The 72,089-nt window shown below is 43.5% G+C and overlaps 2 protein-coding genes and 1 long non-coding RNA gene across 15 annotated transcripts; 1 reads left to right on the forward strand and 2 right to left on the reverse strand.

Moving 5' to 3' along the window:
* Positions 1-7,244: 7,244 nt before the first annotated feature.
* On the forward strand, positions 7,245-23,217 carry LOC125546658 (uncharacterized). 6 transcript variants are annotated; one of them, XM_048710856.2, is made up of 17 exons: positions 7,245-7,579; positions 7,811-7,872; positions 7,938-8,005; positions 8,176-8,297; positions 8,647-8,752; positions 8,931-8,982; positions 9,063-9,180; positions 9,270-9,300; positions 9,474-9,497; positions 9,585-9,712; positions 10,992-11,073; positions 11,219-11,338; positions 11,446-11,499; positions 11,585-11,654; positions 12,256-12,295; positions 12,469-12,561; positions 22,589-22,686. In XM_048710856.2, the coding sequence occupies exons 1-17, from the start codon at positions 7,369-7,371 to the stop codon at positions 22,621-22,623; spliced, it is 1,416 nt and encodes a 471-aa protein (XP_048566813.1). In that variant the 5' UTR covers positions 7,245-7,368; the 3' UTR covers positions 22,624-22,686. The 6 variants fall into 6 exon arrangements, with proteins under 6 accessions (XP_048566813.1, XP_048566803.1, XP_048566823.1 ...); XM_048710834.2 differs by having other exon boundaries at positions 7,247-7,579; positions 22,640-23,217; XM_048710846.2 differs by lacking the exon at positions 12,469-12,561 and having other exon boundaries at positions 22,640-23,217.
* Positions 14,497-21,807, reverse strand: LOC125546718 (uncharacterized). 7 transcript variants are annotated; one of them, XR_015618980.1, is made up of 11 exons: positions 21,671-21,807; positions 21,457-21,541; positions 21,285-21,352; positions 21,047-21,200; positions 20,013-20,212; positions 19,369-19,555; positions 18,709-18,872; positions 18,448-18,538; positions 15,747-15,778; positions 15,348-15,395; positions 14,497-14,702 (listed from the first exon to the last, which is right to left on the reverse strand). It is a non-coding gene; the product is annotated as an uncharacterized LOC125546718 (long non-coding RNA). The 7 variants fall into 7 exon arrangements; XR_015618975.1 differs by lacking the exon at positions 15,747-15,778; XR_015618973.1 differs by lacking the exons at positions 14,497-14,702; positions 15,747-15,778 and having other exon boundaries at positions 15,260-15,395.
* Positions 23,218-24,331: 1,114 nt separating the features above from the next.
* On the reverse strand, positions 24,332-32,996 carry LOC125546641 (calmodulin-interacting protein 111). Of its 2 annotated transcripts, XM_048710827.2 has the most exons (14): positions 32,696-32,994; positions 31,178-31,253; positions 31,017-31,066; positions 30,567-30,889; positions 30,018-30,179; positions 29,090-29,925; positions 28,806-28,995; positions 27,907-28,114; positions 26,954-27,411; positions 26,118-26,544; positions 25,304-25,384; positions 24,989-25,179; positions 24,678-24,893; positions 24,332-24,605 (listed from the first exon to the last, which is right to left on the reverse strand). In XM_048710827.2, exons 4-13 carry the CDS (start codon positions 30,858-30,860, stop codon positions 24,723-24,725), a joined length of 3,018 nt encoding a protein of 1,005 aa, XP_048566784.1. In that variant the 5' UTR covers positions 30,861-30,889; positions 31,017-31,066; positions 31,178-31,253; positions 32,696-32,994; the 3' UTR covers positions 24,332-24,605; positions 24,678-24,722. The 2 variants fall into 2 exon arrangements, with proteins under 2 accessions (XP_048566784.1, XP_087403254.1); XM_087547128.1 differs by having other exon boundaries at positions 24,332-24,893; positions 30,567-30,881; positions 32,696-32,996.
* Between the last annotated feature and the right edge of the window lie 39,093 nt (positions 32,997-72,089).

The following is a 72,089-nucleotide window of genomic DNA, read 5'->3' on the forward strand; positions in this document are numbered from 1 at the left end:
CGAGATTAAAAACTTACAGCCGACGAAACTACGAACCAATCGCCTGAATGGAACCGTAGCATCAAGGTGCATCTTTTTCGTGTAGAACTTATCTCGAACCGAAGCACCATTATGTAGATCAGAGGGGCGTAAAAAAAAAGATTAGGGAAGAGCTTACTCGAGGTTGAAGAAGACACCATATAAACAGCCCGCATCTCTGCGCTTCCGCTCGGCATGGCTCTAGAAAAACTGCCAATTCTTGAGTTTTCAGCGAGGCAGGCTTAAAAATGCTTTAAGTTTCATGTTATGCAGGCCCAACAATAAAACCAGGCAACCAATTAGTCCATTCCCTTTCCGCGCGGGTCTCGTTGGGCCTTCCTGCACGCATCCAAACACGCCCTTAAAGACCCGAGTACACGCTGGCCGCCCGGTTACAAAGGCCACCGGAATCAATCAAACCCACCACGCCATGGCGGCCGCCGGCGCAGCATTGCCGCACGGTGATGGAGGATCCCTCGCCGCCGCCGTTAGATGACTATGTTGTCTTCTTCGAGCGCACCGTACCGATGCTCGACGTCTCCGTCGTCGCGTCGCACGGGCGGTTGCTGCTATGCCGCAGCCGGAGCCGCTACTACGTGTGCGACCCGGCGGCCAACCGCTAGCTCGCGCTCCCGCCGTCCAGCGCCGCCAACTCTGCTCTCCACTGGAACTTGGACGCGTCCACCGGGCGGCTCGCGCTCACCGTCGTCCTCCTCGTCCGGCGCAGGCGCCGACGCGTACTGGTGGATACCTTCTCGTCTGCGACCGGCAGGTGGGACACCACCGAGCTCGCCGCGCCCAGCGCCGCCCGCTGCCTGCCTGCCGTGTCCCCCGGCGTCCACGTCGGCACGTGCTTCTACTGGCTGAGCCAGCGCTGGCGGGACGGCCGGCATGTGGGCCACATTCTCCGCTACGATGCCGCCCGGCCGGTGGTCGCGCCTCGGTGCTGCGCGAGCCGCCGCTGGCGGAGGATGCCAAGGGCCGCATGGACTGGTCGCTGGGCTCGGTAGGCGGCAAGCTCCGCCTGTGCGCATTTGACATCCGCGACAAGGGAATGTCGATGCGACCCCACGACGACAACGTGGAGGGCGTGCATGGCGTGTGGCTGATGGACGCGGCGTCGGCGTGGCGCCGCGTGCACGAGGCGACGGTGGAGGACCTGTGGGCGTCCCACATCGTAATGCTGTGCGGCTTGGAGACGCCGGTGGACTTCGCCGGCGCGTGCAGCGAGCTCATTTTCGTAGTGAAATGGAGAAGGCTGTGGCGGTGTGACCTACGGAGCGGCAGCAAGTTGGAGCTCTACCGTCGCACGGGCAGCGGACGGCTAGACGCACTCTGCCGCCACTACAATGCGTTCCCCTTCTTGAGAAACATCTATCTTTACCACTTGAGGTGGTGATCAAATGGTGCTCCATTTAAGGTGATAATGCAACGTAACAGGTCCATTCTTAGGTTTATTTTGAGTTACTATAGCTTTATAGGACTTCAGGGACTATGACTCTTTTTATTTGGGTTTTTTTTTGCTTTTGTAGATTTTTCACTTTGACAAGAAAAACACAAAGGTTCTCAAATAGGGTTTTTTTTCCCTCGGCTATTGGCTTATGAATCAATATTGTTATATGATGGTATAAGCCAAAAGCCTAAGCAAAAGAAACACCTATTTAGAATATTTTTTTGGCTTTTTTACCAAAATAAAAAAGCTGCTAAAGCAAAAGTCCAAACAAATAGGGCCTATGTTGAGATTCAATTTAGATATACTAGTTGAGTGTACATGTGTTGTGACGGAACAATAAACTTAGATATTGAACCATTGTTATATTTTCCTCTAAAAACAAATTTCACAATGTGTGCACCAAATGCAACTTATACATGTTGCAATAAAATATGGCTTTGTACTTACTAAGAGAAAATCCAACCGTTCCTATAAAACCTTTCTGTAAGGGCATCTCCAACGCGGACCCTCAAAGCGCCCGCATACGTCCCATCCAACACGGTTTTGTATCGGTCCGCCCGGTATCCGGACCACGTTTTTCCCGCAAACCGGAACCAAACCGGGGGGGGGGGGGGGGTGGGGGGGAGGGGTTGCAGAAGTCCGGACATGATACACGTTGGACTCTTACACCCATGGCCCACCCAAAAGAAAGACGGAGTCCGCGCTTTTGTAGCTTCTTGCTCTATTTCTACGGCAAAATCTATTGGAAATATGCCCTAGAGGCAATCTCGATAAGTGTTTATTCTCCATGCTATAATTGTATTAACCGAAAACACAGATACATGTGTGAATACATAAACAAACACTATGTCCCTTGTAAGCCTCTACTAGATTAGCTCGCTGATTAAAGATGATTAAGGTTTTCTAACCATAGACATGAGTTATCATTTAATAACGATATCACATCATTAGGAGAATGTTGTGATGGAACATCGGCGTCATTGAAGTTGATAAGTGTTTATTTAGTTTTCATTTTTCTGTTCCTTCTTCGATTCTTTTTTTTTCATCAGTTTTTCTGTTTTTTTGTTTCAGTTTTAATTTTTTTCATCGATTATCTTTGTTTCGTTCTCGCTTTTCACAATTTTTTTTGTTTTCTTCCTTTTTTTCTCCATTGTGTTTCAATGGTTTCCTTTGTTTCTTTCTCCTGTTTTGGGTTTCTTTGTTTCTTTTTCTTTTCTACACAGTTTTTCTCTTGTTTTCGTATTTCCTTTTCTTCTTCGGTTTTCTTTTGTTCATTTCTTTGTTTTTTAAGAAAATGTCTACATTTTTGTTACGCATTTTAGATTTTCTGTACACGTGAAGAACATTTATTTAATACACGTTTAACATTTTTAGAATACAAGATTAACATTTTTTTCAAATACATGTTGCAATGTCTATTGTTTTTATACACATGATACATTTTTTATATACATCCAGATCATTTTAATAAAGGCTTAACATTTTATATATATATGATTAACCATTTTTCTAAATATATGCTTTGATGTCTAATTTTTTGTGTACACATCGTACATTTTTGTTATAGAGCCGATAGATTTTTTATACATTTTTAACATATTATTTATACAAGTTTAACATAATCTAAATACGTTATTAACATTTTAACATATACTTTTGAATATCTATTTTTTCTACATATTATATATTTCTTGTATACATCAGTTACATTTTTTGTATTACACCTTCAATATTTTCCAAATACATGATCAACATTTTTCAAAACTTATTTTTTGATACTCTTTTCTATACACATTGTACATTATTTGTATATAATTTTTAATATATGGGAAACATTTTTTCTGTAGACATTTAACATTTTTTAATACATGCTAACATTTTTGTAACATTTATGTAAAGTGTTTTTTGAAACATATATATTTAGAATACATAGAAGTATAAAAAGGTAAACAAAGATAGCAAAAATATGAAACAAAAAGGGTAAAAAAAATGAGCCACTAACCTCCCGTGTATTGAGCTGGCTCATTTGGGAAGGCGCCTGGTTACGCATGCGCTAGTTGGACCGGCCCATTCCCAAGCTCCTTGAGACGAGAGCTGACTCTGTCTTGCTTGGGCGCCCTATGTCTCGCATTAAAGGAGCTGTGAGGGTATTTCCAGCCGCGTTCCCAAGAAGGCCCCTCAGTCGTTTTTTCGTTCGCTGGTGTTAAAAAACCGATCTAGTCACGCATCCAAGAGCCTAGTTTTCGCCGGCTCGGGCCGAAATTGACGTCGGCGGACCCAACCCGAACCCGGCGCGTTGGGGGTCGCTCGAGGGCGCCGGGCGAATCATTTTTGGCGCGAAGAGCCGCGGCCCGCCGCGTCAGCGACTCTACTTTCTTCTCGCCCCTTCGTCGTCCTCATCGCCTCGTTTCCCACGACGAATCAATACCAAATCTGCCGCGCGCTACCGCGTCGGTCAGGCTCCATTGATGCCTCACGGGCGGCGCAGTGAAGACTAGGCGACGCGTTCCTTGGCCGCCACGCAATCACGCCACGCGTAACGCGCCGGCCAAGCCTACCACGCGGCGTCTCCGCCTATAAAAGCCGACTGCAAGCGCGCCGGAGAGACTCACCCCGATCATCCACCGACGACGCGCTCATTTCTCCCCCTTTCCTTCTCTCGCCGTCACCAGTTGAGAAAGTATGGCCGAGCGTTTCCCACGCGACGGCGCGGCGGCGAACGGATTCGGGCGCAGTCATCTGCACGAGGACGAGGCTCGCCTCCTTTTCGAGGCTGAGTACCCGGTCCCGCGTGTGCCCGGGGCGTGGAGGATCAGCGCCGGCGGCGTGCCGGTGCCCTCGGTACCCACCGGCGCGGCGCGGCGTGCGGAGATCGCACGCATCCGCTCGTCCCTGTCGCGTGCGGCGAGGGAGGGGCCCCGGTACGTCCCCGACAGCCCAATCTGGGAGCCGTACTTCCGCCGCCGGCACGACGAGCAGCTCAAGGCCACCAACGGCGTCGTGCCCTCCGGCAGGTTCAACGCCGCCGGCCGGCGTCGGTGGTGGGGCGTGCCCGGGCGCACGTTGGAGTCCGTCCTCGAGTACAACGAGGGCGGCAACACGCCGCGCCTCGAGTACCCTGCTCCCCCGTCCTTCTCACGCCGTCGGGGCCGCCGAGGAAGCTCCTGGACGCCGAGGCGCATGGAGACCGGGGTGTCCTCTTCCTCGTCCGGCGGCTCTCCCTGCCTCCACTTCCGCCCCGTCAAGCCGGAGCCCCAGGACACGCCTGTCAGCGCGCGTACCCGCAGCTCCGGCGCCCTCGTCGAGCCCAAGGTGGAGTCCAGCCTCCCCCCGGAGTACGAGGAGATAGCCCGGCGCGGCTTCTCCGACGAGGACGCCATGCGATGGTCGCGTGACGACTACGTGCGCGAGGAGATGGTCCGGCAACGCCGGGTCCTGGAGGAGATCGCCGCCCGCAAACGTGGGCGCGAGGACGAGGACGGTGTCGTCGTCCTCGATAGCGACGACGACGACGCCCCCGGACCGTCCACCCCGCCGCGCCAACCGAGGGAGGGATGCAGCAGGGACGGTGGAGGCGTAGGTGGGGGCGACAACGACGACGACGGTGACTACACGCGGTTCTACAGCAGCCTCCTTGGCATGTAGAACCGCGTGGGCGGGCGGCGAGGCGGGCGGCGAGGGAGACGGCGGGGGTAGCCCGCGGTAGTTTTTTTTTTCTTTTTTGTAAAATATGTTTAAATTTGAACGAACTCGCCCGTGTTTGCGTTGTGTTTGCGCCGAATTTGAACATTTTAAAAACCCGTGGGGGGCCGCAACTGGGGGCATCACGCCCCCAGTGCGCGGTTTAGCGCCGGTGCGCCCCCAGGGGGCGATTTTTTGCCCCTCTTGGGGGCCAACGGCTGGAGATGCCCTGAGAAGCGATCGTTCGGGAGCCTCCCAAGGGTCACTTGGGGGTGGGTTGATAGCGTGCCACTTGGCGCGTTCTCAGCCGCCGCCACGTGTCGCACTCTGGATGCTGCATTTGGTTTTGTTTTTTTCACACGCATTTTCTTCTTTTTAGATGGTTTTTTTTACCTTTTTCGGTTTTTCTTAATTTTTTGACTATAAAAATTATGTGAGAACACACTTTTTTTTGCAAGAGGCATGGTTTTGCTTTCACTAGAGGCACGACCTTGCTTCTTGAAAAAAAATCGTTCCATGAAAGGCATGGTTTTGCTTTCGTGAGAGGCATAATTTTGCTTCCGCGAGAGAAACGACAGCGCCTCGCGGAAATGAAAAATAACTCCTTTTTACCTTTCGCGACTCTCAGAAACGAAAAAAACGTATCTTTTCTTTTTCCTTTTGCCAGAGTCACGAACGTGCTGAAAACTTATTGACATGTGATCTAAGTTTGAAGATCTCGACTCGAGGAATCCAACGATGAAAATGATTCCAGGTTTGGACGCACGGCTTAAGAGATAAAACGTTTTCAAGAAATAGATTTACAAAAAGAAAGAAAAACTTCTTAGCAGCGCGTCACTTGTCACAACCTGAAAAATTAAAATGATCTTTAGAAGAAGTACTCCTTAATTTGGGATTTCGGACAAGACAGGAGCGAACCCCCCACTGAAGCGAACTAGTTCGGCTGGCCCACGCACGCGCGAAACACCAGTCTTTTTTGTTCAGTTTTTTTCTTCACGCCTTTTCTTTTTCTACTTTTGTTTATACTTTAAAATATTCTAAATATATATAATGCAATTTTTTTAAAAAATGTTGAACAAATATTTGAAAAAAGTCTGCACAAGTATTTGAAAAAGTGTTAAACAAGTATTTGAAAAAAATATTGATCATGTTACTCATGTATATAAAAATGTTGAACAAGTGTTTGAAAATGTTGATCATGTATATAAGAATGAAGAATTAAAAAAAGAATAACCAAAAAATGAAAACCAAAAAAGAAACAAAATAAACCAAAGGAAAAATGTTGACCATGTATTCAAAAAATATTAATCTTGAATTTGAAAAATGTAATCAAGCATTTGAAAAATGTTGAAAACATGTATAGAAAAAATGTCACATATTAGAAAAATGTTAAATTTTTATTGAAAAAGTGTTAAACTTGTATTAGAAAAATGCTGTTGGCATATACAAAAAATGTTGAATGAAAACCAGAACAAATAATGAAAACAAAAGAAATGAAAAAAAAGAAAAAACTTAAGAAACAAATGCAAAAAATATGGAAAAAAATGAAGAAGAAAATAGAAAACAAAAAAACGTGAAGGAAACTGAATAAAACAGAAAAAGCGGTAAATAGGCTCTTTTAGATTAATCGGATTTTTTTTGAACATCAGTACAGCCACAAACGCTCATATACATACGCATATATACTCACCCCTATAAACACATACACACATACCTTACCCCTATGAGCACCTTCGAAAGATTGAGCCGTCATATCATTTTGAAAATTACGAAGTCATCATAGACACCTCGTCGTCGACGGAAACGTCTCCTCCCACTGAATACGCATCGCTGGAAATCCTGAAATAAATACAAGCAATTTGCGGGTAATTTTCTGTGTTTCTTTTACTAGCTACGTGGGCGCGAATGGGTCGGTCCAATATGACGCGATGGAGGAAAAACCTTCAGCGAGAACCCCCACGTTGTCACGGGCCTGGGCTTCGATCTCGGCCCGTACTACAGTGGACTGGGCCATGTCCATGTCAGTTTGGGCCTGTCGCTTCACGCGGAGCGAAGCCAGCCGTTGCGGCAGGGCAGAACACCCCGCGAATGGCGAACAAGTTCCGTTCTACAGAGCCGCACTCGGTTTCAAACCCTCTACCCCACTCGCTTCCACAGTTCTCTGCTTCCGTTCCGCCCCACCGAAACTAGGGTTTCCGGTCGGAATCGCGGCGAGGATGCCGGCCAGAGCGGCCGCGGCCGCCGCGGAAGGCGAGGAGAAGGCGGCGGAGGCGGGGGGCAGGGAGCTGCTGTACTGCGGCACGGTGCGCTTCGACATCATGGGCCGGAAGGTGAAGGGCGGGGTGCAGGGCAGAGGCAACCTGGTGTCCCCCACGCGGCTGCGCCCTCTCGTGGGCGTGGACATCCGCTTCGTCGCCTCCGGCTGCGGTGAGTTCCTTCCTCCCCTCCTCCGCGTCCGAGGATGAGTTCCTTACTTTCCTCCACTGTATTTCTTCATCTAATATGAGGAGGCATGGGAACCCCGCCCAGTTTGTGCGCCGAAATTCTTGGATTGGTGGGTGGTCATAGGCTCATAGCGTTTATTGAATGCTGTCAAGTAGTAGTAAAATCGGGTTATGGTCATATCGATTTTGCTAATTGATTCCTACATTTTGCCAGCGGCTTGCCACTGTGTTGCTCTGAGTTCTGACGGCCGTTGCTTCTCATGGGGTCGAAATGAGGTATAAGTATGCGTGGATGCTTGATTTTTGTTATGTTTCTTACTTAACACTGTTATTTCTAGCAGAAGGGGCAGCTGGGGCATGGGGACACTCTCTTGCGTAACCTGCCAACTGTTGTTTCTAAACTATCAAAGTGAGATTCCTCTGCATTGCCCTTCATTTTAGTTTTAAAAAAAGGTGTGTATGGTATTGCTGAACCCATGAATATGTACCATCCAACATACTTGAACTGAATGGTCCAACGGTGTTATATGTTTTCTCGACATGTTTCTAAATGCTAATCAGCACTTGTCAATTCTGCAGATACAACATAATCGCAGCAGGTGTTGGAAGAAATCATACCGTGGTCGTAACTGATGAAGGGAAGTCCTTTGCATTTGGTGACAACAGACATGGCCAGTTGGGGACTGGTTCACTAAGGAGTGGTTGACTCCCTCACCTTTTCCTTTATTTTTATGATTGATAGATGACACAACTAGAAGTGCAACAAATACAACTGGTGTGCGGAAATACCATTTTGTTAGTACTATAATCTACAGTTGTGTTCTGTTACGATGTTACCTGTTCTTGGAACCTACCTGTCTGGGTGATAACGAAACCAATAAAAATATTTATGCCATGTGCATACAGAACTTATATTGTTCAGGACGATGGGGTAGTTTTTACAATTTCATGGGAATTTGACCATATGGGAAGCTCATTTTCCCGTTGGGTTCTAACATTGCTGTTATTTCGTGTTGTCCCTGACTACGTGTTGTTCTAAATTTGGTGCAGGAACTAAGGTGTTGCCAGTCCCCTGCCTTGTTACCAAAGCAACTAATGCTGTTTGTGGTGCTGAATTTACTGTCTGGCTGTCATCAGTTGAGGGCTCTTCCATACTGTATGGCCTTGCTGAAACTATGAAACTTAAAGATTAGCAACCTCTTTCCTCTTTCAGAATAAGCAAAAGGCTTTGATCATCTTCTCATGATAACATTATCTTCTTTGGCTGTATTTAGTGGTTTTGTTCTTGTTCATCAATTTTTTGAATATGTATTTTATTCTTCTGTTCTATTCAGTACAGCAGGTCTTCCCCAGTACGGCCAACTTGGTCATGGAAGCGACAATGAGGTTGATTGCTACTCTGTTAACAATCACACCTACTAAATTTGCTATCATCAGTAATTGTGATTTGGTTTATGATGTTACAGTATAATGCCAATGCATCATCGGTAAGGCTAACATATGATCCCCAGCCCCACCCCAGGGCAATAGCTGCATTATCTGGGAAGACCGTTGTCAAAGTTGCCTGTGGAACAAATCATACAGGTTCTTTTCCTTTCTTTCTTTTTCTTGTTAATTTGAGTCTTGAGGATCAGCACTGATACTAAAACCTTTGCTATACTTGGATGTTGCAGTTGCAGTTGATTCAAGTGGCTTTGTTTACACGTATGTTCCTTCTCCACCATTTGTTTGACAATGTTACAAACTTACAATCCAGATAGTTGACTAACTAGTGTCTCTATACATGTTGTATAAAAGTCCCTTTCTGCATACATTAATATGATTCCTTCATGTCACATTTATGTTCTCTCACATGGTTCCTTTTTATGTTTTACCAGCTGGGGTTTTGGTGGATATGGAAGGTAACTTATTCTTGTCATGTATGGTGTATCTCACTGTATTCATGATGTATCTTACATTGTTCATCTGTCCACTTTCTTACGATGTAGGTTGGGTCACAATGAACAGAAAGATGAGTGGCAACCACGCCTCGTTGAAATATTTCAAAAGAACAATATGCTATCTCCCAGTGATATTATCTCAGCTGGTTCTGCAAGTTCTGCGTGCACTGCCGGTGGTATGATGCGTATATATCTGATGCACTTGCTATTTTATCATGCACTCTGGGATAAAATTACCACAGGAGTTTATTGCTTGGGCTATATGACAAAATATACTAGAAAAAGATAGTTTTGAGAATATAGTTTGGCCGAGGGTCCCATATGGATCAAGCAGCTCTTGTGATTAGTTTACCTTGCACCTTAAGTTGATGTTTTAGTTATGTTTGTGTTGCATGTCTTGGTGAGCTGATTATACAATTCAAACATCCAAGTCAGATGGCATAGGACAATTGAGTTAGCAATGGAACTTAGCCTGTTGAAGACCAAACCTCTCAAGCCTGACAAACATTATTGTATCATATGTTAGCATTTTCTCTGTGTTTGCATACATATGCCTAAAAGTTGTCAAACGTTGTTGCCTTTTAAGTGTATGCTTCTGTGCGCGTTACTACTTGAAAAGGAGCTCAAAACTTGGGTACTTTCTGATAATATTGCTCTTAAATTATTTCAGTTGAAGGAAAACATCGTGTAAATGTTCACAATCATTTTCGTTTTCCTGTCATACTGCCCATACATAATTTCCTACTCCCTCCATCCTAATTTACATGGTGCCCATGTGTGTTAGTGTTTAACTTTGACCAATGAAATGTAGATTATGTGCCAGAAAAGATGTACCATCACGAAAAAAGGTTTCAATGGTATAGTTTTTATGGCACATTACTTATTATTATTGGTCTAATTAAATCACAAAAGACAAGGACGCCATGCAAACTAGGACGGATGGAGTGTAAGAGCAGCTTTTTATCATTAAAGTGGGGTGCTATAGACAGAGGGTCTAGATGTGGCTGAAGATGCAGTGATATGTGTTTTCAGATATGTAAATCAAATACTTTAGCAGGTTTTTTATTGCACTGAGCATTTTGTAGAGCAAGACTATTCATGGAAATATCTGGTCACTTGACGTTGTGAGCATCAAATCAGATTGTCCTGTTTTAGGATGGGCATACCACTCTGGGCAAATAATTATCTAAACTAAGGAAGAACAGTAGTCTTTATTTTTTATTGACTATTTATGATGTTTGGGTTTAGTTGCATTACAAAAGGAGGCATAAGCCATGATTCCTGAATCATCCTATTTTTCATCTGCAAGTAGATCTCATACCGCATATGTTTGGAAAATAGTATTGTCGTTATACCTTTGCACTCTTTCAGTCAGATTGATGTTCTGTTGATTGTGTTGCAATATTTAGAACTGCTATATTTTAATTAAATGTTGGTCCATTGGTTTGATTTTAGGTCGTGGGCAGCTGTATGTGTGGGGAAAGTTGAAGAACTGGGGCGATGAGTGCATGTATCCAAAGCCAGTTAGAGATTTAAGGTTCCTTACAAACTGTGAAATACCATAGTGATGAGCAGTGTCTTAGATGGCTACACTCTGCTGTTTAGCTATTCTGATAATAAGCTTCCTGTTGAAATACTATTATCCTCACTTATCATTTTAATAGATGATTTGTTTGCTTCAGCGGTTGGAACATCCGCTGCATGGCTTCTGGCGACATGCACCATATTGTTGGTGCAGAGGATTCTTGCATAAGTTGGGGTCTTTCTGAATATGGAGAGCTTGGTTATGGCCCTACACAAAAGTACATCTATTTAAAATGCTAATACCATGTGAAATACAAGTCTTGCAACCTTCGAGATTTCAACCATTTAACTTCTCTGACCAGTTATTGTTATGCATTATATACAGGTCATCTGTAAATCCTAAAAAGGTTGACATTCTTGAAGGAATGCATGTTACAAGGTAATTGCACGAAATCAACATGTAAATGTTGTGGCATCCTCTATTCATACTATTATTCTATACTAAGCTCAGAACAATTCTGCAGTGTTGGTTGTGGAGTTGGGATGTCTCTGATTGTTGTAGACAGGGCAAATGTTGGTGGTAAGCTTGACCAGGTAACTAACTGGGATTTCATGCACGAGCTGTTTACTCGCTTGAAGTTACTGACAGGGTAAAGATTTAATGTAATTTATTAAAAATATTTGTGCAAAACAAAAGATACGGGTTGAATAAATCAGCAGCATGACTTTGGGTAGTGTAGTGAGCTATGTGTGTTAACATGCATTAAACATCTCCTAAACCAACTACTCAAAGCATATCAATATTAGTAACAGAGCCAGGTGATTAATCACAGGCACATGCTAATGATGAGGAGTTAACTTTTAGGAGGTAACAGTGAAACAAAAATGTCTTGGAGTTATTGATCCATAAACCTTTTTTGAGAAATTGTTTGTCAATTTAAAAAGTGTCATTTACTCATAATACCTGCCTCCCTCTTCTCTTTGGTTGTCAAGTTGTCACATCTTGTAGTGCTTAGATTGACAATAACATGTTTCTACACCCAGGAATGCGACTAGTTTACTTACTACCTTCTTTTTACGAGAACAGTAGAGTACTCAACAGGACATACTAGTTAACTGTACCCCATAATATGGATGTTCTGTACGGCCTTCTATTACCTAGTGTCCAATACATGTATTATTACTTTTGTCGCAGCTGGATAATTTTGATGGTGATATTGATGCTCTCTTTCAAGGTGTGCATTTCTCTTATGTATTTTTACGATGACAATTATTAAAATTTCATTTGTCTGTGAACTTGGAAATTTGATGGGCCAATATCATTCTAGTCTTGCTTGATCTGTTGCAAAGGAAACTATTATCCTTGCTCAAGATATTGAAACTAGCTAACTGTTACTCGGCTTTTTAGAGAATACGAAAAAGCTCTATTTTCTTCCGCGCCGTGACATTAAAGAAAAACAAAAACGAAAGACGAGCCAACATGCCGCAATCGACGAAACAGGTACTTGCCAGGTCACCTCCCCTTGTATCAATTGTACAGTAATCATTCTTGTAGCCAGTTTCCCTATTTAAGTTCTCGGTTTATATATTTATATTCAGACATCATCAAAACATATATGATGCATGTATCTCAAAATTTTGACGTAATATGAGATTAAATAGTTAAATACAAAACAATCTTGAATATTAAATGCTAAAAGGATGATAGTGAAATCATGACTTGGAGATTTATCACGAAATTCAGAAGTTCTAAACTGCAAAAGGAAGCAACTAACAAGAAGGATAAAAATTTGAAATTGATATATAGTGTAGTGTATAGTAGCAGAAACTAACAATTATAAATTAGCAAGCGCATTTGTAAATCAGCAAATGTGCAGTAGCACATATATTCTTGCACCTCCAGTGTACAACCATGCCATCACATATTCATAGGGAAGCAATTTAACGACATCACTGCACGCCAATTTCTGGTTCAAATTTAGTGATTCACACATGTGCTGCAGTCTGCAATATCCGGTCTACAAAATGGCATCTTGATTATACCACTTAAAACAGCCTGGTAAGCAGTAACCCCATGAAAACTTGTTAATACTCAATTTTGTGTGCTCGTAACATGGGTGGGGACGTTTTACTAGTATATGGTCTACAGGTCTAGATTTCTAGTATGGTCTTGCTGAATTTGTTCCTTGCTCATAACTTTTTTTGTATACCGTTGTCCAATAAAATTAATTAGATATCCTGTCAATAGTTATTCGGTGCTTAGTTTTAGTCTGTAGAGTTTGGAACTGGTATGATTGTGGCCTTATGTGTGTCAGCTTCTCCACATGTGAAGGTTAAAAACTTCTTAAAACAGCACCAGAGGGATCGTAGAAGAAATCTAGGGAAGGATGAATTGCAAATTCTGCTGTTACATCTTTATAGCATGTACATGATGCACAGGTTACCATGCTGAATAGCCCATTAATCCCCTTGTGCCATGATTTGTCAAGCGTAGTTCAAGCTGGCCCAACTTTAGCTTAGTTTTGGGTTAAGAAAATCACAGGAGCCAGGAGAAAAATGAAAATATCGAGTAGGTTGTTGGTCATTATTAGTTTTGGCCTGTTCACAATAGAATTATTTATCTATGCAGCAGTGACCGCCATAGATTCAGGTGGCTGGTTTTGACTTTCAAGTATCTCTCCTCCTAATGTTGATCCTAACGCTTTCGGAACAGAGATGTTGATAAATTGAGATGTTCTCCACTGCCATGCTTTCAGCTCAACAATTAGTCGATCGTTTGCTGCATTTTGGTTTTTAAATTTCCTTCTTCCGTGGCCACTATGTCGAGCACCAGCACTTAAGATGCATGAAATTCTGCATCCTGTTCTCACTCACTCGAATAGCTTGTCGTTATGTGGCCAATACGTTGGTCAGCCCGTTTCTTCTAAGGTCTGGGCAACTTATCGCAGATCTCATGCGCCGCTTGAGGCGTTCCTGGGCGGTGTTAGATAGGTGGCCGCACCTTTTCTTTTTCTTTTTACAACTTTTGAATAAAAAGGCAAGGTAAGGAAGTGCCCCTTTGAGTGGCTTTCTTTGCAGTTGATAGGACAAGTGCATATACAAATGGTAATCAAACTCAACAAATAAACAAGCAATCTTAACATTATGTCTCTACAAGATACTCCTCTCCACCATGCCGTTGTATTGCATCGCATCCGCCTTCGCATCCTCACCGCTCTCCGTTGCCCCAATGAGCCGACGCTCACCTTCATTATCGCCTTCTTGAGAAGCTGCTCCTTCGCCATCTTATTAGTCCTCAACACGGCCCACGTCGCGAGCATCGCAGAAGAAGTAGCAGTCCTTGTTGTAAACGCCAGGGGTTTGCGGGATGAAGGGCACAATGCAGGGCATAAACTGGAGCACACACATGGAAGGGGTGAGGAACTGGAACGCTAGCATCTGAACGATGGAAAATCCCCGCTCGCTGTCGTTGTGGTGCCTGCCGCCGAGGCCAACGTGACTGTGCCGCATGTAGTGTCCTAGAGCAGGCGGAGATTGTGCGCCGCGCTCCCATTGCGCGCCCACGAGCAAAGAGGATCACCTTTGATCATTGAACCCTTGCCAATGTTGAAAGCAAATGGCTCCTGCCCAGGGTCTTTGGTTCTGAAAAAATAAACATAATACCGTAAGATAAATTTCTAATGTAAAAGAATGTGAAAAATGTTGCATCCAAGAGTTATGATCTACTCCCTCCGTTCCGAATTACTTGTCGCAGGTATGGATGTATCTAGATGTAAGGCATGGTAGCACAATTCTTACCAATGAAATATTTATACACGAGACATGATAAGAGAAATGCTGCATTGTTCACAAAATTTACTGCACGGAAGCTAAGCTATGGCCCGTGAATCACAAAAAATAAAGAAGACTATTCATGATATACCTCTAAAACTTGGTGGACAGATAAATTAACACTGGATAGCAACATGACAAGAAACAAAAGTTAGCCAGCCGTTAAACTAATACAGGATAAGAAGTCTAAAATCTATCAGAAAAGGTAGCTATACTGGACAATGGTACACTTGCAACTCTAGTTGAATCTAGACTGACTACTCTAGAGCTCCATGTGGCAGCAACGACTGCCCGTTGCAAAAGTGAAGCAAGACGGGTGAGATTATCTTGGTGAAGAGGGGAAGGACGTGTTGTTGTTCCCTTGCTGTCCTTTTTGGCACATCGGACCCGGGTGACCTCGGGACAGAGAAGCACGATCACATAAGAAATATAAGATCAGTGTTGGCGGCTCGATACCCGGCCACAGTCGTCTTGAGCGGGCGTGGTGGCGCCATGCAGCCTTATCTGAGCAATAAAAGGAAGTGCAATCAATCAATTGGCTGATTAAGGGTATATACAAATGAGATCATAAGAAATGAGCTCCTAAATGAAAATAAACAGCACTGTAAGTGAAACCAAAATAAGGAGCCTGATAGCTGGGCAGGCATGAAGAAGAAATCATGAAAAGCATTTTCAATTAGAACAGTTGTGTGCAGGAGCATATGTGAGGATTGGTGCTGTGAACCACCAGTGAAGGTAGCATAGACAACAAGGTTATTCCTAAATGTAAACAAAGCAGAATGTTTTGCACATCCAAGTTTCAGTCACCAAATTTGAGTGTTTTGAAAGGAAAGTGAGCGAGGTAGGCTGACATACTGGACCAAGCAAATACAATGCTTTTGTATTACCTGTGGAATAACATGGTCTAAATTAGATATCACAGATAGGGAAAGAGATAATGTGTATGAGCGAGACCCAAATTAACAATCTACCATATCATACAAAAAAAGGAAAGCAACAGAATAGTAAAACTATGCTTTTATATGCTGAATCATATTTTTGAACAGACTATCGACTTGAAAGAAAGGAATTAATCATGGTGAGCTCAATTTTATAGGCAACAGGTGTCAGCGAAGTTGTATTTTTCTGAACACATGTTGTGGCAGTGACTAATCTTCTTAACTTCTTTCTTCAAAAAGCATGTCTTGCAGTTTTCTGAAGATTTTCATCAATTGTATCCTTGGTCTACAATTGTTTGAAGAATTGTATGCAAATCAATGTATCCTTGGGCACAATCAAATTTACGAAAAAGGGTTTCCCCCCTTTATTTATATTATAAAGCACCAACACAACATCGAAGCATCCGATACAAACGCACGCCACACACAGCCAAGGCAAGATACACGAATGCCGGGCACCGACACACAACCTCAACAACTATGAAGCACCTATAAGATGTGCAAAACAGATCCGCTTAGAGCCGATGGAGACTACCACCATGAGGAGCGATCGTCTGGGAGGATGTGCGACGGACACGTCGGACCGAGGACTCCAAGACGGTGCCTCCAGGAAGGGCACGACCACGAACATCGTCACTGTCCGATCCGAAGATCAAGTTTTCACCCGGAGTAAGACGGAAGGAGTAGAAGCACCACGACGGAGCCTGCAAGGAGGAACACGTCGTCCACGGACGCCATCACCAACCAGTGCACGGACTGGGTAGGTGATGGACCGCGGTGCTTCAACCCCTCCGCCGTAACCCCAGTCCGCCAACCACCCGCAGCCATGCCGCCCGAGCGGCCATGGTTGCCTGTCTGTAGCCGAGCCATGCAATCCGCCCACGACCAACTCAGCTCCCACGGCCAGGGCCGCCGCACTGCCATGAGACCACCCCGAGAGCCACCAAAGGCCACAACTTGCCCAGATCCGGGACCCCAACCACCTCCAGAGCAGCCGGCGGCAAACCTGACTCGAGAAGGGCCGCGGCCATACATCGACCGGGGGAAAGGGGAGGCGGGGAAGTGGCTCATGGCCACGACCGGCGCCCGTGCCAGCTCCAACCCCCCCCCCCCCCCCCCCCCCCAAACCATGTTTCTCCCTCGCGCCGAAGGCCTAGACCATGAGGAAGCACCAGCCGCTGCCCGATGCATGAGAGGAAGGATGGCAGAGCTGCCGCCGCCTAGAGACGCCACCAGGGGGTCCTCTCGTGCCGAGCGCCGCCACCCAGCCGCGAGGGCCCAACTGGGCGGGAGCTGCCCACCTCCCCCGCTCCCCCCCCCCCCCCCACACACACACACCAGAGATCCACGGCGAGAGGGCTGCCCGCGACCCGCGGCGCCGGATGCGACGCTGAGGCGCTGCCGGAAGCAACCGCCGTCGACGCCATCCATAGGCCCGCATCACCACCATGCCGCCTGCCGCCATCACCGTCCTACTCTTGAGCGCCGCTGCGCCCGGCACCGAGCGCCGCGTCCCCGCCTGCGAGATCTCACCCGTGACATACCCCACGCGCGGGGGAGGTAGGGGCCCCGCTGCCACCGGCGTCCTTTGGCGGCGGCAAGGGTGGAGGAGGGAGGAGGGGGTGCTAGCGGCGGAGATCTGGAGCCCCCTCCCCGACACCTCGCGGGTGGCGGCGGGGGAGGGGATAGGGTTCTTTCTGGATGATCTCGGCACTATCAAATTTCAGGAAACAACCAGGCTGGTGTGCCTTTTTTTACAGAACTCTATGGCTGGAGAGCCTTTTCGTGGGTAAGCAGGTGGATCAGAACATTTGGTGCCTATTTAACATTTTATAAAAATAACTACTATGAAAGCCACACCCAACAGCCAGCTATTTGACCTTCGTAAACCTTCTTTGCCAAGTTATACAAAGCAACAACACATGTCTTGCTGTCTATTTTTTTTTATTTTTCTCATCAAACAGACACCACATATGAACATCTAAAACTTTTTAGTTAGCTTCAAATCCATAGATATGAGCATCTTAAATTCTTTAGTTAGCCTACATTGATATGAGCACAGCCAATTGAGTAGGGAGAATAGACAGTATACCATGTCAACATCACCATTAGTAGACAAGCACATAATCCATGATATATGTACACGGTACACCATTGCATTTTTTTAGTTGAAAAGAGATCAGAAGCATCCTAATGAGTTACATCGAGATAATCTGATTGCATGTGTTTTAAACGTCCATGCTGGGCCGTGTCTTGATCAACACGCATGCAGATTCGAAAGCACATCTCATATTTAATTTGTACCGAGTATAAACATGAACTTGAGTTGTTTTACTCAAACATATAGTAAGGATAATCCTATAAGAACTGTACAGGCAAAAAGACCCATTCTGGTTACCCTGCCACTGGCCCATCTCATAGCAGTTCAGACAAACACACACATAACATGATAAGAGTACAAAAAACATTAGAACTCACTGACATGCATGGCACAAGCTAGCAAAACAGAATGATTAGATTATTTAGAGATGCATCAACACCAATCACGAATTGGACCGGAGCATGTTATCCGCTTGTCCAGCAGAAAATTAAAGAGGTGGTGCCTTTTGGAAACAAACCGCTCCATCTTGATCCCATTCAACTCAATTTCTGATGCTACCTACAACACACAGTTGTGTCTTGTGGCCTTGTGGGGATAAATATGTACATCTGCCAGGAGAAATTATGCATAAAATTGAGCTATGAGCTATGTTTTATTTAGAATGCAGGTCATAAAATTGAAAATTTGGAAAAAATAATGGGATGCAAATCATTTTGTGGTTTGAGTGCTGCTCATTGTACATGACTGACTTGGTTGAAGTGAAGAAAAATAAAAATACCTCTTGGTTTTGGTTGAGCTTTCCTGCAAGTGGTAGCAATAGGGGTTTTTTCCCACAACTTGGGGTTCCAAGAAGAAGAGCCATCCATTTATGTATGTGCACGAAACAAACGCAGCTTGGTTACTGTATTTTGAAGAAAAAGTTTCAGAGATCTTGGTGCTCACCTAAATAAGATCGCAGAAGAAAATGTATCATGAGACATTCTACATTGCAAAAATAGGAAACTAAAATACTTGAAAACTTGGAGGGTTCTACATCAGTATGAGCATTGTAGAATATTTCAAGCTTGTGAAACAAACAAAAAAGCAGGCTAACAATGTAAAGATAATTGTATGTAAAATATTTTATGGTGATGAATGTCAGGATGAGTGAAGGTGAACCGAAAGAAGATAAGAAACTGATATATTGGGTTAGAAGAAATTTGCAACAATGGATGATAGGAATCAGAACATACCAAGGGCATTTATTTACATTCAGATGTCGATTTTCAAAAAGAGTCTGCTCCCCAAATATAAGCCGAACCTTTAATTTCAGTATCTTTTGAATTCATGAAACAAACTCTTTTTGTGTATCAAGACGAGTGGAATCAAATCTTCAGAGCACAAGAAGTACGACCAATAATTAACAATGATTCACAGCGAAATTGCATAGTATCCTCACCTGCTACTGGTTCCTGCCCTCTACATTAACACCCGGGGCAACCACCGCCATGGCATCTTGTGGATCTTGTCGCCGATGACACAACCGTTGAGCATGATCCTGGATAACATATGCAGTGTCACCGCCGTCGGCTCGTGCTTGACTGGGACAAGGTGTCTAAACAGGGGCTTCCTCCCAAATCCTCACCCTGCACGTACAGAATAAAAATGACGAGACGAGCACATCATGAATTAAGCAACTATAAATGTAACCTACACGGATATTAGTGTCCTAATCTTTGACCACATATCCCAACTGAACCTGTAAGGTACACATAATCAGGAACACACGCATATACATGCCAATTCCTCTGGTTTATCTGTAACATGCTATAACTTTTTATACTCTGCATCTTGTGTCAATTGGCAAAATGTTCATTAAATCACTGATTTTTAAAGATGCAAGTACATCTGAGCCATTTAGTAGTATCAGCTATAACTACACATCATAAAACTAAAATGCAGAATCATCTAGGAGTAGATCTCAAGGCACAGTAATTGTTTAAGATATCCTTTTTTATCAGTGCCTGCAATGTTTATGCCTACACTAATAAGTCCAGTTTTCAGTCACAATTTTCAGACATGTAACACTGCAAATCGACATACCTTTTGATCCAGCCTGGAGCTTTAGGATCCATTGTGCCTACCGACTGCTTGGAGGCCGGCGGCAAGACCTCCCTTCCAGCATCGGCCATGCTCTCTGCCGCATAGATCTGGCCATCCGCGCTAAACGCCGGCACGTCGGGTTGGCTATGCCGATGGCCATGCAGGCAGCAAGGTCCAGGAATTGACACCAAAATCTGTACCTAGGAAACAACACAAAAACCATATGGTGTCTATTAGGAGAAGATCATCCAAAAGAAAAATCAAAGAAGGGGAAGAAAAAGAAAGTGAACAACTGAAAACCAAGCACCAAACACTCAACAAATAGCCAAAATACACCAACAAAATTCCAAAGAAGCAACAAAAGAAAGAAGAAGAAACCAAGAGAGAAATAGGACATGCCAATCATATAATGGGTATGAAAGAAATTAGCCAACTTAAGTTAGGACCTCACTTAATTAGTCAAAGCAACATCAAAAATATTATTTTGCTCCTTGCTAGTTGCTGTAAAAAGGCATACAGCGATTCCATATTATCGGGTGGTTCTTAACTTCTTATTGCATAACTTTTCATGAACAATATGATATAATATCTTGGATGCTCCAATCTCCAAACTGTAAACCTTCCATCTGATATAGTGGCGATAGTGAATCATAATTGAATGGAGCACTATAACCGTCAGATTCACCAGTCTAATTAATATTTTAGAGCTACTTACACCAAAACCCTGGCCCTGTGTTACCATGGAGATGGCCTGAAAGAAACCACGATTCCTTCAGGAAAAAACCCCAGCAAAACTCACTGCTTCCTCTCTATTACAATGAAAATAAATTAATTCAAACAAACAATACATGCTGCGTTGTAGCCCCTAATACGATATTAGTAGTTTTACTACTATTTCTAGACACCAAAATAGTATGAACAATTAAATCATTGGCTACAAATCAAGCAATCCCTGCTCGATTTTGAAGTTCTTTTAGCGAAAGTTGAATTGAACATGAAAAAATCAAACAATATACAGAGAGGAGCTGGTACACCTGTGGATGGGTTGGAGATGAAGTTGATGTATACAACGACACTATCTCGACGAGGACGCCCGCCGCCACGCACGGCTGGGATCTGAGCGACCACCACGAGCACACTCGTCAGGATATCCGCTTGATTTTGTTGGTATGCATATCATTTTTCTTCCTGTAACACAGATATCTTTTGCATTAAGAACAATACACATGTCTCCATCTTCCACATGAGGTGCATAGGTTGGCTTGTCCTTGCCTTGAGACACAACAGCTATTTGGGATGCCACATGAGACTCATACTGGGTAGTCATTTGGGGATTTCAACTGCAATGTCAGTTTCATTTTCCAGTGAGAGCCAAAGAGTTGTAGTTTCTTTCACTCAAACTATAAGCTGGACGCTAGAAAGAATCATACTGGACAATTATTACAAGATTTAACTGCAGGCTACTTTTGTTTTTCAGGCAGGATCAAAGGGTTGTAGCTTCTTTCTCACAATCCAATAAATGAGTGAATCTGCACCAAATCAAAATAAGCATCAGATTGGATGTGAGATGGAGCAAAGAGGGATAGGATGGGATTGGATTGGGAGAAGCACGGACCAAAGCAAAACGAATTAACCAAACCTCATTCAGTCCAACATACCAAATCAACCTAAAAGCACACCGAACTTATCCAGACCCATCGCCGTCAGCGGGCTGGGCACTCGGCAGGCATGTCCATGCCTTGTGCGCCACCAGCCTCTCCACCGCGAACGACCTCCCCTGCACCTGCGGGGCTCTCCTGGTCCTCTTCTTCTTCCTCCTCCCCTCCTCCTAAGACCACCACCCCGGCACCCAACGGAGTTCAAAGAACAGCGGAACCCGATGGCACATCGATCATAGGGAGCGCCATGGCGCGGCGGAGGAGAAGAATCTGGGATGGGGGAGGCGGCGGCGGCGAGAGTTAGCATGGGAGAAAGAGGGAAGAGGAGAGGAGGAGGCGGCGGCAAAGAGGGAAGGCGCCGTGGTCTCGTGGAGTCTTGAGCGAGACCAGGTTAGGTTAGGCCAATCCTACATGCGTGAGCGACTTTGACCAATCCCGTTGCGTTCATTTTGTCGTTTCTTATCCGACGTGGCTAGTGCGAGAGGACGCCCCTTCCGCACACGTTAATGTTTCTCGATTTGCTATCAGACTGGAAAATAGAAATTGCATTAGTGTGCAAAAGGTAGCCAAGGGTCGTGGTGCGATGTTTGTCAACATTAGCCACATTGTTGGTCCATCCAATTCCAGTGCTCTGATATAATGGGCTCTGTTTAGTTTATAACTTTCCTGATCATTTTGGTCCATCCAATTCTAGTGCTTCTTCCATGTGCGAAACATACATAGTGCTCGTAAATGGCAGTCATGTACCAAATTTTCAAGCAAGCTCCGTAGTGATGGTTCACCTAATAAGATGCTTCTCTCCTACTGCACTTTCAGTGTGAAATGGTAAAACTGAAATTGAGTTGGGTTTACATTGGAATTGTTGCTGACTGCTAAAATGCCTACTCCAGCCTGAGTATCATTTTTACCTTTTGACAGTCGCTAAACTGAAATCTAAGCATGGATGGTTTTGAACCTCGGAACATGCAGAACCAGAAGCCGAGGACGAGATCAGACAGCAGGTAGCCAAGGAGGAGGCAGAGTGTGGCAGTCATGGTCGTGGGCGGGGCAGAGGCAGGGGGGCCAAGACGGCGACTCCGGAGCCAATGCCGTCAGGAAGGGGCAGAGGCAGAGGCCGTCCTAAGAAGGGAACCGGCAGCCCTGGCGCTTCTCCTCTGGAAGCCGGGAGCTCAGGACAAGGTGGGAAGAAGAGCGGGAAGCGAGGGAGGCCTCGCAAGTGATCGGCCGAGTTTTTTTGGGTCAGATCAGCTGGCAGCGATAGTGGTTGTTACTCTTTGGTGCTGCCGTGCCAGTGCTGCAGGTCCTGATTATGCCATACTAATCTGATGGCTTTGAACTCCTAGTCTAATGGAGATGGCAAGGGCTAGATTCATTACCTCCTGCAAATTGTGGATGCTAGCCATGGACACTGTAGGCACGAGCAGTGATGCTTTGGCGGCTGATGTTTTCTGAAGGAATGAACGAGTCATCCTGCAAGAAGATTTACCTTTTGCGCGAAATGGATGCAGAACAGAGTAACAAGAATGCTCAGTTTTTTCTTTTTTGAAGTTAACAAGAATGTTAAGTTTTATCAAAAAGAAAAACACGTTCAGGAAAAGTCGGACTGGCGCGAGAATCCCCGGGCCCGATGTTACCTTCCGTCAGAACTAAGAAATAGAAAAAATGTGCGTGATACGGTGATAGTATACCGATGAACGTCGGCCCACCACCTCCTGATGCTGCTCGGCGTGGAGACGCCGTCGCCGGGGCGTGCGGCGAGTTCTTCGTGGAATCGTGGTGGGAAAATGGGAGAGGCTGCTGCGGTATGACCTCGAGAGCCGCAGCAAGCCGGAGCTCCACGAGTGCAACCGCGCGCGGGTAGCCGGCGGCTAGACGCGCTCTACCGCCACTACAGTGCGTCCCCCTTCTCCAAGTGAGAAAGGCTACTGGTGTTTTTTTTTAGAAACTATCGATCTTTAGCAGTTGATGTGATGTGGTGATCAAAAGGTGCTCGATTTAAGGTGACAATGCACTGTAACATGGTCCATTCTTAGTTTCATTCCTGAGTTACGGCTAGAAGAAAGGTTCAATTTATCATTGCTACTTTTTTGAATGACTATGTGTTGTGTCATGGAACAACAAACTTAGATATAAGGACATTGATCAACACAAGATTATAATTTGCATTGTGTAAGTCGATGTGACTTATAACTGGAGCAACAAATTATTGACAGCAAAATAATTTGCATGGCAACACTTCCAATTCTCGAACAGGATGGGAACCTTTCCGGCTTCAAGAATCTTGCTTCTTCTCAATAAACATAAACTTCAACGGAGCAACAACAAACCGAACTTAAGTGACGCCTACGGCGCAACAACAAATCAAACTTAAGTGACGTATAGGTCCTATTTGCTGGGTGCAGGGGAATAGGATTGGCCTACTGCAGTACTGCTGTGATGGTCATCGCCGCCAGAGAGCGCCGGCACTAGATTGAGATTGAGGGGACGCTTGCGGCTGTGAGACACGGAGCCGGCTGCGTCCATGGCCGGAGTGGTGAGAGACGAGCCAAGGAGTGGGAATGCTGCAGGCGTCGGGCAAAAGGGTTGGGCTTTTCACCCCGCAGTCGCGTTTTCACCGGCTCTCGAGCTGGGATTCCAAACTCTCCACGCCAAAATTCCACGTGCGCAAGATTCCTCAATCCCATTACTGGCAGTCAAAATGTGCACAAATTTTACACTCACTCCACGGGTACATGACTAGCAAAAAATTGCACAGGCAAAACTGTGTTCAGTAATCAGTATCCTCTCTCTTTCAAGAGCCACCACTATAAAAATATTACTAGATGGAACCATTGGACATCGAGGAAAAAGATGCAACTCTTGACTTGCACTACTAGCCTCTACCAGAAACAAAAAGAATTCCAGCTACAGGAAATGCTGGAGGATCATACTGCAACTGTCAACACAAATTCATGTTAGGACCGAATGATGAGTCATTGAGGTAATGAGGAGATAAGGAATGGCTTACAGTGAACTGCTCTCCTCTATGTACACTTGTACATATAGAAGGATACTAAATGGGAGGTTCGGTACGTATTCCCGGCGTTGTTGCGTTATCTGTGTCATCAACGAGACGGCGGAACCGCGCCGCAAGTTCTTGGTAGAACTGCATATCTGATGGACTTACTCGGTCGATTGCCGACTTGAAGTGTGTAATTGCTACTTCTGGGATGTCAAAGTTCTCCTGGTAAAAATCCAAATAGTTTATCAGCAAGCTTCTAGTGAAGAAAACACATCCAGTCCTTGTGTACCAGAATGGGCAAAGGGCAGGTAGCATACATCAAGAGCAGCTACAGCGGCTTCCCTGCAGACGAGCTTTATGTCGGCGCCGGTGTAGCCTTCTGTGAGTCTAGCAAGTTCGTTTAGATTGACATCGTGACTGCAAGGAATGCTGCGTGTATGAATCCGGAAAATATCCTCACGGTCAGCTTCATCTGGTGGTTGAACATCAAGCAGTCTGTCGAAACGACCTAGTGCATACATCATTCATGAAGTTAAAACCAACAAAAGATAGAGAGCATTGCATGTGTAACTCAACAAGGAACATAGACCATAAAATGCATGTGCATAATCTGTGTAGTTAAGACAGATGACCTGGTCTCAGAAGTGCAATATCGATTTTGTCAGGACGATTCGTAGCTGCAATAACAGTGACACCAATCTTCTGGTCCAAACCTGTTGCAATCATGGTAATTATAGATGATAAAAACCTAACTGGCAAAGATATGTAACAACTAACATGAGTCCAGATCGTAGGTTTTCAGCATTTCCAACTAAGAATGAAAAGACAAGCAAATACTCCCTCCGTTCGGAATTACTTGTCGCAGAAATGGATGTATCTAGACGTATTTTAGTTCTAGATACATCCATATTCGAGACAAGTAATTCTGAACGGAGGGAGTAGCACAGAGCCCAGTAACTAATACTCCCTCTGTCCCATAATATAAGACATTTTTGCAAGTAGCTTGCAAAAACGTTATATTTGGGACGGAGGGAGTAAGATAGTAAGATACCGGGGCCTCAATTTTGACTAGTAATTGTCCATTTTAATGAATGTAATCTAGGTTTACTATCTAAGATTATTCTGTTAATTGTACCAAGAAAGAACAACCTGTGTGGAATCAACCAGTAGAACCTAAAGAAATAGTAGAAACGTCATATCTGCTCTAATTTACATGCTTGACTGCTTGGTTTGTGTAGTACTCACTCCGTTGCTTGGTTTGGGACAGAGGGAGTAGTCATCAATTAAATCAACGACAGCCTATAATACAAGAGTAACCCACTTTCCAGTATTTAACTACTTAATAAAAAATCAATGATTTGATCAAATAAAGACTGAGGTAACAAGTGACCAGTTGCTGGACTACCATCATGGACCAACCAACAGTCCCTAAGTACCAAGGCTTACCATCCATTTCCTGTAGCAACTGACTGAGTACCCTATCAGCAACAGATATGCCATTACTTCCATGGCCACGAGTTACTGCAAGCCCATCTATTTCATCAAAAAATAATATTGCAGGCGCATTATCCTTCGCCTTCGCAAATAATGATCTCACTGCCTTTTCAGAGTCACCAACCCATTTGCTGAAAAGCTCAGGACCCTTAACTGCAAGGAAATTCATTTTTGCTTCAGAAGCTACAGCGCGAGCCATTAATGTCTTACTGCAACCTGGTGGTCCAATCATTAGCAATCCTCTAGGAGGGCGGATCCCTAAGCGTTCAAACGCGTCTGGGCATTTCTGTGGCAACTGGATGGCTTCAATTAACTGCTTCTTGATCCTGGCTTGACCACCAACATCTTCCCATCGTACCTTTGGAAGCTCTAGCATTACCTGTACAGGAAATGATGGAAGAAGCATTAACATTGTACTACGTTCTACAGATCACACACATATTTTTACTGATGTTGGTGTCTATTTCCCATAAGATAGCAACACACCAGGGTGCATCTCGAACAACCAAATCAAGAACACCTTACATTAAACTGAAATTGTTATACCAGAACTTCACATCAATTGTTCTGAAATGTGCAACTTTTAGTTTAGTTTCCACTGCTCATCAGTTGGAGTCCATGACACAAATATTGACACAAACATATGAAAAGAAAGAAAGAAAAAGCAAGAGAGAAGAAATGATGCTTACAAGACAAGAACTATTATGAAAAAAATCACAGCAAGTAATAAGAGAAGAAATCTGAGAAAGAAACACTAAATGAACATATAAGGTGGGTAAAAATGATACCTCACGCATCGCACTTGGTCTAATTTTCATTTTAGCTTGTTCAAAGTCTTCTTTAGTCACCAACAATAGCAACTCATCTTTCTTATCATCCGGCTCGCTACTTTCTATGGTATCACCTCTACTGGTCCAGCAATGATCCTCCATTGACATGGTTAACTTTGAGAGAGATGATGATAATGAGCTTATTTCATAACCCAAAAGACCATCAATTTCTTGAATATTCGTCTTTTCTGCATTTGTGTCACGATCACCAAGTAGTTGGGTTGAACTTTCCTTTACACTGATATAACGGCGAAGAGCACTCAATGCAGCCTCGTTGCATAGTGCAGCTAGATCAGCACCCATGAATCCATGAGTGGCAAAAGCAAGGGACTCAACTTCCTCACTAGTGAGGGAGTGGTGAACTCCACTTAGAAGGTGGTGAAGTATGTCCAGCCTCTGTCCTGGAGATGGTACTCCTGCAAGTGAATCAACAATTGATCAACTTTGACTTGCTCAACAACTTATCAACTGGACAACCCTATTATTCAACGGCTTATCATCGAAGACAGCCAGCTTGCATTTGACGCTATCTGTAAGCAGTCAACCTCAGTTTACCCTAAGTTCTGAAAACAGCTAGTACTAAAGTGATGCAGATAACAGTATATGGGGCATGATGTCTCTTAAGTATCGCAAAGTACTTAAAATGCAAGATAACAAATTGCCTATTTTTCGCCGGGGGAGGAGGGGGCATTAATCAATCGCCTACAATTATTTGTTGATACCACCCTAAATGGATGATGTTACCAGCAAAAGGAATCCTCATGTATTCGGCACATATACTAGCACTGGATTTAGTTGCACACAAATACCTTTTGTTAGGGGATGATTGCACACAATACCTTAAAAAAGAACAGCACTGACCTAGAATATATATAGAACTGCGGTACATGAAAAACATCAGAGATTTCTACCTATTTCAATTTCTTGATCGAATCTTCCTGGTCGTAGTAATGCACGATCAATACTTTCAAGACGATTTGTAGCAGCAATCAAGATAACACGATCATTACGGCCAATCTCATCCATCAGTTTTAACAGAGTGGCCACCATTCTAAGAGACAACTCCTCGCCTCCATCCTTCCTGGCTGGAGCAATCGCATCCAATTCATCAATAAATATCTAATATCAATGAAGATACATATTATCAATCCTCAATATTGTTATCAATTAAGACATCACATACTTCCTCATTGTAATATAGAGAAACCAATGGTAATTAAATAATTCAATTCATAGACATCAATAATCATATTGCTAATCATTCATAAGTCCTCATTGAAGTATAGAGAAACCATTTGTAATTAAATACTTCATTCAATCCATAAACATTGATAACAGGAGCTATTACTAATTTTGATCACTAATAACTCAAGAGATAATGGATGATAACACCTAGCTTACCCAAAATCTAGTTCATAAGATATATTTGTTTTTTTATCTTCTTCAACTTTTGTATCTTCTTCAATTGCAGTAAGTGTTATATTGATTTTAAAATGGTAGTAACTTCTAACTTCACTTAAAATGTTAAAAAATGGTGTAAAGGATGAGGTTCCTCTAAAGATGGATGACCAATGTTTTCATCTAGAATACTAAGGGTAACCATCTGAGGATATGAATCATTTTAACTCAGGTTCTAGAAGTCGTGAACAAAAAGATTGCTCATTTTTCTATCCCACATGATACAGGGTGAGGGAGAAAAGGTTAAAAAATTGTGACATCAGCTTCCTAAAAAGGTAGTAGACTAAGAGTATTTCAACTGCTGTTGACATGACAATGAAAAGAAGTGGTTGGCATTAGAAGAAAATCTAACCACAGCAGGTGCAGCTTGCTTAGCTGAAGTGAAAACATCATACAATGTTTGTTCACTTTCACCGTGATACTGACTAATGATCTCTGGTCCATTGATTGTAAAAAGATTGGCTCCCAGATCATAGGCGCATGAAGAAGCAAGAGAGGTTTTCCCTGTTCCAGGTGGGCCATAAAGAAGAAGACCTTTATACCTGAAATGAAAGAAAATAGTATATCGTTAACTAACAAATAAATGTGTTTGCAATCTAGGGGGGGGGGGGGGGGGGGGGCAAGTTCACGCTATACCTTGGTAAATCATGCAAACCATTCCTTGGCAGACCAATTTGATCTGCCAGCGAAAACGAAATCATTTCTTTTACTTTTGCTGACACTTCCGATAACCCACCAAGCCTTTGATCATGATTGGCATCTTCACTTGCTGTATCAGCACAGATGGAATATTCTGGTGGGAACCCTAGCTTATCTGACCCAAACTCCTTTGAAGATGACAAATCAGAAAGGTGCACTTTTGTGGTTCTCTCGACAAGGAACAAAGCAGGGGTTTCAACCAATTTACCAGAGACATCTGCACTAGACATTGAATTTTTTTTCTCATGCACTACATCCAGGGCAGAACCATCTGTTTCTGCTCGCAGAACTACGAACATAGATAGTTTTCCGCACATTGATAGAGGGACATAGTTTCCTTTCAGCAAGTGCCTACCATCAAGCCACCGTGATGCAGAAGTCTTCAGCAAGTCACTTATTTTATCATCTGCTAATGCTGATTTTGCAGTGGCTTGATCCAAGCACAATGAAAAGCCACTGTTAGATGCACCATCATGGGATTCATTTCTGCATGGAGGAGTTGAAGGAATCCTTTTAGGTGACTCCATAACCATCACATTTCTTACAGGATGGCAATCAGATTCCGACTTATTATGACTGGACAGTACAACTTTCGTTGGAACTAGACTGAGATAAAGATCGCTGCATTTTATCACACGCAAAAACTCGCCAGAATCAGCTCGCTTTGGGGCTTGGGATGTATATAGGGGGCTAATTAGCAAAGAACGACCTACTGCAGGGTATCCCAGTGTGCAGGCAAGATCCCAAGAGAGCTTGATGTCATTCTTTTGAACCTGATAAGAGTGACCATCCAATCAGAAACTTTTACAGTTTGGCATTCGCGGCATTTATACACCAAGAGAAGAAAGATAACAAAGGCACATACCTCACGTGAAGGGAAAACTGTGGCAGTCACAAAGTTCACCCCAGCTTCATTAGAGATGAGATCATTGTCCACATCAAGATCAAAAAATCTGTTGCACTCCTCAAATAAACTATCAAGTGGGAAGCCATCTAAACTGTTACTACTTGAAGAAATGAGTGACACCTAAGAACAAGGAGACGAAGCTCAGCTGACTAGAACAAAACAACACATAGACACTGGTAAGCTGAAGTTTTATCTCTGTTGGAAAATCCATGGGAAGCTCGAATGTCAGTTCTACAACCAGGGTACCGCAATCCACTGTATGTGTTAATCTTATTTTCAGCAAGCTGTAAATATGATTCTTTGCGGCGGTATTGAAAAACAGTGTGGATCAATCAATGTATATTCAGTTGACCAGATGTTACACTAGTAGAGCAAAGATACATCTACACAGTCAAAGGTGGGCACACAGTCGAAATTTTAACAGCAATAATTGATGTTACATGGAGCATGGTTTGTATTGAAAACACAAGTGTAGTGCTTAGTTAACAAGTTTGGTGAGGAGCATACAAAGACGAGGCACCCAGGCCGAAGCCCGGTGCTAGCCATGGCGGGCTCGGCAAGCCAGAGCCTCCCCTCGCCACCGCGGCTCCCGCCCCTGGAGACCACATCGGAGACGGTGCCGGCGAAACAACCCGCGCCTCCGCGGGGTACGAGAGCCGGGTACCGCGCCGCCGCCGCTGCAGCGGTGGACGAGAGGTCCAGGATGCAGCCCCCGGTGCCTTCACGGGCGCGAGAGGGAGGTGTACGAGGTGACGGCTGCGGGGATGCCGACGGCTTCTTCTTCTTGCCCTTCGAAGACATGGCAGCAGTTCCGGCGAGCTTCTGGGAACCTAACACAGATATGATACATGGATACACAAATTTGCCATTTTGGAAAAACTTCAATGTGGGGATACGTTTTGCTATTATTTTTAGTTCACAAAAAAATATGTATAGAAGCTAGGAACAGCAGATCACCTTCTTGCTTGCTCTCCTGAGCTAAAATGCGCCGATACGTGTATCAGTATCTACAGATAGGTAAATTCGTCATTTTGGAAAAGCACCAATAAAGGGATACAATTTATTATTTTTAAAATTCACAAAAAAAATATGTATAGAAGCTAGGAGCAGCAAATTACCTTCTTGTTTGCTCTCCTGAGGATGCCAAAGCAGCTCCAAGCCTCTCCAATTGACAATGTTGGTGCCCTGTTCCAACTGCAGGTTCCAAAGGGATAGAATTAGAGTATGTTTGGTTGAGCTGCGAGTTCTGAGAAAGCAGCCGTGAGCTGCGAGCTGTGAGAAAGCGGCTGTGAGCTGAGAACTGTGAAAAGGTTGGAAGTTATTTGGTCGAGACAACTGTGAAATTGTAGATTTGGCATGAATTTTCCATAATGCCCCTCGGGGCTGAAAGAATGTTTATGTACTAAGCAGTGACTTTTACATTGTTAGGCATTTCAACAACCATTTTGGAAAGGAAAATTAGACAATTCATGGCTAACATATAGGAAATTCAATGATTATATTGTAGTGTTTCATACTTCATGCGTATAAATATTAACAAATAAGATATGGACCATACAGAACACAAATTGTTCACATGATGATGGCCTTCATCAACATAGCTAACCTATCTTGCTCTCACAAAACACGCATCGGCTATCCTACTACAAATATTGTTCAAGATATCTTCGCTTTCCTACTCTTGAACGTGATTCGCTTGTGTTGGTGACACCCCCTTTCGTAGCACTGGGAGGTACGTACACATGCAATTCAATACCTTCCTAGCATATATACTGAAACATAAATTAATGTTAACATCAAACCCCGAAAATGAAGCCTTGTGTAACATTGCTAGTAAGGTTGACTAGGTGAAAACCCGAAGAATGATTGACTAGTGTAACAGGAAACACATAATTGTAAGAGAAATTGTAATATTGTAGGAGTATGAATAAACAAGAAACCAACAATGAAAGACTTGCAGCATGGCATAACACGAATGGTGGAACCTGAAGATCAATCAATAACATGCAAATGGAGAAGCAGTCACTTTCAATGGTAGTATTTAGGTCTGACTGCTAAAATCAACAACACAGCATAATACACCACCATATTCCCAATCACAAACAAGATTTGAGGCATCAATCATGCCAACAATACCACTAGTACTAATGTGTAAACCAATTTCGGCCAGTATAACCAAGAGAAAGCTCCTGCTTTCTCAAAATGCATGTTACTGCTAAGCTTTGATTTCAGGCCAAGACGGTGCAGATAAAACAATTAAATCTTTTATTTTTCATATAAACGGTGAGCCATTGCATGTTTCACTGCTAACATGTTTACACCAAAACATTTGCTCAACTGAAATTCAAACAACAATTTGTAAACATTTGCCCCTACAAGCATTATCACAAACACCTATCAAGCAAAATCCTTTCACATGTAAACTTGAACATGCATTGGAAATATCATGCAGAAAATACTCATCAAGAAAAAGGCATCATTATGCTCATAATATCCAATCTACAGCAAGTACGCATCCAATGCAAAAATCATTAAATCAGAACAAATGAACAAACAAGGATGCAAGAGGAAGGAGGGAGGGGGAATGAGGGAAGAGGGAGAAAGGGGGGGGGGGGGGGCGAAGGAGTGGTGGCTACCTCCCTAAGGACTGGTCTACGGCGTAGCTCCGGTCGGCGGCGTGCTGGGCGGGAGCGGCTGCTCCAGGGAGGGAGGCGCTGCTTGTGGGAGCGGCTGCTCGGCAGAGGGAAGCGCTACTGGGATCCTGTACCGGCGGCAGGGCAGCGGAGGCTTCGGCCCGCTTAGTGCGCCGCGGCTGAGGACCGGCAGTAGCGGCGGCGGGCCGGCGGCGGCTAGGAACTAGCTAGGGAGCGTCAGCTCGTTTGCTTTTCCGTTTCCTCGACTACCATATTTTTTTTGGTTGTACTTGACGAGGAGCACCTAGTCCAGCTTGGCCTCCGCGGGCACACCTGGCAGCCACGCACGCAGGGCCTTGTCCTTGCCGGGAACGTATCCAGTGCACCAACACTTATGGTGCTACTGATGCACCGAATGCCGTACAACATTTTAAAAAATCTGAAAAAAATTAAACACATTGACATAATATCAATGTATGTCATCACAAAATTTCGTATCAAAATTTGAAATACTTTTTAAGAATAAAAATCACAAAATTAACATCAGTGTAATAATGGGCCAAATCTAAAGCTCAACCTATATTATGTACTATCAGTGTTGAATTTGCCATTTTTTTTTAGGAGCTTTCTTTCGAATTTTGACTTAAAATTTTGTGAGAATCTACATTAATATTGTGTCAATGTGCTACAATTTTTTTAGAATTTTTCAAACATCTAAATGTGCGACTTGAGTTCGGTGCACCGGTAGCACCACAAGCTCCGGTGCACCAGATAGAATATCTGGTGCACCGGTGCTTGTGGTGCTACCGGTACACGGGAAAGTATCTAGTGCTCCCAGGTTTGGGGTGCTCCCGATGCTCCAAATGTCCGAAAAACATTTTTAAAATGTTCAAAAAATTCTGAAAAAAATGCAGCACATCGACGGAACATCGATGTCTCTTGTCACAAAATTTCAAATTAAAATTCGAAACATTGCTTGAGATACAAAAATGACAAAATTTTGTACATAACATAAGCTGGGCTTTAGTTTTGGCCCATTATCACATTGATGTCAAATTTGTCATTTTTGTATCTCAAGCAATGTTTCGAATTTTGATTTAAAATTTTGTGACAAGAGACATCGATGTTCCGTCGATGTGCTGCATTTTTTTCAGAATTTTTTGAACATGTAAAAAAATGTTTTTCGCATCGGAGCACCGGGAGCACCATAGGCCTGGGAGCACTAGATACTTTCCCACCGGTACACCAAGCTCACATTGTATTCTTAAAATATTCAAAAAATTCTGAAAAAATTAGCACACTCACACAACATCAATGTAGGTTGTCATAAAATTTCAAGTCAGAATTCAAAACCTAACTCAAAAAACAAAAATAACAAATTCAATGTTGAATAGTACATAACATAACGGGCTTTAGATTTGGCCCATTATCACACTGAAGTCAAATTTGTCATTTTTGTATCTAAAAAAATATTTTAATTTTTTACACAAAAAATTGTGACATCATACATTGATGTTGCGTCAACGTGCTAGATTTTCTTCTTCTTCAGATTTTTAAAAACATTCTATGGCATTCGGTGCACGGGTAGCACTACAAGTGCGGGTGCACCGGATACATTCCCTGTCCTTCCCCTCCCCGGCACGCCACTCGGTGCACTTGTACCGACAGTTGGTCTGGTGCCCCTAGGTGAAGCGGCTAGTACAACATTGCCACATTGGCGGAGATGCTCTTGAGCGTAGAGTTCCATCCAGAGTAAGTCAGAAACACTCTCACCCTCCTAGTACATGAGAGCATCTCCACTCGCGCCCCCAACACCCCCCAGGGTGACTTTTTTCCCGTCGGCACCGGAAAAAAACCCAGTCGCCCCCAGGACGCCAAGTTCCGCCGGTTCGGCGGGGTGATCCCAGGCCAAACCCAGTGCACTGGGGGCGCTTGGGGGCTCCGGCGGAAGGAAAAGCGACGCATGGGCCACCCCTGTCAGGTGAAAAACGCTTTTTGCATGTCCAGATTCGTCCCCCCACCCCGCGCGCGCGCACTACCCCTTCCGCCGCCATGCAGATCTTGGCGTCGCCTACCTGTCCATCGCCGCTAGAAAGGCCATTTCCCCACCGGAAAGAGATGGTTCGCGACGGCAGCTCCACCCAGCTCCTTAATATATCAAAATAATCATATGCAACCTTAATATAAAAAGCCAATATGTCATTATCATTGTACTCATATTGGAATCGAGGATGTTTAGTATCCTTCCTAAAGCAACAAGTTGTATGAAATTGAGCACACAAAATTCTAGAATAACAATGCAACCAAAGGTTGGTTCGGATGCTCTCTTGAATTTGTTATGCGTGTGCAATAGGAGTCGGGGTTTTATTTCTGTGCGAGACGAGAAGGGAACGACGCAGCAGGGCACATCCAACGTTGACAACAATCTCAATGGCTTAGACAGGAACTGATCTCGCGTCTGCGCCGGTCGACCAGCACAGACCGTGATGACCCACAAGTATAGGGGATCTATCGTAGTCCTTTCGATAAGTAAGAGTGTCGAACCCAACGAGGAGCAGAAGGAAATGATAAGCGGTTTTCAGCAAGGTATTCTCTGCAAGTACTGAAATAAGTGGTAACAGATAGTTTTGTGATAAGATAAATTGTGACGAGCAACAAGTAACAAAAGTAAATAAAGTGCAGCAAGGTGGCCCAATCCTTTTTGTAGCAAAGGACAAGCCGGAACAAACTCTTATAATAAGAAAAGCGCTCCCGAGGACACATGGGAATATCGTCAAGCTAGTTTTCATCACGTTCATATGATTCCGTTCGATACTTTGATAATTTGATATGTGGGTGGACCGGTGCTTGGGTGCTGTTCTTACTTGAACAAGCGTCCCACTTATGATTAACCTCTATTGCAAGCATCCGCAATTACAACAAAAGTATTAAGGTAAACCTAACCATAGCATGAAACATATGGATCCAAATCAGCCCCTTACGAAGCAACGCATAAACTAGGGTTTAAACTTCTGTCACTCTAGCAACCCATCATCTACTTATTACTTCCCAATGCCTTCCTCTAGGCCCAAATAATGGTGAAGTGTTATGTAGTCGACGTTCACATAACACCACTAGAGGCTAGACAACATACATCTTATCAAAATATCAAACGAATACCAAATTCACATGACTACTAATAGCAAGACTTCTCCCTTGTCCTCAGGAACAAACGTAATTACTCACAAAGCATATTCATGTTCATAATCAGAGGGGTAATAATATGCATATAGGATCTGAACATATGATCTTCCACCAAATAAACCAACTAGCATCAACTACAAGGAGTAATCAACACTACTAGCAACCTACTAGCACCAATCCCGGACTTTGAGACAAGAATTGGATACAAGAGATGAACTAGGGTTTAGAGATGAGATGGTGCTGGTGAAGATGTTGATGGAGATTGCCCTCTCCCGATGAGAGGAGCGGTGGTGCTGACGATGGTGATGATTTCAACCCTCCCGGAGGGAAGTATCCCCGGCAGAACAGCTCTACCGGAGCTCTAGATTGGTTCCGGCAAGGTTCCGCCTCGTGGCAGCGGAGTCTCGTCCCGAAAAGTTCCTTCTTATTTTTTTTCTCATAGAAAGACCTCATATAGGAGAAGATGAACGTCGGAGACCCACCAGGGGGCCCACGAGGTAGGGGGGGCGCACCCCCCACCCTCGTGAGCAGGGTGTGGGCCCCCTGGCCTTCATCTTTGGTGAGGATTTTTCTTTATTTATTTTAAGATGTTCCGTGGAGTTTCAGGACTTTTGGAGTTGCGCAGAATAGGTCTCTAATATTTGCTCCTTTTCCAGCCCAAAATTCCAGCTGCCGGCATTCTCCCTCCTTACGTAAACCTTGTAAAATAAGAGAGAATAGCCATAAGTATTGTGACATAAAGTGAAATAACAGTCCATAATGCAATAAATATCGATATAAAAGCAGGATGCAAAATGGACGTATCAACTCCCCCATGCTTAGACCTCGCTTGTCCTCAAGCGAAAAGCTGATAACAATAAATATGTCCTCGTGTTTAGAGGTAGAGGCGTCGATAAAAATAAAATACGGACATGAAGGCATCATGATTATTCTTATAACAGCAACATATATAGATTTTGTCATATGATTACTTATGTTCAAGTGATGATCTATTCACAATGCAAGAGTATAAATCATGAACCTTATTGGGCTCCAACAAACTATAATCTCAATCATTGAAGCAATTGCAATTTATCATAACATCGGAAAGAGTCTATGTCAGAGCTAAAAAGCAAGTCCACATACTCAACTATCATTTAGTCCTCCATAATTGCTAACACTCACGCAATACTTGTGGTTACGGAGTTTTAATCGGACACAGAGAAAGATAGGGGCTTACGGTTTTGCCCCACAACCTTTTTCTCAAGGGTAATGTCAACAATAATGGTTCATGCTCCCCTACATCCAATTAGATATATATATATATATATATATATATATATATATATATATATATATATATATCATGTTCTTTCCAACATGCTGAGCTTGCCAAAGGATAAAATGAAAAAGAAAAAGTGAAGATCACCGTGACTCTTGAATAAGGTAGAAGATAATAGTAAAGGATAGGCCCTTCGGAGAGGGAAGCAGAGGTTGCCATGCGCTTTTATGGTTGGATGCATAAAATCTCAATGCGAAAGAACGTCACTTTATATTGCCCCTTGTGATATGAACCTTTATTATGCAGTCTATCGCTTTTATTACTTCCACATCACAAGATCGTATAAAGCTTATTTCTCCCACACCAATCAATCATACATATTTAGAACAATTTTTATTGCTTTGCACCGATGACAACTTACTTGAAGGATCTTACTCAATCCATAGGTAGATATGGTGGACTCTCATGGCAAAACTGGTTTAAGGGTATTTGGAAGCACAAGTAGTATTTCTACTTGGTGCTGAGAATTTGGCTAGCATGAGGGGGAAAGGCAAGTTCAACAAGTTAGAGGATCCATGACAACATACTTTATCTCAGATATAAGAAAGACATAACTCATTACGTTGTCTTCCTTGTCCAACATCAACCCTTTAGCATGTCATATTTTAATTAGTGCTCCCAATCATAAAAGATGTCAATGATAATATATCTATATGTGAAAACCTCTCTTTTCTTATTACTTCCTATTAATTGCAACAATGACCAAAGCTATGTCTGCCAACTCCCAACAACTTTTAATCATCATACCCTTTCTATGTGAAGTCATTACTCTCAATAAGATCAATATGAACTTTTTGTTTCTTTTTATTCTTTTCTTCTTTCTTTTTATTCACCCAAGATCATGGCAAAATAATCAAGCCCTTGACTCAACACTAATCTTTATTATATATAGCTCACGGACTCGATTACAAAGAGAGATCATAAAGCAAACTCAAAACTAGATCATGCCATAAACTTTATTCTACTAGATCAAGATACTACTAATAGGATCGAACTAAGAAAAACGATAAAGATAGGAGTTGTGATGGTGATACGATACCGGGGCACCTCCCCCAAGCTTGGCAGTTGCCAAGGGGAGTGCCCATACCCATGTGATCATATCTCCTTTGTCGGTGAAGAAGGTGGAGGTGCGGATAATCGCACGTCGAGCGTAAGAGGTCCTCCAGCTTGCGAATAATGCCCTTGAGTGCGACAATATGCTCCTTCAACAAAATATTTTCTTGTGTGAGATACTTGTTTTGTATATGAGATAACTCAATCATCTTGAAAGCTTCGATCTCAGTTGGGGTAAGAAGGTTATGATCAAGTTGAAGGATGTCTTTTGCTGCCGGAGCTTGATCCTCCATGGCCTTCTTGATCCTTTCATCCTTGTTGACCCTCGTGGGTTCTTCCCTCTTCAGATCTATCTTCATTAGCCAAGCATCTTTGTCACCATTGTTGGAGGAGGGAGACGACATGATGCCTAGCCTGGAAAACCCTGACAAAAAAAAGCTCGAAACAAGAACATAGGAGATTTGCATGATACGAGAGTCAAAACCTTCGGGAGGTTATATAATGAATTTTTACTGAGCAAAATACGTATCGTGCAAGAAAACGGAGTCCGGAAGGCACACAAGGTGCTCACGAGGTAGGGGGCGCGCCCACCACCCTCGTGGGGCCCTCGTGTCCTTCCCGGACTGCTACTTATTTTTCTATTTTTCTAAATATTCCAAAACGGAGAAATATTGCCTTAAAAATTGTTTTGGAGTCAGTTTACTTACCGTACCACATACCTATTCCTTTTCGGAGTTTGAAACATTCCGGAAAGTGTCCCTTATGTATTCCTCCGGGGTTACGGTTTCAATAATATTGGTTTCAACATTTATGGGATTACCTGAGATATAATGTTTGATTCTTTGACCGCTTACCACCTTCAGATTTGTTCCTTCAAAGTTGTTGATCTTTATGGCACCGGAACGATAGACCTCTTCGATAACATAGGGGCCTTCCCATTTAGAGAGAAGTTTTCCTGCAAAAAATCTTAAACGAGAGTTGTATAGCAATACATAATCACCTACATTAAACTCACGCTTTTGTATCCTTTTGTCATGCCATCTTTTAACTTTTTCTTTAAACAACTTGGCATTATCATATGCTTGGGTTCTCCATGTTGGGGATCGTAGCAGAATTTTAAAAAAAATTCTACGCATCACCAAGATCAATCTATGGAGTCATCTAGCAACGAGGGAGAGGGGAGTGAATCTACATACCCTTGTAGATTGCTAAGCGGAAGCGTTCAAGTGAATGGGGTTGATGAAGTCGTTCTCGTCGTGATCCAAATCACCGATGATCCTAGTGCCGAACGGACGGCACCTCCGCGTTCAACACACGTACAGCCCGGTGACGTCTCCTACGCCTTGATCCAGCAAGGGGAGAAGGAGAGGTTGGGGAAGACTCCATCCAGCAGCAGCACGACGGCGTGGTGGTGGTGGAGGAGCACGGGACTCTAGCAGGGCTTCGCCAAGCACTACGAGAGACAAGGAGGAAGAGGGGTAGGGCTGCGCCAATAGGGGAAGGACTTCATGTGTTGGGATGCCCCTTTGCCTCCACTATATATAGGGGGATAGGGAGGGTTGCGCCCCCACCTAGGGTTTCCACCCTAGGGGTGGCGGCAGCCCCAATCCCCATCTGGGTGGCGGCCAAGTGGGGGAGAGAGGGAGGCGCACCAGGCATGGGCCTTAGGGCCCATCTGCCCTTAGGGTTTGCCCCCCTCTTCTCCCTAGGCGCATGGGCCTTGGTGGGGAGGCGCCCCAGCCCACCTAGGGGCTGGTCCCTTCTCACACTTGGCCCATGTATGCCTCCGGGGCCCGTGGCCCCTCCCGGCGGACCCCCGGACCTCTTCGGTGGTCCCGATACACTACCGGTGATGCCCGGAACACTTCCGATGGCCAAAACCATACTTCCTATATATCAATCTTTACCTCTGGACCATTACGGAACTCCTCATTACGTCCGGGATCTCATCCGGGACTCCAAACAACACTCGGTAACCGCGTACATACTTTCCTTATAACCCTAGAGTCATCGAACCTTAAGTGTGTAGACCCTATGGGCTCGGGAGTCATGCAGACATGGCCGAGACAACTCTCCGGTCAATAACCAACAGCGGGATCTGGATACCCATGTTGGCTCCCATATGCTCCACGATGATCTCATCGGATGAACCACGATGTCAAGGATTCAATCAATCCCGTATACAATTCCCTTTGTCTAGCGGTACGATACTTGCCCGAGATTCGATCGTCGGTATCCCGATACCTTGTTCAATCTCGTTACCGGCAAGTCTCTTTACTCGTTCCGTAACACATCATCCCGTGATCAACTCCTTGATCACATTGTGCACATTATGATGATGTCCTACCGAGTGGGCCCAGAGATACCTCTCCGTTTACACGGAGTGACAAATCCCAGTCTCGATTCGTGCCAACCCAACAAACACTTTCGGAGATACCTGTAGTGTACCTTTATAGCCACCCAGTTACGTTGTGGCGTTTGGCACACCCAAAGCACTCCTACGATATCCCGGAGTTGCACAATCTCATGGTCTAAGGAAATGATACTTGACATTAGAAAAGCTTTAGCATACAAACTACACGATCTTTGTGCTAGGCTTAGGATTGGGTCTTGTCCATCACATCATTCTCCTAATGATGTGATCCCGTTATCAACGACATCCAATGTCCATGGTGAAAGATCGTGGATGTCGCCTAGAGGGGGGGTGAATAGGCGTTTTAAAACAATTACGATTTAGGCTTGAACAAATGCGGAATAAACCTAGCGGTTAATTTGTCAAGCACAAAACCTAAAACAACTAGGTTCACCTATGTGCACCAACAACTTATGCTAAGCAAGATAAGCAACTATGTGATAGCAAGATATATGACAAGAAACAATATGGCTATCACAAAGTAAAGTGCATAAGTAAAGAGCTCGGGTAAGAGATAACCGAGGCACGCGGAGACGATGATGTATCCCGAAGTTCACACCCTTGCGGATGCTAATCTCCTTTTGGAGCGGTGTGGAGGCACAATGCTCCCCAAGAAGCCACTAGGGCCACCGTAATCTCCTCACGCCCTCGCACAATGCAAGATGCCATGATTCCACTAAGGGACCCTTGAGGGCGGTCACCGAACCCGTACAAATGGCAACCCTTGGGGGCGGTCACCGAACCCGTACACTTTGGCAACCCTTGGGGGCGGTCACCGGTACTCGTCAAATTGCTCGGGGCAATCTCCACAACCTAATTGGAGATCCCGACGCTTGCCCGGAGCTTTACACCACAATGATTGAGCTCCGAACAACACCAACCGTCTAGGGAGCCAAGGCACCCAAGAGGAACAAGCTCTAGGGTGCCCAAACACCCAAGAGTAATAAGCTTCTCAAACTTCACTTCCACGTATCACCGTGGAGAACTCAAACCCATGCACCAAATGCAATGGCAAGGGCACACGGAGTTCCCAAGTCCTTCTCTCTCAAATCCCACCGGAGCAACTAATGCTAGGGAGGAAAATGAGAGGAAGAACAAGAAGGAGAACACCAAGAACTCCAAGATCTAGATCCAAGGGGTTCCCCTCACAAAGAGGAGAAAGTGATTGGTGGAAATGTGGATCTAGATCTCCTCTCTCTTTTCCCTCAAAAACTAGCAAGAATTCATGGAGGGATTGAGAGTTAGCAAGCTCAAAGAAGGTCAACAATGGGGGCAAAAACGAGCTCAAGAGATTAGGTTCAAAGGGGAAGAAGACCCCCTTTTATAGGAGGGGGAAAATCCAACCGTTATGTGCTCAGCCCGCACACGAGCGGTACTACCGCTCCTGGTCCTGGTACAACCGGGACTCACAGTATACGTGCAGAACCATACCAGGCGGTACAACCGGGCGATCAGGCGGTAGCACCGATTGAGAAGAACAACCAGACCAACCGCCCAGCCACCGCTCAACCACCGCATAGGAACAGAAGGGAGTCACCCCTGAGTGCGGTAGTCGAGCGGTACCGGGCCGGTGCAACCGCATGGCCTTGAGCGCTCGGGCGGCTAAGTCCTGAGCGGTCGAACCGCTCCGGACACCGGTGGTACCGGTACGACCGGACCAACCGGGCCACCACCGCCCGAGTACCGCATCAAAACAGAGGCCTGACCGGTACTTGGGCGGTGCTTGGCCAGAACAACCGCCCAAGTCTTTGCTGAGCAAGTTGGCGGTACCACCGCCCGGAAGCAGCGGTACAACGGCTGAGAGCTCCAAGCGGTACTACCGCTGGGGCACGCGGTACTACCGCTGGGACCAGACAAAAACCACTCTCAAGAAAACCAGAACTGCCATAACTTCTGCATATGAGCTCCGAATTGAGCAAACTCAAGCTTGTTGGAAACAAGACGACGAGTAGCATCAAAACAGCGACTGATATAGTAAGAAGAGGCAGGGAGGTATGCCAACAAATAGAGGAGTGAAACCTCCAACCGAGAAGAACCGGCAAAACCTCCAACATCAAAAACATCATAGAAGATGCATGTGAACTCCGTTTTCGATGAACTCGAGCTTGTCATCAAGATGACCATAAGCTCTAAGACTCACAAAGAGAACCAAACAAGAACCAAGAAAGATGATGCAAGGATGCAATGGTTTGAGCTCTCTACGAACGATACGATCAAGCTACTCATCGAGAGCCCCCCTTGATAGTACGACAATCGATCCTATAACCCGGTCTCCCAACTACCATCATGAGACCGGTATATTAGAAAAACTATCAAGGGCAAACCTTTGCCTTGCACATGGTCCACTTGAGCTAGATGATGACAATCTTGACTCCCTCAAGTTGGACCACCTTTCTTGATTGTGTTGACACGATGAAGACTAGTTGATTGCTCCCCCATACTTCACTATGGGTGAGCCACTCTTTTGCACATCTTCACAAGTCCATTATCACCACAAAGGATGGCAAGCTTCAAGCATTTGATCTCTTCGTGATGCTCCACTTGAACTTGCACACCGCAACCTAACCCCACAAAGAACTCTCACGAAGACCATGGGTTAGTACACAAAGCGTAATTGACAATTCTTACCATACCATGGGATCACTTGATCCCTCTCGATACATCTTCTGCGCTTTGTGAGTTGATCAACTTGATTCACTCTTGACTTAGTCTTGATCATCCTTGAACCTTTCCAATTCTCTTCATTTGAATGATGTCTTGAAGGTAGACATGAATGATCACACAATCTTCTTCTTCAAGACATGCTTGCAATAAGCTCAACTCTCACATGACCAATCTTTGGATAATTCCTTGAATAACACCTTGGTCGACACAAACTCTCCTTGAAACCAACACATGTACTCCAAGAAAAGCCTATGGACAAAACCTTCAAATATAACTCAAGGCAACCATTAGTCCATAGAGATTGTCATCAATTACCAAAACCAAACATGGGGGCACCGCATGTTCTTTCAGATGGTCAGGAAACCGTAACCACCTATTGATCAACGAGCTAGTCAACTAGAGGCTTACTAGGGACATGTTGTTTCCTATGTATCCACACATGTATCTGAGTTTCCTATCAATACAATTCTAGCATGGATAATAAACGATTATCATGAACAAGGAAATATAATAATAACCAATTTATTATTGCCTCTAGGGCATATTTCCAACAGTCTCCCACTTGCACTAGAGTCAATAATCTAGTTCACATCGCCATGTGATTAACACTCACAAGTCACATCGCCATGTGACCAACATCCAAGAGTCTACTAGACTCAATGATCCAGTCCTAGATCACCTTCGTACCCTCTTGCCAGACATGTGGCAAGGCACACATCAGGTGCGGTACTCAACATGGCATACCGTATAGAGCCTATGACAAGAGCATAGGGGACGACCTTCGTCCTTCCTCTTTCTTCTGCCGTGGTCAAGCTTTGAGTCTTACTCAACTTCACACCTTACAACTCAGGTAAGAACCCCTTCTTTGACTGATCTATTTTGAACTCCTTCAAAAACATGTCAAGGTGTGCGTTCTTTGAAAGTATCATCAGGCGTCTTGATCTATTTCTATAGATCCTGATGCCCAATATGTAAGCAGCTTTATCCAGGTCTTCCTTTGAAAAACACTCTTCAAACAACCGTTTATGCTTTCCAGAAATTATTTCGGATCAACAATATGGCATCCACATATACTTATCAGAAATGTGGTAGTGCTCCCACTCACTTTCTTGTAAATACAAGTTTCTAGCAAACATTGTATAAACCTAAAAGCTTTGATCACTCTATCAAAGCATATATTCTGACTCCGAGATGCTTGCTCTAGTCCATAGAAGGATCGCTGGAGCCAGCATACCTTTTAGCATCCTTAGGATTTACAAAACTTTGATTGTATCACATACAACTCTTTCTTACGAAAACTGGTAAAAACTCGTTTTGACATCCATCTGTCAGATTTCATAATCGAAAAATACAGCTAATGCTAACATGATTCCGACGGACTTAAGCATCGCTACACGTGAGAAATTCTCATCATAGTCAACTCCTTGAACTTGTGAAAAGATTTTTTTTCCCACAAGTCGAGCTTCATAGATGGTAACATTACCGCCTACGTCCGTCTTCTTCTTAAAGATCCATTTATCTCAATGGCTCGCTGATCATCGGGCAAGTCCACCAAAGTCCATACTTTGTTCTGATACATGGATCCTATCTCGGATTTCATGGCTTCTAACCATTTGTCGGAATACGGGCCCACCATTGCTTCTCCATAGCTCATAGGTTCATTGTTGTCTGACAACATGACAGGATCACCGTACCACTTAGGAGTAGTACATATCCTTGTCGACCTACGAGGTTCGATAGCAACTTGATCCGAAGCTTCATGATCACTATCATTAACTTCCTCTTCAACCGACATAGGCGCCACAGAAACATCTTTCTGTGTTGCACCACTTTATGGTTGAAGTAGAGGTTCAACAACCTCATCAAGTTCTATCTTCCTCCCACTCAATTCTTTCGAGAGAAACTCCTTCTCGAGAAAGGACCCGTTCTTAGCGACAAACAATTTGCCCTCGGATCTGAGATAGAAGGTGTATCCAACTATCACCTTTGGGTATCCTATGAAGATGTGTTTGTCCGCTTTGGGTTCGAGCTTCTCTGGCTGAAGCCTTAAGCATTGCAGCCCCAAACATTAAGAAACGATAACTTTGGTTTCTTGCCAAACCAATGTTCGACGTCGTCTCAACGGACTTAGATGGTGTCCTGTCTAAAGTGAATGCAGTTGTCTCTAATGCATATCCTCAAAATGAAAACGGTAGATCGGTAAGAGACATCATAGATCGCACCATATCTCATAGGGTTCGATTACGACGTCCGGACACACCATTACCCTGTGGTGTTCCAGGTGGCTTCAACTGTGAAACAATTCCACAATGTCTTAAGTGTTTGCCAAACTCATAACTCAGAAATTCTCATTGATCAGATCATAGGAATTTGATCTTCTTGTTATGATGATTCTTAACTTCACTCTGAAATCGCTTGAACTTTTCAAATGTTTCAGACTTGTGCTTCATTAAGTAAATATACCTATATCTACTCAAATCGTCAGTGAAGATGAGAAAATAGCGATATCCACTGCACGCTTCAATTCTCATTGGATCACATGCATCAGCATGTATGATTTCCAACAAGTCACTTGCCCGTTTCATTGTACCTGAAAACGGGGTCTTAGTCATCCTGCCCATGAGGCATGGCTCGCATGTGTCAAGCGATTCAAAATCAAGTGACTCCAAACATCCATCAATATGGAGTTTCTTCATGCATCTTACGCCAATATGACCTAAGCGACAATGCCACAAGAAAGTGGTACGATCATTATTAACTCTACATCTTTTGGCGTGAACATGTGTATTACCACGACCGAGATTAATGAACCATTCACATAGGGTGCATGACCATGAAAGGTATTATTCATGTAAACAGAATAACCATTATTCTCTAATTTAAATGAATAACCGTATTGCAATGAACATGATCTAATCATATTCATGCTCAACGTAGACACCTGATACCATTTATCTAGGTTCAATACTAATCCCGAAGGCAGATGGAGCGTGCGATGGTGATCTTATCAACTTTGGAAATACTTCCAACACACATCGTCACCTCGCCCTTAGCCAGTCTCCGTTTAGTCCGTCGCTTTTGCTTCAAGTCACCAATAATAGCAACTGAACCGGTATCCAATACCCAGGTGCTACCAGGAGTACTAGTGAGGTACACATTAATAACACGTATATACTTTGTTGAAGTTGCCAGCCTTCTTATCTACCATGCATTTGGGGTAATTCCGCTACCAGTGACCGTTCCCCTTACAATAGAAGCACTTAGTCTTGGGTTTGGGTTCAACCTTGGGTTCCTTCACTGGAGGGGTAACTGGTTTGCCATCCATGAAGTTTCCCTTTTAGCCCTTGCCCTTCTTGAAACCAGTGGTCTTGTTAAACCATCAACACTTGATGCTCCTTCTTGATTTCTACCTTTTGCGGTCTTAAGCACCGCGAACAGCTCCGGGATCAACTCCATCCCTTGCATGTCATAGTTCATCACGAAGATCTAGTAGCTTAGTGATAGTGGCTAGAGAACTCTATCAATCACTATATTATCTGGAAGTTTAACTCCCACTTGATTTAAGTGATTGCAGCACCCAGACATTCTGAGCACATGCTCACTAGCTGAGCTATTCTCCTCCATCTTGTTGGCAAAAGAACTTGTCAGAGGTCTCACACCTCTCAACACGGGCATGAGCTTGAAATCCCAATTTCAACTCTTGGAACATCTCATATGTTCTATGGCATTCAAAACGTCATTGGAATCCCGATTCTAAGCCGTAAAGTATGGTGCACTAAACTATCAAGTAGTCATCAGGATGTGTCTGTCAGGTATTCACAACATCCACAGATGACGTTGTAGGGGTTTGCACATCGAGCGGTGTATCAAAGACGTAAGCCTTCTGTGTAGCAGTGAGGACACTCCTCGAACTACGGACCTAGTACGCATCATTGCTTACAATATCTTTCAACTTAATCTTTCTCTAGTAACGTATTGAAACAGGGAGCTACAACGTGAGCTATTTATCTACAACATATTTGCAAAGACAATTTAGACTATGTTCATGATAATTGAGTTCATCTAATCAAATTATTTAATGAACTCCCACTCAGATAGACATCCCTCTAGTCATCTAAGTGAAACATGATCCGAATCGACTAGGCCGTGTCTGATCATCACGTGGGACGGACTAGTCATCAATGGTGAACATCTCATGTTGATCGTATCTTCTATACGACTCATGTTCGACCTTTCGGTCTTCCGTGTTCCGAGGCCATGTCTGTACATGCTAGGATCATCAAGTCAACCTAAGTGTATTGCGTGTGTAAATATGGCTTACACCCGTTGTATTCGAACGTTAGAATCTATCACACCCGATCATCACGTGGTGCTTCGAAACAACGAACCTTCGCAACGGTGCACAGTTAGAGGGAACACTTTTCTTGAAATTTTAGTGAGGGATCATCTTATTTAAGCTACCGTCGTTCTAAGCAAATAATATGTAAAACATGATAAACATCACATGCAATCAAATAGTGACATGATATGGCCAATATCATTTTGCTCCTTTTGATCTCCATCTTCGGGGCTCCATGATCATCGCTGTCACCAGCATGACACCATGATCTCCATCATCGTGTCTTCTTGAAGTTGTCTCATCATCTATTACTTCTACTACTATGGCTAACGCTTTAGCAATAAAGTAAAGTAATTACATGACATTTATGTTGACACTCAGGTCATAAATAAATTAAGACAACTCCTATGGCTCCTGCCGGTTGTCATACTCATCGACATGCAAGTCGTGATTCCTATTACAAGAACATGATCAATCTCATACATCACATATATCATTCATCACATCCTTTTGGCCATATCACATCACACGACATATGCTGCAAAAACAAGTTAGACGTCCTCTAATTGTTGTTGCAAGTTTTTACGTGGCTACTATAGGTTTCTAGCAAGAACGTTTCTTACCTACGCCAAAACTACAACGTGATATGCCAATTTCTATTTACCCTTCATAAGGACCCTTTTCATCGAATCCGATCTGACTAAAGTGGGAGAGACAGACACCCGCTAGCCACCTTATGCAACTAGTGCATGTCAGTCGGTGGAACCATTCTCACGTAAGAGTACGTGTAAGGTCGGTCCGGGCCGCTTCATCCCACGATGCCGCCGAATCAATATAAGACTAGTAATGGGAAGTAAATTGACAATATCGACGCCCACAACTGCTTTGTGTTCTACTCGTGCATAGAAACTACGCATAGACCTAGCTCATGATGCCACTGTTGGGGATCGTAGCAGAATTTAAAAAACAATTCTACGCATCACCAAGATCAATCTATGGAGTCATCTAGCAACGAGGGAGAGGGGAGTGCATCTACATACACTTGTAGATCGCTAAGCGGAAGCGTTCAAGTGAACGGGGTTGATGAAGTCGTACTCGTCGTGATCCAAATCACCGATGATCCTAGTGCCGAACGGACGGCACCTCCGCGTTCAACACACGTACAACCCGGTGACGTCTCCTACGCCTTGATCTAGCAAGGGGAGAAGGAGAGGTTGGGGAAGACTCCATCTAGCAGCAGCACGACGGCGTGGTGGTGGTGGAGGAGCGCGGGACTCCAGCAGGGCTTCGCCAAACACTACGAGAGACGAGGAGGAAGAGGGGTAGGGCTGCGCCAACAGGGGAAGGACTTCATGTGTTGGGATGCCCCTTTGCCTCCACTATATATAGGGGGGGAGGGAGGGCTGCGCCCCCACCTAGGGTTTCCACCCTAGGGGTGGCGGCAGCCCCAATCCCCATCTGGGTGGCGGCCAAGTGGGGGGGAGAGGGAGGCGCACCAGGCATGGGCCTTAGGGCCCATCTGCCCTTAGGGTTTGCCCCCCTCTTCTCCCTAGGCGCATGGGCCTTGGTGGGGAGGCGCCCCAGCCCACCTAGGAGCTGGTCCCTTCTCACACTTGGCCCATGTATGCCTCCGGGGCCCGTGGCCCCTCCCGGTGGACCCCCGGACCTCTCCGGTGGTCCCGGTACACTACCGGTGATGCCCGGAACACTTCCGATGGCCAAAACCATACTTCCTATATATCAATATTTACCTCCAGACCATTACGGAACTCCTCGTGACGTCCGGGATCTCATCCGGGACTCCGAACAACACTCGGTAACCGCATACATACTTTCCTTATAACCCTAGCGTCATCGAACCTTAAGTGTGCAGACCCTATGGGCTCGGGAGTCATGCAGACATGGCCGAGACAACTCTCCGGTCAATAACCAACAGCGGGATCTGGATACCCATGTTGGCTCCCACATGCTCCACGATGATCTCATCGGATGAACCACGATGTCAAGGATTCAATCAACCCCGTATACAATTCCCTTTGTCTAGCGGTACGATACTTGCCCGAGATTCGATCGTCGGTATCCCGATACCTTGTTCAATCTCGTTACCGGCAAGTCTCTTTACTCGTTCCTTAACACATCATCCCATGATCAACTCCTTGATCACATTGTGCACATTATGATGATGTCCTACCGAGTGGGCCCAGAGATACCTCTCCGTTTACACGGAGTGACAAATCCCAATCTCGATTCGTGCCAACCCAACAAACACTTTCGAAGATACCTGTAGTGTACCTTTATAGCCACCCAGTTACGTTGTGACATTTGGCACACCCAAAGCACTCCTACGATATCCGGGAGTTGCACAATCTCATGGTCTAAGGAAATGATACTTGACATTAGAAAAGCTTTAGCATACGAACTACACGATCTTTGTGCTAGGCTTAGGATTGGGTCTTGTCTATCACATCATTCTCCTAATGATGTGATCCTGTTATCAATGACATCCAATTTCCATGGTCAGGAAACCGTAACCATCTATTGATCAACGAGCTAGTCAACTAGAGGCTTACTAGGGACATGTTGTTGCCTATGTATCCACACATGTATCTGAGTTTCCTATCAATACAATTCTAGCATGGATAATAAACGATTATCATGAACAAGGAAATATAATAATAACCAATTTATTATTGCCTCTAGGGCATATTTCCAACACTCCATTCATCAAGTGAGCTAATATCAAATAACCTCTTCTCACCGGCAAGTTTAAAATCATAGTTGAGCTCTTTAATAGCCCAATACACCTTATGTTCTAGTTCGAGAGGTAAGTGACATGCTTTTCCATAAACCATTTTATACGGAGACATACCCATAGGATTTTTATATGCAGTTCTATAAGCCCATAATGCATCATCAAGTTTCTTGGACCAATTCTTTCTAGACCTATTAACAGTCTTTTGCAAAATTAATTTGAGCTCTCTATTGCTCAACTCTATTTGACCACTAGACTGTGGGTGATAAGGAGATGCAATTCTATGATTAACATCATACTTAGCAAGCATTTTACGGAAAGCACCATTGACACGTCTCCAGCGTATCTATAATTTTTGATTGCTCCATGCTATATTATCTACTGTTTTGGACTATATTGGGCTTTATTTTCCACTTTTATATTATTTTTGGGACTAACCTATTAACCGGAGGCCCAGCCCAGAATTGCTGTTTTTTTTGCCTATTTCAATGTTTCGGAGAAACAAAATATCAAACGGAGTCCAAACGGAATAAAATCTTCGGGAACGTGATTTTCTCACCGAACGTGATCCATGAGACTTGGACCCTACTCCAGGGGGTCAAAGAGGAGGTCACGAGGGTGGGTGGCGCCCCCCTAGGGCGCGCCCCCTGCCTCGTGGGCCCCTCGGTGCTCTACCGACGTACTCCTTCCTCCTATATATACCTACGTACCCCCAAACGATCAGAACAGGAGCCAAAAACCTAATTCCACTGCCGCAACTTTCTGTATCCACGAGATCCCATCTTGGGGCCTGTTCCGGAGCTCCGCCGGAAGAGGGCCGTCATCACGGAGGGCTTCTACATCATCATAGCCCCTCTGATGAAGTGTGAGTAGTTTACCTCAGACCTTCGGGTCCATAGTTAGTAGCTAGATGGCTTCTTCTCTCTTTTTGGATCTCAATACAAAGTTCTCCCCCTCTCTTGTGGTGATCTATTCGATGTAATCTTCTTTTTGCGGTGTGTTTGTTGAGACCGATGAATTGTGGGTTTATGATCAAGTCTATCTATGAATAATATTTGAATCTTCTCTGAATTCTTTTATGTATGATTGGTTATCTTTGCAAGTCTCTTCGAATTATCCGTTTGGTTTGGCCAACTAGATTGGTAGTTCCTGCCATGGGAGAAGTGCTTAGCTTTGGGTTCGATCTTGCGATGTCCTTTCCCAGTGACAGAAGGGGCAGCAAGGCACGTATTGCATCGTTGCCATCGAGGATAACAAGATGGGGTTTATTTCATATTGCATGAATTTATCTCTCTACATCATGTCATCTTGCTTAATGTGTTACTCTGTTTTTAACTTAATACTCTAGATGCATGCTGGATAGCGGTCGATGAGTGGAGTAATAGTAGTAGATGCAGAATCGTTTCGGTCTACTTGTCACGAACGTGATGCCTATATACATGATCATGCCTAGATATTCTCATAACTATGCTCAATTCTGTCAATTGCTCAACAGTAATTTGTTCACCCACCGTAGAATACTTATGCTCTTGAGAGAAGCCACTAGTGAAACCTATGGCCCCCGGGTCTATTCTCATCATATCAATCTCCATCACTTTAATCTTGCTTTGCTTTTACTTTTTACTTTGCATCTTTATACCCAAAATACCAAAAATATTATATCTATCAGATCTCACTCTCGTAAGTGATCGTGAAGGGATTGACAACCCCTAATCGCGTTGGTTGCGAGTAGCTATCGTTTTGTGCGGGTAGGAGGGACTTGAGCGTGACCTCCTACTGGATTGATACATTGGTTCTCAAAAACTGAGGGAAATACTTACGCTACTCTGTTGCATCATCCCTTCCTCTTTGGGGAAAACCAACGCAAGCTCAAGATGTAGCAAGAAGGATTTCTGGCGCCGTTGCCGGGGAGTCTACGCAAAAAGTCAACATACCAAGTACCCATCATAATCCCTATCTCTCACATTACATTATTTGCCATTTGCCTCTCGTTTTCCTCTCCCCCACTTCACCCTTGCTGTTTTATTCGCCCTCTCTCTCTATCCTCCCTCTCTATTTGCCTCTTTTACCCGTTTGCTCTTGTTTGCTTGTGTGTTAGATTGCTTGTTTGTCGCGATGGCTCAAGATAATACCAAATTGTGTGACTTCACCAATACCAATAATAATGATTTCCTTAGCACTCCGATTGCTCCTCTTGCTAATACTGAATCTTGTGAAATCAATGCTGCTTTGTTGAATCTTATTATGAAAGATCAATTCGCCGGCCTTCCTAGTGAAGATGCCATTACTCATATGAATAGCTTCGTTGATTTATGTGATATGCCAAAGAAAAAAGATGTCGATAATGATGTCGTTAAATTGAAGCTATTTCCTTTTTCGCTTAGAGATCGTGCTAAATCTTGGTTTTCGTCTTTGCCTAAAAATAGTATTGATTCATGGAACAAGTGCAAAGATGCTTTTATCTCTAAGTATTTTCCTGCCGCTAAGATCATCTCTCTTAGAAACGATATTATGAACTTTAAACAACTTGATCATGAACATGTTGCACAAGCTTGGGAGAGAATGAAATTAATGATACGTAATTGCCCTACTCATGGTTTGAATTTGTGGATGATTATACAAAATTTTTATGCCGGATTGAATTTTGCTTCTAGAAATCTTTTAGATTCGGCCGCGGGAGGCACTTTTATGGAAATCACATTAGGAGATGCTACTAAACTCCTAGATAATATTATGGTTAATTATTCTCAATGGCATACTGAAAGAACTTCTAATAAAAAAGTGCATGCTATAGAAGAAATCAATGTGTTGAGTGGAAAGATGGATGAACTTATGAAATTATTTGCTACTAAGAGTGTTTCTTCTGATCCTAATGATATGCCTTTGTCCACTTTGATTGAGAATAACAATGAATCTATGGATGTGAATTTTGTTGGTAGGAATAATTTTGGTAACAACGCTTATAGAGGGAATTTTAATCCTAGGCCATATCCTGGTAATCCTTCTAATAATTATGGGAATTCCTACAACAACTCTTATGGAAATTATAATAAGATGCCCTCTGAATTTGAGAATAGTGTTAAAGAGTTTATGAATTCACAAAAGAATTTTAATGCTTTGCTTGAAGAGAAATTGCTTAAAGTTGATGATCTGGCTAGGAACATTGATAGAATTTCTCTTGAGATTGATTCTTAAGCTTAGATCTATTCCTCCTAAGCATGATATCAATGAGTCTCTCAAAGCCATGAGAATTTCCATTGATGAGTGCAAGGAAAGAACCGCTAGGATGCGTGCTTCCAAAGATGCCTTTATTAAAGCATGTTCTTCCAATTCCTATGAAAATCAAGATGAAGATCTAAAAGTTATTGATGTGTCCCCTATTAAATCTTTGTTTTGTAATATTAATATTGATGAAACTGAATATGATCTTCCTTTACCTAGAAGGCGTTCTAAAAATTCGGAGTATTTAGATCTTAATGATGAAATTGAAGAAAGTGGGATTGAAAGAAATAAAAATCTAGATGTTGCTAAACCCACTATATTGGATTTCAAGGAATTTAATTATGAAAGTTGCTCTTTAATTGATTGTATTTCCTTGTTGTAATCCGTACTAAATTCTCCACATGCTTATAGTCAAAATAAAGCCTTTACCGAACATATTGTTGATGCCTTGATGCAATCTTATGAAGAAAAACTTGAGTTGAAAGTTTCTATCCTTAGAAAACTCTATGATGAGTGGGAACCAACTATTAAAATTAAAATTAAAATTAAAGATCATGAGTTTTATGCTTTGTGTGATTTGGGTGCTAGTGTCTCTACTATTCCCAAGACTTCGTGTGATTTGCTAGATTTCCGTAATTTTGATGATTGCTCTCTAAACTTGCATATTACGGATTCCCCTATTAAGAAACCTATGGGAAGAATTAATGATGTTCTTATTGTTGCAAATAGGAATTATGTGCCCGTAGATTTCATTGTTCTTGATATAGATTGCAATCCTTCTGGCCCTATTATTCTTGGTAGACCTTTCCTTAGAACGGTTGGTGCGATTATTGATATGAAGGAAGGGAATATTAGATTTCAATTTCCATTAAAAAAGGGCATGGAACACTTTCCAAGAAAGAAAATAAAATTACCATATGAAACTATCATGAGAGCCACTTATGGATTGCCTACCAAAGATGGCAATACCTAGATCTATCCTCGCTTTTATGCCTAGCTAGGGGCGTTAAACGATAGCGCTTGTTGGGAGGCAACCCAATTTTATTTTTATTCCTTGCTTTTTGTGAAGGAAATATGCCCTAGAGGCAATAATAAAGTTATTATTTCATTTCCTTATATCATGATAAATGTTTATTATTCATGCTAGAATTGTATTAACCGGAAACATAATACTTGTGTGAATACATAGACAAACTAAACGTCACTAGTATGCCTCTACTTGACTAGCTCGTTAATCGAAGATGGTTATGTTTCCTAACCATAGACATGTGTTGTCATTTGATTAACGGGATCACATCATTAGGAGAATGATGTGATTGACATGACCCATTCCATTAGCTTAGCACCCGATCGTTTAGTATGTTGCTATTGCTTTCTTCATGACTTATACATGTCCCTATGACTATGAGATTATGCAACTCCCGTTTGCCGGAGGAACACTTTGTGTGCTACCAAACGTCACAACGTAACTGGGTGATTATAAAGGAGCTCTACAGGTGTCTCCAAAGGTACATGTTGGGTTGGCGTATTTTGAGATTAGGATTTGTCACTCCGACTGTCGGAGAGGTATCTCTGGGCCCTCTCGGTAATGCACATCACATAAGCCTTGCAAGCATTGCAACTAATGAGTTAGTTGCGAGATGATGTATTACGAAACGAGTAAAGAGACTTGCCGGTAACGAGATTGAACTAGGTATTGAGATACCGACAATCGAATCTCGGGCAAGTAACATACCGATGACAAAGGGAACAATGTATGTTGTTATGCGGTCTGACCGATAAAATCTTCGTAGAATATGTAGGAGCCAATATGATCATCTAGGTTCCGCTATTGGTTATTGACTGGAGACGTGTCTCGGTCATGTCTACATTGTTCTCGAACCGTAGGGTCCGCACGCTTAAGGTTTCGATGACAGTTATATTATGAGTTTATGAGTTTTGATGTACCGAAGGAGTTCGGAGTCCCGGATGAGATCGGGGACATGACGAGGAGTCTCGAAATGGTCGAGACGTAAAGATCGATATATTGGACGACTATATTCGGACATCGGAAAGGTTCCGAGTGATTCGGGTATTTTTCGGAGTACCGGATAGTTACGGGAGAAGTAATGGGCCTTGATGGGCTTTAGTGGGAAGAGGAAAAAGGCTGCTGCGCCCCCCCCTCTAGTCCGAATTGGACTAGGGAAAAGGGGGCCGGCCACCTTTCCTACTCCTCCACTTCCTTCTCCCTTCCTCCCCTCTTGATGGACTCCTACTAGGACTTGGAGTCCTAGTAGGACTCCCATCCTGGCCGCACCAATGGCCTTGGCCGGCCTCCTCCTCCTCCATCCTTTATATACAGGGGCAGGGGGCACCCCATAGACACACAAGTTGATCCACGTGATCGTTCCTTAGCCGTGTGCGGTGCCCCCTGCCACCATATTCCACCTCGGTCATATTGTAGCGGTGCTTAGGCGAAGCCCTGCGACAGTAGAACATCAAGATCGTCACCACGCCGTCGTGCTGGCGGAACTCCTCCCCAAAGCTTTGCTGGATCGGAGCCCGGGGATCGTCATCGAGCTGTACGTGTGCTAAGAACTCGGAGGTGCCAGAGTAACGGTGCTTGGATCGGTCGGATCGGGAAGACGTACGACTACTTCCTCTATGTTGTGTGATCGCTTCCGCAGTCGGTCTGCGTGGGTACGTAGACAACACTCTCCCCTCTCGTTGCTATGCATCACCATGATCTTGCGTGTGCGTAGGAATTTTTTTGAAATTACTACGTTCCCCAACTGTGGCATCCGAGCCTAGGTTTTATGGTTTGATGTTATATGCACGAGTAGAACACAAGTGAGTTGTGGGCGATATAAGTCATACTGCCTACCAGCATGTCATACTTTGGTTCGGCGGTATTGTTGGATGAAGCGGCCCGGACCGACATTACGCGTACTCTTACGCGAGACCGGTTTCCCCGACGTGCTTTGCACATAGGTGACTTGCGGGTGACTGTTTCTCCAACTTTAGTTGAACCGAGTGTGGCTACGCCCGGTCCTTGCGAAGGTTAAAACGGAGTCTATTTGACAAACTATCGTTGTGGTTTTGATGCGTAGGTAAGATTGGTTCTTGCTTAAGCCCGTAGCAGCCACGTAAAATATGCAACAACAAAGTAGAGGACGTCTAACTTGTTTTTGCAGGGCATGTTGTGATGTGATATGGTCAAAACGTGATGAGATATAAGTTGTTGTATGAGATGATCATGTTTTGTTATCGGCAACTGGCAAAAGCCTTATGGTTGTCTTTATATTGCATAAGATGCAAGCGCCAAATAATTGCTTTACTTTATTGCTATGCGATAGCAATAGTTGCAAGAGCAATTTTTGGCGAGACGACCACGTGACGACACATTGATATAGATCAAGATGATGGAGATCATGGTGTCATGCCGGTGACGATATAGATCATAACAGTACTTTGGAGATGGAGATCAAAGAAGCAAGATGATGATGGCCATATCATGTCACATATTTTGATTGCATATGATGTTTATCTTTTATACATCTTATTTTTGCTTAGTTTGACGGTAGCATTTTAAGATGATCTCTCACTAATTATCAAGAAGTGTTCTCCCTGAGTATGCACCGTTGCCAAAGTTCGTCGTGCCCAGACACCACGTGATGATCGGGTGTGATAAGCTCTACGTCCATCTACAACGGGTGCAAGCCAGTTTTGCACACGCGGAATACTCAGGTTAAACTTGACGAGCCTAGCATATGCAGATATGGCCTCGGAACACAGAGACCGAAAGGTCGAGCGTGAATCATATAGTAGATATGATCAACATAACGATGTTCACCATTGAAAACTACTCCATCTCACGTGATGATCGGACATGGATTAGTTGATTTGGATCACGTGATCACTTAGAGGATTAGAGGGATGTCTATCTAAGTGGGAGTTCTTAAGTAATATGATTAATTGAACTTTAATTTATCATGAACTTAGTCCTAGTAGTATTAGCATATCTATGTTGTAGATCAATAGCTCGCGTTGTTGCTTTCATATGCTTATTTTGATATGTTCCTAGAGAAAATTGTGTTGAAAGATGTTAGTAGCAAAGATGCGGATTGGATCCGTGATCTGAGGTTTATCCTCATTGCTGCACAGAAGAATTATGTCCTTGATGCACCGCTAGGTGACAGACCTATTGCAGGAGCAGATGCAGACGTTATGAACGTTTGGCTAGCTCAATATGATGACTACTTGATAGTTTAAGTGCACCATGCTTAACGGCTTAGAATCGGGACTTCAAAGACGTTTTGAACGTCATGGACCATATAAGATGTTCCAGGAGTTGAAGTTAATATTTCAAGCAAATACCCGAGTTGAGAGATATGAAATCTCCAACAAGTTCTATAGCTAAAAGATGGAGGAGAATCGCTCAACTAGTGAGCATGTGCTCAGATTGTCTGGGTACTACAATCGCTTGAATCAAGTGGGAGTTAATCTTCCAGATAAGATAGTGATTGACAGAATTCTCTAGTCACCATCACCAAGTTAGTAGAACTTCGTGATGAACTATAATATGCAAGGGATAACGGAAACAACTCCCAAGCTCTTCGTGATGCTGAAATCAACGAAGGTAGAAATCAAGAAAAACATCAAGTGTTGATGGTTGACAAGATCACTAGTTTCAAGAAAAGGGCAGAGGGAAGAAGGGGAACTTCAAGAAGAACAGCAAGCAAGTTGCTGCTCAAGTGAAGAAGCCCAAGTCTGGTCCTAAGCCTGAGACTAAGTGCTTCTACTGCAAAGGGACTGGTCACTGGAAGCGGAACTACCCCAAGTGATTGGCGGATAAGAAGGATGGCAAAGTGAACATAAGTATATTTGATATACATGTTATTGATGTGTACTTTACTAGTGTTTATAGCAAACCCTCAGTATTTGATACTAGTTCAGTTGCTAAGATTAGTAACTCGAAACGGGAGTTGCAAAATAAACAGAGACTAGTTAAGGGTGAAGTGACGATGTGTGTTGGAAGTGGTTCCAAGATTGATATGATCATCATCGCACACTCCCTATAATTTCGGGATTGGTGTTGAACCTAAATAAGTGTTATTTGGTGTTTGCGTTGAGCATGAATATGATTTGATCATGTTTATTGTAATACGGTTATTCATTTAAGTAAGAGAATAAATTGTTGTTCTGTTTACATGAATAAAACCTTATATGGTTACACACCCAATGAAAATAGTTCGTTGGATCTCGATCGTAGTGATACACATAATCATAATATTGAAACCAAAAGATGCAAAGTTAATAATGATAGTGCAACTTATTTGTAGCACTACCGTTTAGGTCATATTGGTGTAAAGCGCATGAAGAAACTCCATGCTGATGGGCTTTTGGAATCACTTGATTATGAATCAGTTGATGCTTGCGAACCATGCCTCATGGGCAAGATGACTAAGACTCTGTTCTTCGGAACAATGGAGCGAGCAACAGATTTGTTGGAAATCATACATACTGATGTATGTGGTCCGATGAATATTGAGGCTCGCGACAGGTATCATTATTTTCTGATCTTCATAGATGATTCGAGCAGATATGAGTATATCTACTTGATGAAACATAAGTCTGAAACATTTGAAAAGTTCAAAGAATTTCAGAGTGAAGTGAAAAATCATCGTAACAAGAAAATAAAGTTTCTACGATCTGATCGTAGAGAAGAGTATTTGAGTTACGAGTTTGGCCTTCAGTTAAAAACAATGTGAAATAGTTTCACTACTCATGCCACCTGAAACACCACAATTTAATGGTGTGTCCGAACGTCATAACCGTACTTTATTAGATATGGTGCGATCTATGATGTCTCTTACCGATCTACCACTATCGTTTTGGGTTTATGCATTAGAGACAGCTGCATTCACGTTAAATAGGGCACCATCTAAATCCGTTGAGACGACACCGTGTGAACTATGGTTTGGCAAGAAACCTAAGCTGTCGTTTCTTAAAGTTTGGGACTGCGATGCTTATGTGAAAAAGTTTCAACATGATAAGCTCGAACCCAAATCGGAGAAATATGTCTTCATAGGATACCCAAAGGAGACTGTTGGGTACACCTTCTATCACAAATCCGAAGGCAAGACTTTTGTTGCTAAATTCGGAGTTTTTCTAGAGAAAGAGTTTCTCTTGAAAGAAGTGAGTGGGAGGAAAGTAGAACTTGACGAGGTAACTGTACCTGCTCCCTTACTGGAAAGTAGTACATCGCAGAAAACTGTTTCAGTGACACCTACACCAGTTAGTGAGGAAGCTAATGATAATGATCATGAAACTTCAGATCAAGATACTACTGAACCTCGTAGATCAACCAGAGTAAGATCCGCACGAGAGTGGTACGGTAATCCTGTTCTGGAAGTCATGCTACTAGATCATGATGAACCTACGAACTATGAAGAAGCGATGGTGAGCCCAGATTCCGCAAAGTGGCTTGAAGCCATGAAATCTGAGATGGGATCCATGTATGAGAACAAAGTATGGACTTTGGTTGACTTGCCCGTTGATCGGCAAGCAATTGAGAATAAATGGATCTTCAAGAGGAAGACGGACGCTGATAGTAGTGTTACTATCTACAAAGCTAGAATTGTCGCAAAAGGTTTTCGACAAGTTCAAGGTGTTGACTACGATGAGAGTTTCTCACTCGTATCTATGCTTAAGTCTGTCCGAATCATGTTAGCAATTGCCGCGTTTTATGAAATCTGGCAAATGGATAAACAAAACCGCATTCCTTAATGGATTTACTAAAGAAGAGTTGTATACGATGCAACCAGAAGGTTTTGTCAATCCGAAAGGTGCTAAAAAAATGTGCAAACTCCAGCGATCCATCTGTGGACTGGTGCAAGCATCTCGGAGTTGGAATATACGCTTTGATGAGTTGATCAAAGCATATAGTTTTATACAGACTTGCGGTGAAGCCTGTATTTACGAGAAAGTGAGTGGGAGCACTACAGCATTTCTGATAAGTATATGTGAATGACATATTGTTGATCGGAAATAATGTAGAATTATTCTGTAAAGCATAAAAGGAGTGTTTGAAAGGAGTTTTTCAAAGAAAGACTTCGGTGAAGCTGCTTACATATTGAGCTTCAAGATCTATAGAGATAGATCAAGACGCTTGATAAGTTTTTTCAATGAGTACATACCTTGACAAGATTTTGAAGTAGTTCAAAATGGAACAGTCAAAGAAAGAGTTCTTGCCTGTGTAACAAGGCGTGAAGTTGAGTAAGACTCAAAGCCCGACCACGGCAGAAGATAGAAAGAGAATGAAAGTCATTCCCTATGCCTCAGTCATAGGTTCTATAAAGTATGCCATGCTGTATACCAGATCTATTGTATGCCCTACCACTGAGCTTGGCAAGGGAGTACAACAGTGATCTAGGAGTAGATCACTGGACAGCGGTCAAAATTATCCTTAGTGGAATAAGGATATGTTTCTCGATTATGGAAGTGGAAAAAGGTTCGTCGTAAAGGGTTACGCCGATGCAAGTTTGACACTAATCTAGATGACTCTAAGTCTCGGTCTAGATACATATTGAAAGTGGGAGCAATTAGCTAGAGTAGCTCCATGCAGAGCACTGTTGACATAGAAATTTGCAAAATACATGCGGATCTGAATGTGGCAGACCCGTTGACTAAGATTCTCTCACAAGCAAAACATGATCACACCTTAGTACTCCTTGGGTGTTAATCACATAGCGATGTGAACTAGATTACTGAATCTAGTAAACCCTTTGGGTGTTGGTCACATGGCGATGTGAACTATGGGTGTTAATCACATGATGATGTGAACTATCGATGTTAATCACATGGTGATGTGATCTAGATTATTGACTCTAGTGCAAGTGGGAGACTGAAGGAAATATGCCCTAGAGGCAATAATAAAGTTATTATTTATTTCCTTATTTCATGATAAATGTTTATTATTCATGCTAGAATTGTATTAACCGGAAACATAATACATGTGTGAATACATAGACAAACAGAGTGTCACTAGTATGCCTCTACTTGACTAGCTCGTTAATCAAAGATGGTTATGTTTCCTAACCATAGACAAAGAGTTGTTATTTGATTAACGAGGTCACATCATTAGTTGAATGATCTGATTGACATGACCCATTCCATTAGCTTAGCACCCGATCGTTTAGTATGTTGCTATTGCTTTCTTCATGACTTATACATGTTCCTATGACTATGAGATTATGCAACTCCCGTTTGCCGGAGGAACACTTTGGGTGCTACCAAACGTCACAACGTAACTGGGTGATTATAAAGGAGCATTGCAGGTATCTCCAAAGGTAGATGTTGGGTTGGCGTATTTCGAGATTAGGATTTGTCACTCCGAATGTCGGAGAGGTATCTCTGGGCCCTCTCGGTAATGCACATCACATAAGCCTTGCAAGCATTGCAACTAATATGTTAGTTGTGAGATGATGTATTACGGAACGAGTAAAGAGACTTGCCGGTAATGAGATTGAACTAGGTATTGGATACCGACGATCGAATCTCGGGCAAGTAACGTACCGATGACAAAGGGAACAACGTATGTTGTTATGCGGCCTGACCGATAAAGATCTTCGTAGAATATGTAGGAGCCAATATGGGCATCCAGGTCCCGCTATTGGTTATTGACCGGAGACGTGTCTCGGTCATGTCTACATTGTTCTCGAACCGTAGGGTCCGCACGCTTAAGGTTTCGATGACAGTTATATTATGAGTTTATGAGTTTTGATGTACCGAAGGAGTTCGGAGTCCCGGATGAGATCGGGGACATGACGAGGAGTCTCGAAATGGTCGAGACATAAAGATCGATATATTGGACGACTATATTCGGACATCGGAAAGGTTCCGAGTGATTCGGGTATTTTTCGGAGTACCGGGTAGTTACGGGAGAAGTAATGGGCCTTGATGGGCTTTAGTGGGAAGAGGAAAAAGGCTGCTGCGCCCCCCCCTCTAGTCCGAATTGGACTAGGGAAAAGGGGGCCGGCCACCTTTCCTACTCCTCCACTTCCTTCTCCCTTCCTCCCCTCTTGATGGACTCCTACTAGGACTTGGAGTCCTAGTAGGACTCCCATCCTGGCCGCACCAATGGCCTTGGCCGGCCTCCTCCTCCTCCATCCTTTATATACAGGGGCAGGGGGCACCCCATAGACACACAAGTTGATCCACGTGATCGTTCCTTAGCCGTGTGCGGTGCCCCCTGCCACCATATTCCACCTCGGTCATATTGTAGCGGTGCTTAGGCGAAGCCCTGCGACAGTAGAACATCAAGATCGTCACCACGCCGTCGTGCTGGCGGAACTCCTCCCCAAAGCTTTGCTGGATCGGAGCCCGGGGATCGTCATCGAGCTGTACGTGTGCTAAGAACTCGGAGGTGCCGGAGTAACGGTGCTTGGATCGGTCGGATCGGGAAGACGTACGACTACTTCCTCTATGTTGTGTGATCGCTTCCGCAGTCGGTCTGCGTGGGTACGTAGACAACACTCTCCCCTCTCGTTGCTATGCATCACCATGATCTTGCGTGTGCGTAGGAATTTTTTTGAAATTACTACGTTCCCCAACAAATACGGGTGCAATTGCCTTGGCAAAGGAATCCAGATTTCACAAGAGAACCAAGCACATCAAGAGACGCTTCAATTCCATCCGGGATCTAGTCCAGGTGGGAGACATAGAGATTTTCAAGATACATACGGATATGAATGTAGCAGACCCGTTGACTAAGCCTCTTCCACGAGCAAAACATGATCAGCACCAAAGCTCCATGGGTGTTAGAATAATTACTGTGTAATCTACATTATTGACTCTAGTGCAAGTGGGAGACTGAAGGAAATATGCCCTAGAGGCAATAATAAAGTTATTATTTTATTTCCTTATATCATGATAAATGTTTATTATTCATGCTAGAATTGTATTAACTAGAAACATAATACTTGTGTGAATACATAGACAAACTAAACGTCACTAGTATGCCTCTACTTGACTAGCTCGTTAATCGAAGATGGTTATGTTTCCTAACCATAGACATGTGTTGTCATTTGATTAACGGGATCACATCATTAGGAGAATGATGTGATTGACATGACCCATTCCATTAGCTTAGCACCCGATTGTTTAGTATGTTGCTATTGCTTTCTTCATGACTTATACATGCTCCTATGACTATGAGATTATGCAACTCCCGTTTGCTGGAGGAACACTTTGTGTGCTACCAAACATCACAATGTAACTGGGTGATTATAAAGGAGCTCTACAGGTGTCTCCAAAGGTACATGTTGGGTTGGCGTATTTTGAGATTAGGATTTGTCACTCCGGTTGTCGGAGAGGTATCTCTGGGCCCTCTCGGTAATGCACATCACATAAGCCTTGCAAGCATTGCAACTAATGAGTTAGTTGCAAGATGATGTATTACGAAACGAGTAAAGAGACTTGCCGGTAACGAGATTGAACTAGGTATTGAGATACCGACGATCGAATCTCGGGCAAGTAACATACCGATGATAAAGGGAACAACGTATGTTGTTATGCGGTCTGACCAATAAAGATCTTCGTAGAATATGTAGGAGCCAATATGAGCATCCAGGTTCCGCTATTGGTTATTGACTGGAGACGTGTCTCGGTCATGTCTACATTGTTCTCGAACCCGTAGGGTCCGCACGCTTAACATTACGATGACAGTTTCATTATGAGTTTATATATTTTGATGTAGCAAAGATTGTTCGGAGTCCCGGATGTGATCATGGACATGACGAGGAGTCTCGAAATGGTCGAGACATAAAGATTGATATATTGGACGGCTATATTCGGACACCGGAAGTGTTCCGGAGAAGTTTCGGATAAAACTGGAGTACCGGGGGGTTACCGGAACCCCCCCGGGGGTTAATTGGCCTCATGGGTCCAAAGTGGAGAAGAGGAGGGGCGGCCAGGGCAGGCCGCGCTCCCCCTCCCTCTCTAGTCCGAATTGGACAAGGAAGGGGGGGGGGCGGCGCCCCCCCTTTCCTTCCTCTCCTCTCTCCCTTCCTTCCCCCTCTCCTAGTTGGACAAGGAAAAGGAGGGAGTCCTACTCCCGGTAGGAGTAGGACTCCTCCCTGGCGCGCCTCCTCCTGGCCGGCTGCCCCTCCCCCTTGCTCCTTTATATACGGGGGTAGGAGGGCACCTCTAGACACACAAGTTGATCTTGGTGATCGTTCTCTTAGTCATGTGCGGTGCCCCCCTCCACCATAATCCTCGATAATATTGTAGCGGTGCTTAGGCGAAGCCCTGCGATGGTAAAACATCAAGATCGTCACCACACCGTTGTGCTGACGGAACTCTTCCCCGACACTTTGCTGGATCGGAGTCCGGGGATTGTCATCGAGCTGAACGTGTGCTAGAACTCGGAGGTGCCGTAGTTTCAGTGCTTGATCGGTCGGGCCGTGAAGACGTATGACTACATCAACCGCGTTGTCATAACGCTTCCGCTGTCGGTCTACGAGGGTACGTAGACAACACTCTCCCCTCTCGTTGCTATGCATTACCATGATCTTGCGTATGCGTAGGAATTTTTTTGAAATTACTATGTTCCCCAACATTTTGCTCCTGCTTAGTAATAAATAAATTATTTAGACTCTGTTTTGGTTGTGTTTTTTTGTGTTTAATTAGTGTTTGTGCCAAGTAGAACCGTTCGGAAGACTTGGGGAAAGTCTTGTTGAACTTGCTGTAAAAAACAGAAACTTTAGCGCTCACGAGAACTGCTGTCATTTTTATTTGAAGAGTGATATTTAGTTAATTCTTTTTGCAGATGATTAATAGATAAATTCCTCACGTCCAGCAATTTATTTTAGAATTTTTGGGGTTCCAGATCTTGCGCTAGCTACAGATTACTACAGACTGTTCTGTTTTTGACAGATTCTGTTTTCTGTGTGTTGTTTGCTTATTTTGATGAATCTATGGTTAGTAAAATAGTTTATAATCCATAGAGAAGTTGGAATACAGTAGGTTTAACACCAATATAAATAAATAATGAGTTCATTACAGTACCTTGAATTGGTCTTTTGTTCTCTTTCGCTAACGGAGTTCACGAGTTTTCTATTTTGAGTTTTGTGTTGTGAAGTTTTCAAGTTTTGGGTGAATTCTTGTGATGGATTATGGAACAAGGAGTGGCAAGAGCCTAAGCTTGGGGATGCCCATGGCACCCCCAAGATAATCCAAGGACACCAAAAAGTCAAAGCTTTGGGATGCCCCGGAAGGCATCCCCTCTTTAGTCCACTTACATCGGTAATTTACTTGGAGCTATATTTTTATTCACCAACATGATATGTGTTTTGCTTGGAGCGTCTTGTATTATTTGTGTCTTTGTGTCTTAGTATGCCACAATCATCCTTTCTGTACACACCTTTTGAGAGAGCCATACATGAATTAAAATTTGATAGAATACTCTATGTGCTTCACATATATCTTTTGAGCTAAGTAGTTTTGCTCTATGTGCTTCACTTATATCTTTTGAGCTAGTTAATTTTGCTCTATGTGCTTCACTTATATCTTTTGAGCATTATAATTTTGCTCTATGTGCTTCACTTAGATCTTTTAGAGCACGGTGGTGGATTTGTTTTAAAGAAACTATTGATCTCTCATGCTTCACTTAAATTATTTTGAGAGTCTCTTAATAGCATGGTAATTTGCTTAATAATAATATGCTTGGTATTCAAGATTTGTGAAACTTTCTTTTGAGTGTGTTGAATACTAAGAAAAGATTGAAGCACGATAATTGTTTTGAGATATGGAGGTGATAATATTAAAGTCGTGCTAGTTGAGTAGTTGTGAATTTAAAGAATACTTGTGTTAAAGTTTGTGATTCCCGTAGCATGCACGTATGGTGAACCGTTATGTGAGGAAGTCGAAGCATGATTTATTTATTGATTGTCTTCCTTATGAGTGGCAGTCGGGGACGAGCGATGGTCTTTTCCGACCAATCTATCCCCCTAGGAGTATGCGCGTAATACTTTGCTTTGATAACTTCTAGATTTTTGCAATAAGTATATGAGTTATTTATGACTAATGTTGAGTCCATGGATTATACGCACTCTCACCCTTCCACCTTTGCTAGCCTCTCTAATACCGCGCACCTTTCGCCGGTATCATACACCTACCATATACCTTCCTCAAAACAGCCACCATACCTACCTATTATGGAATTTCCATAGTCATTCCGAGATGTATTGCCATGCAACTTTCCACCATCTAGTTCATCATGACACATTCATCATTATCATATTGCTTAGCATGATCATGTAGTTGACATAGTATTTGTGGCAAAGCCACCATTCATAATTTTTTCATACTTGTCACTCTTGATTCATTGCATATTTCGGTACACCGCCGGAGGCATCCTAGAGTCATACTTTGTTTTAGAATTGAGTTGTAATCATTGAGTTGTAAATAAATAGAAGTGTGATGATCATCATTCAATAGAGCATTGTCCCAAAAAAAAGAGAGGAAGGCCAAATAAAAAAAATAAGGCCCAAAAAAAGGAAAATAAATAAAAAGGGGCAATGCTACTATCTTTTTTTCCACACTTGTGCTTCAAAGTAGCACCATGATATAGCGAGTCTCATATATTGTGCTTCAAAGTAGCACCATGTTCTTCATATAGAGAGTCTCATATGTTGTCACTTTCATATACTAGTGGGAATTTTACATTATAGAACTTGGCTTGTATATTCCAATGATGGGCTTCCTCAAATTGCCTAGGTCTTCGTGAGCAAGCAAGTTGGATGCACACCCACTAGTTTCTTTTGTTGAGCTTTCATACATTTATAGCTCTAGTGAATCCGTTGCATGGCAATCCCTACTCACTCACATTGATATTTATTGATGGGCATCTCCATAGCCCGTTGATATGCCTAGTTGATGTGAGACTATCTTCTCCTTTTTGTCTTCTCCACAACCACTATTCTATTCCACCTATAGTGCCATATCCATGGCTCACGCTCATGTATTGCGTGAAGATTGAAAAAGTTTTGAAAAAGTTAGAGTATGAAACAATTGCTTGGCTTGTCATCAGGGTTGTGCATGATTTAAATACTTTGTGTGGTGAAGATGGAGCATAGCCAGACTATATGATTTTGTAGGGATAACTTTCTTTGGCCATGTTATTTTGAGAAGACATAATTGCTTTATTAGTATGCTTGAAGTATTATTATTTTTATGTCAATATAAACTTTTGTCTTGAATTTTTCTAATCTGAATATTCATACCACAATTAAGAAGATTTGCATTGAAATTATGCCAGGTAGCACTCCGCGTCAAAAATTATCTTTTTATCATTTACCTACTCGAGGACGAGCATGAATTAAGCTTGGGGATGCCTGATACGTCTCCAACGTATCTATAATTTTTGATTGCTCCATGCTATATTATCTACTATTTTGGACTATATTGGGCTTTATTTTCCACTTTTATATTATTTTTGGGACTAACCTATTAACCGGAGGCCCAGCCCAAAATTGCTGTTTTTTGCCTATTTCGGTGTTTCGGAGAAACAGAATATCAAACGGAGTCCAAACAGAATAATATCTTCGGGGACGTGATTTTCTCACCAAACGTGATCCAGGAGACTTGGACCCTACTCCAGGGGGTCAAAGAGGAGGTCACGAGGGTGGGGGCGCGCTGAAGGAAATATGCCCTAGAGGCAATAATAAAGTTATTATTTATTTCCTTATATCATGATAAATGTTTATTATTCATGCTAGAATTGTATTAACCGGAAACATAATACATGTGTGAATACATAGACAAACAATATGTCACTAGTTTGCCTCAACTTGACTAGCTCGTGTTGGGGAACGTAGTAATTTCAAAAAAATTCCTACGCACACACAAGATCATGGTGATGCATAGCAACGAGAGGGGAGAGTGTTGTCTACGTACCCCCGTAGACCGATAGCGGAAGCGTTATGACAACGCGGTTGATGTAGTCATACGTCTTCACGGCCCGACCGATCAAGCACCGAAATTACGGCACCTCTGAGTTTTAGCACGCGTTCAGCTCGATGACGATCCGCGGACTCCGATCCAGCAAAGTGTCGGGGAAGAGTTCCGTCAGCACGACGGCGTGGTGACGATCTTGATGTTCTACCATCGCAGGGCTTCGCCTAAGCACCGCTATAATATTATCGAGGAGTATGGTGGAAGGGGACACCGCACACGGCTAAGAAAACGATCACGAGGATCAACTTGTGTGTCTAGAGGTGCCCCTACCCCAGTATATAAAGGAGCAAAGGGGGGGTGCGGTCGGCCCTAGGAGGAGGCGCGCCGGAGAAGTCCTACTCCTACTGGGAGTAGGACTCCCCCCTTTCCCTAGTTGGATTAGGACTTGGGGGGAAGGAGGAGAGGGAAGAAAGGAAAGGGGGGGCGCCGCCCCCCTCCTTGTCCAATTCGGACTTGGGGGTGGGGAGGGGCGCGTGGCAGCCCCTAGGCCTCCTCTCCTCTTCCTCCACTAGGCCCGGTAACCTCCCGGTACTCCGGTAAAATGCCGATTTCACCCGGAACACTTCTGATGTCCAAACATAGGCTTCCAATATATCAATCTTTATGTCTCGACCATTTCGACACTCCTCGTGATGTCTGTGATCACATCCGGGACTCCGAACAAACTTCGGTACATCAAAATATATAAACTCATAATGAAACTGTCATCGTAACGTTAAGCGTGCGGACCCTACGGGTTTGAGAACAATGTAGACATGACCGAGACATGTCTCCGGTCAATAACCAATAGCGGAACCTGGATGCTCATATTGGCTCCCACATATTCTATGAAGATCTTTTATCGGTCAGACCGCATAACATCATACATTGTTCCCTTTGTCATCAGTATGTTACTTGCCCGAGATTCGATCGTCGGTATCTCAATACCTAGTTCAATCTCGTTACCGGCAAGTCTCTTTACTCGTTTCGTAATACATCATCTCGCAACTAACTCATTAGTTGCAATGCTTGCAAGGCTTATGTGATGTGCATTACCGAGAGGGCCCAGAGATACCTCTCCGACAGTCGGAGTGACAAATCCTAATCTCGAAATACGCCAACCCAACATGTACCTTTGGAGACACCTGTAGAGCTCCTTTATAATCACCCAGTTACGTTGTGACGTTTGGTAGCACACAAAGTGTTCCTCCGGCAAACGGGAGTTGCATAATCTCATAGTCATAGGAACATGTATAAGTCATGAAGAAAGCAATAGCAGCATACTAAACGATCGGGTGCTAAGCTAATGGAATGGGTCATGTCAATCACATCATTCTCCTAATGATGTGATCCCGTTAATCAAATGACAACACATGTCTATGGTTAGGAAACATAACCATCTTTGATTAATGAGCTAGTCAAGTGGAGGCACACTAGTGACGTTTAGTTTGTCTATGTATTCACACAAGTATTATGTTTCTGGTTAATACAATTCTAGCATGAATAATAAACATTTATCATGATATAAGGAAATAAAATAATAACTTTATTATTGCCTCTAGGGCATATTTCCTTCAGTCTCCCACTTGCACTAGAGTCAATAATGTAGATTACACAGCAATTATTCTAACACCCATGGAGCTTTGGTGCTGATCATGTTTTGCTCGTGGAAGAGGCTTAGTCAACGGGTCTGCTACATTCATATCCCTATGTATCTTGCAAATCTCTATGTCTCCCACCTGGACTAGATCCCGGATGGAATTGAAGCGTCTCTTGATGTGCTTGGTTCTCTTGTGAAATCTGGATTCCTTTGCCAAGGCAATTGCACCAGTATTATCACAAAAGATTTTTATTGGACCCGATGCACTAGGTATGACACCTAGATCGGATATGAACTCCTTCATCCAGACTTCTTCGTTTGCTGCTTCCGAAGCAGCTATGTACTCCGCTTCACATGTAGATCCTGCCACAACACTTCGTTTAGAACTACACCAACTGACAGCTCCACCGTTTAATGTAAATACGTATCCGGTTTGCGATTTAGAATCGTCTGGATCAGTGTCAAAGCTTGCATCAACGTAACCATTTATGATGAGCTCTTTGTCACCTCCATATACGAGAAACATATCCTTAGTCCTTTTCAGGTATTTCAGGATGTTCTTGACCGCTGTCCAGTGATCCACTCTTGGATTACTTTGGTACCTCCCTGCTAGACTTATAGCAAGACACACATCAGGTCTGGTACACAACATTGCATACATGATAGAGCCTATGGCTGAAGCATAGGGAACATCTTTCATTTTCTCTCTATCTTCTGAAGTGGTCGGGCATTGAGTCTTACTCAATTTCACACCTTGTAACACAGGCAAGAATCCTTTCTTTCCTTGATCCATTTTGAATTTCTTCAAAACTTTGTCAAGGTATGTGCTTTGTGGAAGTCCAATTAAGCGTCTTGATCTATCTCTATAGATCTTAATGCCCAATATGTAAGCAGCTTCACTGAGGTCTTTCATTGAAAAATTCTTATTCAAGTATCCCTTTATGCTATCCAGAAATTCTATATCATTTCCGATTAGTAATATGTCATCCACATATAATATCAGAAATGCTACAGAGCTCCCACTCACTTTCTTGTAAATACAGGCTTCTCCAAAAGTCTGTACAAACCCAAATGCTTTGATTACACTATCAAAGCGTTTATTCCAACTCCGAGAGGCTTGCACCAGTCCATAAATGGATCGTTGGAGTTTGCACACTTTGTTAGCTCCTTTTGGATCGACAAAACCTTCCGGCTGCATCATATACAACTCTTCTTCCAGAAATCCATTCAGGAATGCAGTTTTGACATCCATCTACCAAATTTCATAATCATAAAATGCGGCAATTGCTAACATGATTCGGACAGACTTAAGCATCGCTACGGGTGAGAAGGTCTCATCGTAGTCAATCCCTTGAACTTGTCGAAAACCTTTTGCGACAAGTCAAGCTTTGTAGACAGTAACATTACCGTCAGCGTCAGTCTTCTTCTTGAAGATCCATTTATTCTCAATTGCTTGCCGATCATTGGGAAAGTCAACCAAAGTCCACACTTTGTTCTCATACATGGATCCCATCTCAGATTTCATGGCTTCAAGCCATTTTGCGGAATCTGGGCTCACCATCGCTTCTTCATAGTTCGTAGGTTCATCATGATCTAGTAGCATGACTTCCAGAACAGGATTACCGTACCACTCTGGTGCGGATCTTACTCTGGTTGATCTACGAGGTTTAGTAGAAACTTGTTCTGAAGCTTCATGAGCATCATCATTAGCTTCCTCACTAATTGGTGTAGGTGTCACAGAAACCGGTTTCTGTGATGTACTGCTTTCCAATAAGGGAGCAGGTACAGTTACCTCGTCAAGTTCTACTTTCCTCCCACTCACTTCTTTCGAGAGAAACTCCTTCTCTAGAAAGTTTCCGAATTTAGCAACAAAA

Source organism: Triticum urartu, chromosome 1A, assembly GCF_056163025.1.
Source record: "Triticum urartu cultivar PI428250 chromosome 1A, HENAU_Tu73, whole genome shotgun sequence".
NCBI lineage: Eukaryota > Viridiplantae > Streptophyta > Magnoliopsida > Poales > Poaceae > Triticum > Triticum urartu.

Coding starts and splice junctions, on each gene's coding strand:
- LOC125546658 (XM_048710834.2), top strand. CDS start 7,369: ATGCCGGCCAGAGCGGCCGCGGCCGCCGCGGAAGGCGAGGAGAAGGCG. Junction 8,753..8,930: donor GTTGAGGGCTCTTCCATACT/GTATGGCCTTGC, acceptor TGTTCTATTCAG/TACAGCAGGTCTTCCCCAGT. Junction 11,655..12,255: donor TTGGTGGTAAGCTTGACCAG/GTAACTAACTGG, acceptor CTTTTGTCGCAG/CTGGATAATTTTGATGGTGA.
- LOC125546641 (XM_087547128.1), bottom strand. CDS start 30,860: ATGTCTTCGAAGGGCAAGAAGAAGAAGCCGTCGGCATCCCCGCAGCCG. Junction 25,385..26,117: donor GTTGCTACAGGAAATGGATG/GTAAGCCTTGGT, acceptor TGATTGCAACAG/GTTTGGACCAGAAGATTGGT. Junction 25,180..25,303: donor TATTGCACTTCTGAGACCAG/GTCATCTGTCTT, acceptor TGTATGCACTAG/GTCGTTTCGACAGACTGCTT.